Source organism: Euprymna scolopes, chromosome 1, assembly GCF_053919585.1.
Source record: "Euprymna scolopes isolate OS-2025 chromosome 1, ASM5391958v1, whole genome shotgun sequence".
Classification (NCBI taxonomy): domain Eukaryota; kingdom Metazoa; phylum Mollusca; class Cephalopoda; order Sepiida; family Sepiolidae; genus Euprymna; species Euprymna scolopes.
The window spans coordinates 113,845,859-113,917,947 of record NC_136482.1 but is presented as its reverse complement, the minus strand read 5'-3'; positions in this window follow the sequence as shown (position 1 = coordinate 113,917,947).

The window sequence follows — 72,089 nt, the reverse complement described above, 5'->3', positions numbered from 1 at the left end:
TGACTCATATCATTAAACCCAATCGAGCCGAGCTTACAGAATACAAGCAATGGCGCAGCAAGGAGAATCCGCAGATTTTCAGTAAACGGTCACTCATTTTGGTTATGAGTACTAACTAGAGAGTAGATTGTTCGTTGTTGTTTGTTTTTGTTTTACAGCATATCAACTATTTAGAGGTTATTTAATGCCGAATTCAATGATTTTTTAATAGAATATATTTTTTGTTTTATAAATCGGTTTCTATTTAACCCATAGTTGGGACCCTAACAGGTACTACCACTCCGGGTCAGAGTGGAACTGGGAACAATATCGATAAAAGGGTGGATCCACACTCCTCAAAGGCCGCAAACTGGAGCCTCACCGTCGGATATAGTTTATGGCCATATCTAGGACCCTAGATATAAGACGACCCATATAATAACAATTACAGGAAATACTAATAGATGTTAGGTTCGTTTCAATGAAACTAGTGGAAAACATAGTCTCGACATCTATTCGATGCAGAATATTGCACAGACTACAGTTTTCGTATGCTAATCTGTGCCTAAAGGTTATGAAAGGCCCGACGCTGAAAGAACAATAGAGGAACTGAAGAAAGTCGTAGGCTTTATCGCCCAAGACATTGTGAGAATAAAACTCAAAATGTGAACAGTAGTCCAATAATCAAAATAATACTTAGTTTACTTTTTATTGTAATACTAAACCGATTCAAACAATAGGGCTGTGTTGGTTATTTGTAAGTCATTTCTTATATATTAAGATATATTATATATATATCATTTCTTATATATTAAAATATTATATATATCATTGCTTATATAATAAAATATTATATATACCATTGCTCATATAATGAAATATTATATATATATATATATATATATATATATATCATTGCTCATATAAAATTATTATATATATCATTGCTTATATAATAAAATATTATATGTATAACATTGCTTATATAATAAAATATTATATATATGTATATATCATTGCTCATATAATAAAATATTATATATATCACTGCTTATATAATAAAATATATATATATATATATCATTGCTCGTATAATAAAATATTGTATATACCATTGCTTATATAATAAGATATTATATATATCATTGCTTTTATAATAATATATATATCATTGTTTATATAATAAAATATTATATATATATCATTGCTTATATAATAAAATATTATATATATCATTGCTTTAAAATAAAATATTGTATTACTTTCATAATCAAATATTATATATATACATATATTTGCTTTTATAAAATATTATATAGATATATATCATTGCTTATATAATAAAATATTATATATATCATTGCTTGTATAATAAAATATTATATACATATATCATTGCTTATATAAAAATATTATATATATCATTGCATATATAATAAAATATTATATATATATATCATTGTTTATATAATAAAATATTATATATATCATTGCTTATATAATAAAATATTATATATATATCATTGCTTATATAATAAATATTGTATATATAATTACGTATGTATTAAAATATTTTATATAGCATGGCTTATATATTAAAATAGTATATATACCATCACTTATGTATTGCTTATATATTAAAATATTATACATATATCATTGCTTATATAAAAAATATTATATATATATATATCATTGCTTACATAATAAAATATGATATATATCATTGCTTATATAATAAAATATTATATATATCATTGGTTATATATTAAAATATTATATGTATCATTGCTTATATATAAAATATTATATATATATCATTGCTTATATAATAAAATGTTATATATATATATCATTGATTATATATTAATATATATATATATCATTGCTTATATAATAAAATATTATATATATCATTGCTGATATATTAAAATATTATATATATATGTATCATTGCACATATAATAAAATATTATATATATAATTGCTTATATAATAAAATATTATATATATATATCATTGATTATATATTAAAATATTATGCATATCATTGCTTATATATTAAAATAGTATATATATATCATTGCTTATATATTAAAATATTATATATATCTTTGCTTATAATATAAAAAATTATATATATCATTGATTATATAATAAAATATTATATATAATTGCTTATATAATAACATATATATATCATTGCTTATATATTAAAATATTATATATCAATGCTTATATATTAGAATATTATATATATCATTGCTTATATATTAAAATATTATATATCAATGCTTATATATTAGAATATTATATATATATCATTGCTTATATATCAAAATATTCTATATATCCGTTCTTATATAATAAAATATTATATATATCATTGCTTATAGATTAAAATATTATGCATATATATCATTGCTTAGAAATAAAATATTATATTTATCATTGCTTATATAATAAAATATTATATATATATCATTGATTATATATTTAAATAGTATATATATCATTGCTTATATAATAAAATATTATATATATCATTGCTTATATATTAAAATATTATATATATCATTGCTTATATATTAAAATATTATATATATATCATTGCTTATATAATAAAATATTATATATATATCATTGATTATATATTTAAATAGTATATATATCATTGCTTATATAATAAAATATTATATATATCATTGCTTATATATTAAAATATTATATATATCATTGCTTATATATTAAAATATTATATATATATATCATTGCTTATATATTAAAATATTATATATATCATTGCTTATATATTAAAATATATATATATCATTGCTTATATAATAAAATATTATATATATATATATCATTGTTTATACATTAAAATATTATATAGCGTCTCTATGTGGATGCGGGAGATACGTGTCTTGCTACTGATAATGTTTAGCTGATGATGATCCCTGTGTGTATTTGTGTGTGTGTGTGTGTGAATAGGGTAAAACATTTGAAATCCTTACAAATAAAGACGAACACACTGTTTATACCAATTTATTTTTAAAGACAAGAAACGTACAATAGAGAGTTTAATAAAATCAGCCTTGCGCATGTGAAACAATATTTGCCACTTTTCTACCATTTCAACGAAAACTCATCGTTTGCCGAAAAAATACTTTCTATTTTAAAATTCTGATGATTTGTTAACCTTTTATCTTTCCATTGGGAGTGGAGATTAATATAAACCGGCAAAGTTCAATGATACTTAATAAAGGCAGGGGCGGTGACAAAATTGATTGATACTCACCAATGTTGTCACGATTGCGCAATACTTAATCAACAAGGAGGTGAAGTAGCACTTATGCAACCACACAGACGAAGTACTCTCTGTTTCGCTGTCTTTCTGTTATCTCTTTTTTAGCCTTTCTTTATTTCTTTTCTCTCCCCCCTCTTTCTCTACTCTATTCTCTCTCTATCTTTCCCTACTATATTATCTCTCTATCTCTTTTTCTATTACATAGTGTTTCTGTCTTTCCTTAAGCTAGTCTCTTTTTACCCCATATTCTTGCAGGGGTAACTCCTTATTCTTTCTGGCACAAAAGTTTCGCTTGCGCAGGGACCCTTTCGTTGGGCCAAAATAGTGTATGACTTTGTTCTGTCCGAGAATATTATCCCTTTCTTTTGCGTAAGTATCTAGTCCCCTGAAGGCGCCCTACCGATGAATGCAGGCATTTCCAGAAACAGTTTTAATATTTTACAGTTCCTACTATTTCGGAAGATAACCTTCACCACCCTCTAACATAAAATAGATTTCATGTCTGCCATTGTTTGTGTTGGAAACTTTTACTTTCTTGATAAATTAATTTGTTAGCAATAGTTCACTTATGTTTTACAATGTGTTAAACATCGGAAGCTTTGTTGTATCCAGTTTCCAATTCACTCCAAAAAGTTGCGATGTTACTCACCGTGTTTTAAGATTATAAATTCCTGCATCTATAATTTAGAAACAACGTTAATTTAAAAAAAAAAGTATAGATAAGCACATCTTGAATGTTGATATTTAAAAATAATATAATAAACTGGTGCAACTCACCGTATTTACAAATATATATTCCAAAAATCATAATGACCTGTTAATCAATTCAGTAACTTATTCTGTAGACATACATATATATTTATACATGTATCGATTTCATAAATATAGTAAGTTTAAATACAATATATCTACTTATATGTAAAAATCACTTTGACTGTGTGTGAGTACGTTCCTATGGACTCGTAAATTGCTGGGCCGATTTTTCTGAAATTTCATACAAATATTTTTATATACCTGGCAATGTTCTTAGATGAATTTTGAACGTAATGTTCTCAATAAAACTCCGATTACGGAAGGAACAGTCCGATTTGACCAAAGTTTACACCCTGATACAGCCTAACATCATAAGTACATTTAAGAAGTTTTATAAAACCACAATGGTGTCACCCAGGCACTCAGCACCCAACTCGACGAATAAAATCAAAAGGAAGTTATTTAAAATGACAGGGTCGCGTTCGAAATGAATGTTTTTAGCTGGAGCACAATTGAACCGAGATAATTAAGTTTTGCATTTGAAACTTTTATTCAAGGGATTATGTAATGTTTTCTTATATCAATTCTAGGTTCTCTACAGTACAATGTAGACAACGAGTATTTACGATTAAGTACTGCGGAGAGGTATGTGATTACAGAAGGCAATAAATTGATTTTTTTTTTAAGTTCCCAGAACTCGACTCCCTTTCTTTATTATTTTTTTACAACATCTTTCGCCGTCGAAACCTCATTGAGATGCAACTCAATGCATATCAAACAACAAAAAGTCCATGAGCAGAGCTTTTTTACCCAGAACTGCTATCCCGTGGAACATAATACCACGGAGATGATTTCCAGCTCACTATAACCTAATCAATGTTGGGTCTAATTTAAACAATCAATAAATAACTTCTATCCAATTTTTATGATTACCGATCATCACTGTCCCACCTGGTACTCATAAGTCTTGATAAGGAGTGACTGATGTAAAATAATACAAATAGACACAAAACATCTACAGTGCTTCAGCAAAAAAAGTATCCAATAATGATTCACATCCACCAGAAATCAACATGTAACACAAATCTGATTCACGCTAGCTGTTTAAATTATTTAAAAAATCTGAAAATGTCTAACGTGTATTTGAGCACTAAATTCGACTGCTTTTTATGCCAACACTAGTTTGAGCTAATTAGGCTATCTCGGAGAGATGACATTCGCATTTTGGCGGTTTCGCAGGCATGAAATGTAATTTACAGTCTACAAGCAAGTGTCGCCATTTTAGCCAGACTCTTCCTTCCGCTAACCTAAATATTTGAACTTGTAAAATAAGTTATTCTTAGCATTCAGACAGACCCGCGGCGAAAATACTTAATGCGAACGGGTAGCACTAAGTAAAATTTAGTGGGGCGCTTCGGAGGTTAAACGCAACATTCTAGAAGTCAGATTTGACACACGATACGAATTGAAATTTGGGAACAAAATGTTAGCATTGGACGATTAAAAAAGACGAATACATGTGCAGACTATAAACTAGAAGGCTAGAGTTAAACAAATTCAATCTGGTCAGTACTCAGATGGTAACCGTTTGTGATTAACACGTGCCGCAACTTGGGAAATAGCAATGCCCGTGTCGTCAGATTATTTCATAATCTTGCATATCCTCTTTCTGGAAATATAGATAAAATTGATAAAAAAAAAAGTAGATAATATTCCAAAGTTTTATTTTGGGAACTAATCTACGAGAAGGAAAACTCTACAATAACAGACCCTGCTTATTTTTTAATTTTTTTATTTATTCACATTGTCACCTAGAACAAAACACATTGCCACTTTGATATAGGGGCTACTATTAGGGGCATAAGTTACAGGGGTACTATGTAGGAAGTTGGGCAGCAAGATGTCGGTTCACGTTACACTTGAACTTCTGCATGTTAGTAGCTTTCTAGCACCGTAGAGAGAATAGTAACAGGCTCCAATCAATGAAGTTAATTTAAAATTGGTAAAATCCGCAATTCAATTACTAGTAGATTAATGGTTAATCTCGAATAGTTAGCTCTTTATACGGATAGGATTAATCTATAAACATTATATACATAGTCTTATATATTATTAGTGTGTATCCTATTGATTATTATGATTAATATTATATAACTTATAGCTTGCCTACAATATATATCTGTAAAGTTTTGTTTATGTGTCAATTTTTCCGAGCTTAGAAACCTTGTAACATAAGGTATAATTAACTTTATTTTTTTTTTTAATCTTAAATTTTAAATTTTAATAATTACTTCTTGGTTATTGGCTTACATTGCTAAGTTTTTTCTTCGAATATTCTCTTTCCTTCACTTTATCTCACAACTTTCCTTTATCTATTACGTAATAAACCTAACAGGGCTACCCGGCGTTGTTCGGGACCGTATAAACAATGAGAGAATTGAAGTTGATTTTGAATATATTTGTTATTCTTAGGATAGATGAATTTTCAATGTGTATGTATAAAATCCTATTTCGAGCAAAAGAATATTTTACCTACCCTAGGACGGGTATTACACCCGCACTGATGATCTGTGAAACAGCGAAACAGTACTGTATGAGGATGACTATATATATATATATATATATATATATATATATATATATATATATATATATATATAGTCATTATTCGCCCATGCATGGACTATTGTTGCCACATCTGGGTAGGTGCTCCAATCACAAGTCTCTTCTAACCTAATAGGTTCCATACTGTCTACCAATCTTAAACCCCTGTCACATCACTGCAATGTTTCATCACTGCGCTTGTTTTACAAGTAATTCAATGCAATGTGCTCTGGTGAGCTTGCAGAACTTGTATCCCCTCAACATAAATAACCCCAACTAACCTGATAATCAGCAAAATTGCACCCTTTTACTGTGGAGGTCCTCAGATGCTAGAAAGCTTTTTACGTCAATAGTTTATTTCCTTGAGACACTTGTCTTTGGATTCTCCGTTTCACCGACTGTGCCAACGTACAGAAATTTAAATGTAATGTGAGCAAATATCTTGCTGTGAAACTCCCCAATTAAAATTCTCAATGTATTATTATATTGTACCCAATATATAGTACTGATTTGAAACGTTTTAAAAAAATGTCTTGGATGCCATCAGCTAGAATTGAAACCAAAATATTTAGCACCCCAGCCTTAAGCGTTATCGTTTGAGCTATTGTCGAATCGTCATCCCTGCAGTCTTTTCAGCCCCCCCCCTAGATCGTCATCCCTGCAGTCTTTTCAGCCCCCCCCCCATATATATATATATATGGGGGGGACTGAAAAGACTGCAGGGATGACGATCTATATATATATATATATATATATATATATATATATATATATATATATATATATATATATATATATATATATATATATATATATGGCTCATTCCATGTCAAATCGACAGGGCTAAAACCATGTCCGATACGGATTTTTTTCAAATTTGCTACACTTTTAGATCCCCATGAAGGGAATTGAATGGCACTTGTTAAACATCTCAAGGTAAAGGGGTTTCTGAGATATTACCTTGACCTTTTCCAAAAATGTTAATTTTTATGAAGAAGTTACCAACTTGAAAAGGCGATATTTCTATTGTTTATGGGCCTACAAAGTTCATTCATATATTATTTAAAAGTACTTGGATAGATCTATAATTTTATATGGAATTATTTTTTTAAGGTCAAATTAAAAAAGTGTACCTGAATTATCTCAAAAACTGTTCTTTCAATTTCTTTTAAATTTTTACAGAGGATTTATCTATCTTATGACAGTATATCTTCCAAATTTCATTATGGGCCTTTCACTAGAATTATCGTTACAAGCGTTTTAAAGAAGTGGGCAAATTCAAAATGGCGGAACGTAGTACTTGCGACTTCATATAAAACATTTTGATATTTCCCAATATGGTCAAGTTTGATATCTTTGCAAAGCTATTTTGATGCCGATTAATATTTACATAAAGACCATGGTCAAAAAGTAAAAAAAAAATGTTGATGAAACTGAATTTTCCTCATTTGTTTTATCTTTTGTTTTTGTTTTTTAATTCAACACAAATTTAGTTATGGAAAATAGTGATATAATTAGTGCTGAAGCAGTTAATCAGAATCTAGAACATATAGAACATTTTTTTTAAGTATTTGAATCAGAAAACTTACATGTGAAAAACTAATGAAAAGTAGTATTTCAAACTTATGTGACAAAGCGATTCCGAAAATGTTAAACATTTCTTTTGTTTGTATTAGAAGATAATATGTAGATCATTTATTTTAAAGCTACTAGTGAAAATAAAAGCTAAGAACATAAAAATATGATGCAGATTTATTTTAGCTTTGTCCTTCAGCAATCTGACAAGAAAGTGCTAAAAGATATTAAAATACTTTGGTTTTTCAGTAAGTGAAACTTTTATCACCTCTATGTTAGGCATATGTTAATTTTTTAAGTCCCCCTCCCTTTACTTGAGACTACTGCCTGTTATAAAAATAAGTTCTCAATATATGTAGTAGGGGGATTGGTGAAGATAAAAAGCAATAAAAAATTATTAAAAAAAATAATATTATTGAAATCGTTTTGCCAGTTGAGTTTGACTTGGAACAGATAAGACAAGAAAATTCATGCTACAAGATTGACATTTTGCCAGTCACCATAAAATTGTAAGTTCTATTTTCATTCATTTTATGTAGAATTTTAGTAGATATTTTAGTAAAATGCTGAACCTGTAGGAGCGTTATTCCTACTAAAAATATGTTTCTGTCCAGTTTCTTGCTATTTTTTAGTGGATTATTATTAAAACTCCAATCTCTGGTCCCCCCTTGCCAATCTTTCACGAAAAACACTCGTCTAGCTGAATCCACTGTGAAAAATTTCCTCCACTCTATATCTGTGCCTAAATCAAAACGCGGATTCCATGAACAAAGCTTCTTTCTTAGAACTGCACGCTTGTGGAACTCTGTTCCGTCTGCCTGCTTCCCTCCGGACTACAACTTGGATGTGTTCAAGTCCAACGTTAACAAATTCCTAATGAACCGCCCCCTTAAGTAAACACTTCATCAAATCTCCACGCTAACGTAATGTACTTGCAATAACCCTTATCCCTGAGTGGCTTCCGGGCCTTGATAAGTGGTGATCACTGTGTAAAAAAAAAGATTATTATAGAAAAAGAACTAAAGGTTGATATTTCGACATTTGTAAGGGGTGCTCACTTTTTAGTTACGACGTTATAGTAAATCGATACCCTATTTTGTAAACACGGAAATGAATTTGTTTCTTTTGTTTATTTTTTGTACTTATGTATTTTAGGTAGTGTGCTGAAATAACGTTATTATTTCGAAAGCCATTCTTAACATGGAGAGGGGAGGGTGTTTTATAGGTACCTCCAAACGTTTGTGAAGAATTTTGTACATAATCCCGTGACGTCAGACTTGTGTTTACTTTACGAAATATGGAACGGCAAAAGCAACTTAATGCTTTTTTTTAAAAAAAAAACCTTTGTTTATCTTCTTCAAATGGCAACTAATAATTAATCCTTGTTATAATTTTGTTAGGTTTAAAGTTATACACAGTTTAATGATTAGTAATATTATAAACATTTATATATTAACTATAAAATACGGTTTTACTAAATATTTACGACTGTTCCTTTGGTTAATTATGGATCTCCATACTTTATTTGGTAAAAATGGGCAAACTAGAACCCGCAGTGACCTTTGAAATAGTTAATTTTTAGCACAATAATATTTTTCAATCGTCTTTAATCTGGCGATGAAATAGATGGCAAGAGCCGTCTTTATATTATAACTCATATCAAAATAAAATTTAAACACAGTTTTTTAAAATCTATGTTGTAACGGAACATTTGGAAATAATGGAGTTTAAATCTTTTAAAAATTAATTAACTTTTAGAAAATATTTTTTCTTCGCAATTAAACGTGAGAAAAAAAAACGTTGTTTTAATAAAAAGGATGAATTTTTAATTCCAAATTCAAGGTAAGTTTTTGTCTAATTTGTGCATTTAAAATGTAAAAAAATAAATATTTTGTATTTATTGGAACTCTTATCTTTCATAATACAAACTACACAGAGTTATGTATTTATCCCATCGCTTGATGCAGCTCTGGAGACCGTTTTTGTAGAACACCCCAGGTTGGTTATCCAACCACGACGTGACTTCAGAAATCAAGGCTACATCATCTGAGAAACGCTTTCCTTTCAAAAACAACTTCATGGCTGGGAAGAGGTGAAAGTCAGAGGGTGCAAGGCCAGGAGAGTAGGTAGGATAGGGAAGTATTTCATAACCACACGCCTGTGCTTCTGACCTGGCGACATGCGAGTTGTAGACCGGAGCGTTGTCCTGCAGGAGGGGTGTACCTTTGCTGATCTTGCCCCGCCTCCTGATTTTGATAGCTTTCCTTAATTTCCTCAAAAGTGAAGCATAATAGGCTCCTGTAATTGTGGTACCCTTTGCCAGGAAATCTGTCATCACTACTTCGTCCTGGTCCCAGAAGACTGTGAGCATGACCTTGCCAGCGGAGGGCTGCACCCTTGCCTTCTTTGGAGGTGGTGGGTCCAAGTGCTTCCACTGCATTGACTGGGATTTGGTCTTTGCATCATAGTGATGGATCCAGGTTCCATCCTGTGTAATCAGTCTTTTGAAAAACTTTGACTCATCTTCTTGGCACATCTCCAAATTCATTCTCGAGCACTCGACGCGTTATCGCTTCTGGAATGGTGTGAGCAACCTGGGAATTTATCTGGCAGACATCTTATGCATAGGCAAATTGTAATGAATGATAGTTTCCACAGACCCTGTACTAATCTTGACATCTTGGCCTATTTAGCGAATAGTAATGCGCCGATCTTCCAAAATAGCAGCCTCAACTTGACGGACAGATGCCTTATCAATGCCAGAAGGGGGGGACCAGGTCGGGGAGCTGTTTCCACAGACTTCCTGCCATGTTTGAATTCACGATCCCAGCGTTTTACAAGGTCATATGATGGGGCATTATCATCATAAGTTTCTTTCATTTCATCAAAAGTCTCATGTGGTGTGCATCCTTTTAAATACAAAAACCGGATCACTGGCTCCATATCACACCTGACTCAGTTCAAACACCTGTAAAACAGAAACCACAATTAGTTCAGAGCTGTAATTTGCCACATCACCCGTAGCGATATAATCATTGCACATGCAAAATTTCAGCTAGATCAGACAACTGGAAGTGGGCCAGGGAAAAATGATTACAAGACTGTTTTAAAGGATGGGGAACGGGTTCAGGAACAGAAATATCTTGTTCTCTGTAACCTGAAATAGGCATTTAAATTATTCACATCAAAGCACCAAGAGAAAATAGGCTTCTCTAAGTTCGCCGTGCTTAGGCCAAAAGAATGCGTGCTAGCAGGTGGTGCCGGGACTCATACTGTTTGCATTTGCACAATCCATCAGAATATAAAGTTGATGATTACAGGATCTCATCTGGCTAAACTTACTGAAGGAGAAAGTCATCATTTGACAGATTACAACCAATGCATACTTGCTGTTACATGCAAGGAAGCATCGACAAATTGTTACTTGGGTGACTGCTCATCTTGCAACAAAATGATGGATGATTTTGTTATTCAAGAAATTTTTCACAAAAACCCAATCGATGATTTTGTATACAAACATTGGTTATCAACTGATAGAACCATTCTATAAACTCTATCACAATCTACAGAGGAATTTATTGAAACTTTCCATGCAGGTATTCAAAAATTAAAGAAGCATAATATCATTGCCAAAGCACAATCAAAATTTTGTTCTGATAGAAAAGGTTCTTTAAGGTTTGGTGAAGCCTTAGGAATAGCAGATTTTTCTGAGAATTATTCATTTATTTTGCAAGATTCAGCTTAAGGATTCCACTGGAATAATGATCAAGCTACATTGCACTCATTCAACTGCTACTATATAAATAGAATTGACTTTGAGCATATTAATTTTGTTATAATATCTGATTGTCTTAAGCATGATACAGTAGCTGTCCATTTGTTTCAAAGAAAGGTTATAGAAAAATTAAAATAAATTACAAATTTTAATGTACAAAAAATTATATATTTCTCTGATGGTGCTGTTACACATTATAAAAATTTTTAAAACTTTATAAATCTGTGCACCCATAAATCTGATTTTGGTATTGATGTAGAGTGGCGCATTTTTGCTACTTCTCATGGGAAAGGACCAGGTGATGGGTTAGGTGGCACTGTAAAAAGGTTAGCAGCAAAACATAGCCTGCAACAACCCTATAATGAACACATAATGACGCCAAGGCAGCTGTATTTTTATGCAATAAAAATATTTCTGGAATACGTTTCTTATATTCCTCAACTGCAGAATGGACAAAGGAAGCAAACATTTAGAAGACATCATGCTTAAGACAACAAAATTATTTTTATTTAACTTTTTGACCATGATCTTTATGTAAATATTAATCAGCATCAAAATAGCTTTATAAAGATATCAAACTTTACCATATTGGGAAATATCAAAATGTTTTATATGAAGTCGCAGGTACTACGTTCCGCCATTTTGAATTTGTCCACTTCTTTAAAACGTTTGTAACAATAGTTCTAGTGAAAGGCACATCATGAAATTTAGAAGGTATACTGTCATAAAATAAACAAATCTTCTGTCAAAGTTTACAAGAAATTGAAAGAACGGTTTTTGAGATAATTCAGGTTAAAAGTTAAGGTCATGGTCAACTTTTTTAATTTGACCTTGAAAAAGATATTCCCAGATAAACTACTAGATCTATCCAAGTACTTTTAAAATAATATATGAATGAACTTTGTAGGCCCATAAACAATGGAGATATCGTCTTTTAAAGTTGGTAACTTCTTCATAAAAATTAACATTTTTGTAAAAAGCCCAAGGTCATATATCAGAAACACCTTGACCTTGAGATGTTTTACAAGTGCCATTCAATTCCTTTCGTGGAGATACATAAGTGTAGCAAATTTGAAAAAAATCTGTGTCGGACATGGTTCGTGCCTCCCCCCAATTCCTCGATTTGACATGGAATGAGCCATATATATTTAATTGGAGTTTACTTATTAATGGCGAAAAATTATAGAAACCTCCACGTTGTTTAATTGTGCTTAAATTACCGATAATCGCTAATTCAAAAGTCTCCGTCGCGGTTAATATATATATATATATATATATATATATATATATATATATATATATATATATATATATGTGTGTGTGTGTGTGTGTGTGTATGTATGTGTGTGTGTGTATGTATGTGTGTGTATGTATGTATGTGTGTGTGTATGTGTGTGTGTTTAGACAGAGGGAGAACGATAGATGTAAAGTAAATAGATATATATAGATAGAGATAGAAGTAGGGAGAAGTGAAAGAAAAACAGAGAAGACAGAGCGAACGAGAAGGAGATAGATAGATATATAGATAGATAGAGTGGGGATTAGCTTAGTAGTAGAGGTTCAGGTACACTCTCTTGTATCTCTTTTCGAATCTCAATACGTTCAGCCACGCTTACTAGTCGTATTATGACTAAACACTAGTCCGTCGATAATTATATATGTGTATAGATGCAATGTATAGCCTTTTGATTTTGTTTTCTTTTCAAGTAATTCTTATTTACATATCAATTTGCCCTTTGCTGATTCGAAGTTAGGACGGATAGTTTAAAAGCATTTCGTTTCAAAAGAAACTCCGTTCGTTATCGATCAATGACACTTGATCGCTATCTGTGAGGTCGTCGTCTCACCAGACCACCGCTACGACGATCTGAACAATTCGGTAGCCGCTTTCCATCCATCGATTGACCGACATTTAATCGCTGCAAGTGATCGCAGCTACAAGGCGGAAAACTCGTACATCCGACAGTCAAACCTTGTGTCTCTACTCTTTTTTTTTTAGCTTTATTAATAGTATTTGTTTTAGTTTTTCATTCTTTGTCGCTTATTTGAGTTATCGGTGTCTCTTGTTTAGTGAATGCGATAACACTCAAGTAGGCTCTTCATTACGTTTGAGTCGATCCTACAAAGTAGCGACCTCATATGGAGTGAGAACGCACTGTTTAATGACTAGTGACGTCTGCCTCGGCGTCTGGGATGAGCCTTCGTTCCCACGTCTATATTCCTCTCCTTTCTTTTATAAACAAGGATAGGTATATCCCCTGCAGCGTTGAATATTGATAGATTTGTAGATTTCGATAGACGATTAGAAGATACAAGGAGGGCAGGTATATTTTTAATATCGAATTATTTTCTTATGTAAATAATCATATAAAATCAAGAACGAACATAAAAACAAAACTAACATTTTATTTAAAACAAACAACGAATGCATCTAAATAAAGTACTAGAGAAAATTTAGTTCCAAGTGAAAAATCATTTTGAATGGTCATTCCTCAATATACATGAGAGAACTGTAAAATTGTCGTCCTAGAAAAGACGGTATGATTCCATTTCCGTCTGATGAAAACCGGCTTTATTTTTTTTATTGCAGACCATCTACTAGATAGCCAGTTGTGTTCAAATCCCCATAGCGATAGGAGCCTTTTAATCATGTAAGAAAGTGGCACAATGTTAAACGAGCGAGATCGGAGATGTGCCGCCGTATAACTCATGCTCTCTACTGATCCACGTTATTAGTACAAAATAATTGCCAGCACCCTCAAATGCAAATCCGAACCATTCAACGTTTGAAGGCACAGCTTAACGAAGTTTTCGGCCACGGTAGTGGTTTTTTGTGTGATTTCAAGCGGGGTCTACACTATACAACTTCACATCTTCGAAGTCGGCTTGAAAGTCAACACCAAAGTGTACCTGGATGTGCTGAAGAGTGTGTCGATCCGCTGCAATCAATTGGCCTCTGGCAGACCCTGGGTGTGGCAGCAGACATCGACGCCGACCCACGGATCCAAAAAAGACCCAGAGTTGGCTTCAGAAGGAGTGCCACGAGTTTAAACCCTTCTTTCACTAACCCCCGTCCTCCCCGATCTGAACTCGCTGGACTACTTCGTTTCGTCATACATCGAGGAAATGGTGATTTTCTCAAGGAATGACCTCTCCCAACACCAAATTCAGCCTGATCGCTGCTATCCGCCGAGTATTCGCCGAGCTCTACCGGCGCTTGTGGAAATGGCATGCTCCCAGTTCCGTACCCGTATCCAGGTAGCGGATTGAGGTTGAAGGCGACTAGAGTGAAGAGATGTTAATTCTACTACATACTCCAGCTACCTGAATTGTTTATTTTTACATAAAAGCTTCAAAATAAAGCTGTAGTGATGTTTTCTTTAGGGCGACAAATTTATCGTCACGATGCGCAGAATTTAATTACTGATTATGAAGACGTCCACCTACTCAAAGTTAACGGAACGAGCACATGCTTCACCCGTGGATTAAATAAAGGGTTTTGTTCGAAACCTATTCAGATTCCGGAGATCGATAGAAACATTTCTGCGTTCAACAAGATCTCAATGGAGATTGCAATGGTCGAAATATTTTGAAGATAAGACTTAAGATGAGAAAAGTAAACCGATTAAGCAAATAAAGCATGAAGTGTTTAATCTAATTAGATATAGATACGTAACATCGTTTAAATTATATTATAGTTCTTTTATCAATGCCGAAATGATATATCCATAGTCGAAGTTCGGCGATCAGCATTTACAAGAGACTTGTTAAAACGCTCATTGCATGAAGTTATCGATAGTTTAGTATTATTTTTTTCATTGAGAACTGAGTTTATTTACTTTTTTGTGTTTTCAAAGTGTAATCGATTTAGAGTCACTGAGTTTCGGCTATGGATATTATAAAACGTATTTACTAATAAAAAAAAAGAGGCTATGTAAAGTAATTAAATTAAGCTTATACGTTTTGAATTATTTTTTAGACCAATAATTTGTATTATTTGGGTTCTGCTCTAATCTTGAATGTTATCCTCATCAACATTTGTCCAAACATTTTGCACGATGATCCTTTGATAATACCTCAAAAATCGAAAATTAGACAGAACACTCGTGGAACATTACAATTTCGCGCAATTAGAAGTGTTTCAACGACTATTTTAAGGACCCTCGTATAATCTTTATGGCAGCTGTGTTTTTATTCGTTCTAACTAATGAGATCGGGCACAGTTTTGGGAGCAGGATAGAAAATACTCACAGATATCCAGCTAGGTAGAAGAGTAATTTATTTTGCCTTTGGTAACATTTATTTAATTCATATTAGTTTTCATTTTTACCTCTTTTTGGTGTGTCATCTACCAGCTTCTTTTTATGAATGAATTTACGAGTTAATTTAAAAAAAAAAAAAACTGAACGAATTAATGAGATTTAAAAAGCGAACAAAGATTTCTAAAAAAGTAGAAAAAGTTCTAGGTGTGATAAAGCTAAGCATAAATTTTCAAATGACACCAGAATGTAAGCCGATGGAATTACGTGACTCCCTAATAGAGATTTGGTCCGGGCTCCTATTCTGATGCAACTTGAAAATGAAAAGACTTGTACACAGACGCGCAGTACTGACAGTAATAAAGATTTTTCAGCTTTAGTACAAATAGACCACTTTCCTTTTATATTATTTTGTCCGTTTTAAATGAATAAGAAACGGGTTTAAATTCACGAAACCATTTTTTTTTCTGCAGATAGCACACTATTTTTCTATTTGGAATTAAGCCTCGTTTTTCCTTTTTAAAGATTAATTAAAGTATTAAAACTATAAAATTGTCGTCCTAGAAAAGACGACATGATTCCATTTCCGTCTGATGAAAACCGGTTTTATTTTTTTTTTTATTGCAGACCATCTACTAGATAGCCAGTTGTGTTCAAATCCCCACAGCGATAGGAGCCTTCTATCATGTCAGAAAGTGACACAATGTTCAACGAGCGAGATCGGAGATGCGCCGCCGTATAACTCATGCTCTCTACTGATCCACGTTATTAGTACAGAATCATTGCCAGCGCCATCAAATCCGAACCATTCAACGCTTGAGGACACAGCTTAACGAAGTTTTCGGCCACGGTTATGGTCTTTGGTGTGATTTCAAGCGGGGTCTACATATGTGTCTCTTTTCAATGCAAGTTTTTAAGTTTTCTATTAGTTTTGTAAATCTCCCATTATTTACAATCATACTGTTCTGTAATCTTACTTGTTTGGACCTTAGCCGTGACGTCATTTTTCAGTGAATAAGTGTTTTATTTATGAAGGTCATGACAGAGTCCCGTCCCCATTATGGGTGCACACGCATCATAAAACTTGGTGTAGCGAGATCTAATATTCGCCTATCTGAGCGTATTTATTACTCTTTTTGCACGCGTACGCGAGTAATCAATTTCTCTGTTTTTATTATTTCTGAGATTCCTCTTTTCTTTTTAACAAACCTTTTATTGTTTCTTCAGATTGAATTCAATATCTAAGAAACTTGCACACAAAAATATTATGTATTATCTGTTAAGTTAACTAAAAAAATCGCACGGCAAAATATACGCTAATTTATCCAGCATTTTGTTTGCTTTTATATTTTAAATCAATCCATGTGTAAATTTAGAAAGAAAAAATATTCATAGCAGAGAAGATCGTGGGGGGTAACTCTTTCGTTGCTTGAATTAACATTTGAGTTATCTCTCTTAGCTATTGATCTTAATAAAGCTGAAAATGGCCGCCGACAGTTTCGCTGACATTTTTTTAAACACTAGTTTTAAACACTAGTGCTGTATGAATTTTGGGTAATTCGTCGTTTTACTACCCTTTCTTAATCTATTTAGTACATAAAGTGTGTCTGCCATTTTGTTTTTTTAAGATATTGATGCTCATCTGAATAGCTACCAACCCTTTGTTGGTCTAACATCGGCGTCCGGGTGATTTTATCAGAGTAATGTACACAGCCTGGGTTGTCGACGTGGTTATAATAGTTTATACACGTCTCGGTAAGTGAAACATATCGGACAACTCTAATTGTGTATCGGTCCTGGATATGACCTTAAACTATATCCGATGATGAGGCCCCAGCTTGCGCGTTTTGGGGTGTGTGGAGCTACCCCTTAATTGCCATAACTCCCAGGTGCACTCTGACCCGGAGTGGTAGTACATGTTAGGGTCCCAACTATGGGTTTACTAGAAACCGACCTGAAAAAAAAACCAAAAACAAATATAATCTATAAAATAAAATCTTCAAAATCACTGGATTCGACATTAAATAACCTGAAAAGGGTTGATATGCCGTAAAACCAAAACACCAACCAACAACTAACTCTATAAAGCAAAAGAAAAATATCTTTTGAAATTCAAGTACTTGTCTTTTTATAAAGGCTTCAAAAGCAAAAAATCAGGTTATAAGGACTCAAGTAAACAATGCTGATGACAGCGCTATCAACTATTCTACCTGCAGGCGAAATACGATTGGATTGACGTGATCATGTGATCTCAACGAACATTGCCGGAAAAAGGGGGTGTTGGTAAGCTATATGAGGTGAGTCCTTTTTTGCTAGTTACAAGGGTAGAAGGAAACCGGGGTAATTAGAAATGTATAATATCATATCAGCTTGACTTGCCGCGGGTGGATTTGAGCCATCTTATCCTACCTTTATGATAGGAAGAAGTTTTTTTTTTTCGTTTTATATAGACGCCACAATTGATTGATTACCGGACTACAAAAAGAATATATTAATTGAGCAGAAAATATTAAAACCGGAAAAGTGAATAAAGGCAAAAACACGTGAATGAATTTATGAATGAATATGCAAATTGGCTAGAAGCTAGTATTTAAGATGAGGAAAACTGATGAATTGATGTATTTCTGTTATGTTTCTTGATTGGTAAAAAATTAACAGGTCCGTACTTTAATAATGACTAGCAGAGATAGAGTCTTGTTAGCATAAGAATTTTTTTTTAAACTGATTATGCAATAAAATTCATTTGTCATGAAACGAGAAAACACAAACATTTCTTAATTTTGGGGATGAACATTGGCAATCCATAATATTCGGATTATCTGAACTACAGTTCCCATCTTGACTGTTATTTTCACAACGTTCCGGCTGATATACATCTGACCTTCTTCAGGGATATTTATTTCTCAGTGCAAGCAGTACTAATGATACAACGGCGAATTATATAAGTCTCCTATACAGTTATGGCTGACAGAACGAGAGCATGCTACCCGCATGGGTTAAATAAAGTGTCCCTGTTCGAAATGTCGTGCAGATTTCCGGAATAGATAGAAAGATTCTACGAGTTCGACAAGATACACCTGAAGAAGGTCTCATCGGTCGAGAAGTTGTAAACATAACACTGTATATATATATATATATATATATATATATATATATATATATATATATATATATATATACAGTCGAAATATCCAAATAATAGAAGCAGATATTGAGGATACGGTAATCCAAGGTCACTAACATAAGTAAATAATGCTTTCAGCATCTTTATCTGTTACCTAGCAATTATCGTACAGCATAGCTGTATTGATTTTCTATCGGGAACAGCATCATGCCGTCTTAACTTGTAATGCACTCGGAAAGCTTTCTGTGTTGCAGTTACAGATTCACCAAAAAAGCATTTATACATTAAAGCACGATGTGCACCAGTCCAAGCCATATTACTTAACGAGGGTCGCAGAAAGAATGGCAACTTATTAGCTAAGCGAATACATCATTGGCAGTTACATAGATTCATTAGCAACATACAATTGAAAATTTATAATGTGGGAAGTATATCTTCTGCACCCTGTATAACGGATGGTTCGAACAATTCCTGTAAGAATGATTGGTTCTATTCCCCGCAAGCCATTTATAAACCTGAAAGGAGTGTTTGCTTACAGCACATAATCTTCTCAAAGTGTGTCTTATATTGAAAGTTATCGGAGGGGCATTCAACGATACGTTAACGAACTCATAGCTCTGCAAAGTTGGGGATCATGGAAAATCGACGAATGTTGATAATAGAAAAATTACGAACATATGTGTTCGGAATGAGAAAGTAACAATTAATAAGATATAGATTTTACAGCGTTTAAATATATAATCACTAGTCGGGCACTCGAAATTACCTGGTCGTAAAATACGCTTAAACATGGTATTTAAGTTTATCTTAATTTATGCAGATTTCGTATTTATTACTATGGAGACAATTCTCTATCGATTATTATATACTATAATATACCCGATATATACTAGTGACTTTAAAAGTAACGACTACGTAGGATTAGAGTAAGATCAGCTAAAATCGAAAGTCAGACGTATATCGCTCGAGCCTTACTTGTTACCGTTTAAACTATCGTCAGACGGATGAGAAACAATTAAAAATAAACTGACTATAATGTATAAATGTGCATTTTCGCATGTGTAAAGGTGCATTTTAATTGACATACGCCTGCAAAATTGTTTTTTTTTTTCAATTTATACTCCTTTAGCGGTTATTTTTAGTAACAAAATCCCGATAAAAGAACAGTTTACAAAAATGCTATCATTTGACCCCCCTCGCGCTGCTATGCGATTTTGCGTCTCGTTGTAGATGCAGTTGGAAAAAAATAGAAGCAGACAGGCACACAGACACCATATTTATATGTAGACTATTACTTGTCTTCGCAAACTCTAATCGAGATTTTCGTAATCAGGGTACTTGAAAACTTATAAGAGTCGTCTATGTAAAGAAAATTGAAGAGGTGGACATAACATAAAAAAATACCTTAAAAACAAAAAAAAAACAGTAGAAAAAAAAAGAAAATAATCAAAAATAGTAAAACGTATAAATTTATTAGGGTAAGTAGTTGCTTTTGGTCGTTTCTGTAATGGGGTCCGTTCGTTCGATATAGGCCGGTCGTTTTCGTCGAACAACAACAAAAAATAGTAAAACATACAAATTGATTGGGGTAGGTTATTCTCATAGTCTTTTTGATCTATGACTTTCATACGCTCGTTATAATCCGATTTCGTCGTTCGCCAGATTCTGAAAAAGCTTGGCTGTCCTGACAAGTTTCTAACCATATTAAAGTTCTTACACGATGATATGAAGGCTGTGATCAACGTTGGGGGAAAGCTGCTGATCCTATCTCAGTAGAAAATTGTGTTAAGCAGGGATACATTCCAGCACTCACACTCTTTGCGTTATATTTCACCATGGTCTTTCGTATGGCATTTGGGTGTTGCTCTGATGGTGTCTATATTCGTTACTGAACTACTGGGGGGGGGTTCAACATTAGACGCATCAATGCAAGTACAAAGGTACTCACCAACACGATCCGTGACTTGCTCTATGCGAATGACTGGGATCTGGTGGTTCATACGGTGGCTGATATACAGCATCTTCTGGACGCTTTTGAGATTATCTGCAGCGCATTGGGCTTGACTATCAATCTGGAAAAAAAACTGTCTTAATTTATCAGCATGGTATGCCATACTATAAGCCATCAGTTTATATCCGTGGGTCAAGGATAGCGGTTGTCACTAAGTTTGTATACTTTGGTAGCACACTAAGTATGTCCGGTGCCCTGGATGATGAGGTATTGTTACGGATCAGCAGTGCAAGTGATGTCTTCGGAAAGTTGGACAGATGTTTGTGGAACTGTCATGGGATCTAGCTGCCAACAAAAATTAAGGTTTATGACGCATGCGAACTCTCTGCTCTTCTCTATGCCTGTGAAACTTGGACAATATACAGGAAGCATTTGAGACGTCTCGAGCGGTTTCACCAGATGTGTCTACGGCGAATCTTAGGTGTGGGTTGGCAAATGTATCTCAGTGATGTGAAAGTGCTTGAACGGACCCAATATCTATGAATTGAAACTCACATTATCAAACATAGACTGAGATGGAGTGGACATATGGTGAGGATTTTAGACAGTCGACTCCCCAAACAACTCCTTTATGGCAAGCTCGCTGAGGGAAGACGTCTGGCTCAACAGCCTAAAATGAGATTCAAAGATTGTTTGAGGTTCACCTTAAAAAATTTTAAATAGACGAAAGAATCTGCGAGAGTCTTGCTTTGGATCGTGGAGAGTGGGGAAAGACCTTGCGGGGAGGGGTGGACAAGTTTGAGACAGATCGAACCCAATATAAGCGACTGAAACATGATATCCGGAAAGGGAGGGTGAAAGGGGCAGTGGATTGGCGGGGGCGCCAAATTGGTCTGGAGTGTGAGGTGTGCGGAAGATTATGTCTGAGCAGAGCTGGGCTGATGAGCCACCAGACTACTCATCAGCGCAGTGGGCCACAAAGCAGTCTTGTGTTGCCAGATCTAACCGGTGTCAATTGCGGGCGGACGTACAAAACAGCAGGTGTTTTAAAGCGGCATTTGATTATACATAGAAGTGACCATCAAGAACGTGCTGTTAGGCAAAGAATACCAGAGTTTGGCAGGGCTTAAAAGCCACCTTCGTGCGGCTCATCACTTATTTGTTTTCGGGTTTCTGTATATCTTTTCCTTTGTGCTATATCAAGTAATGGCAATGTTCGAAAACGAATTTGCTGCCATCATATATGTATGTATATGTATATGTATATATATATTCTTCCGAGCCCTCTCTATCTCCCCCCCGCTCTCTTTCTCTTTAAATCACCTCTCCCTCTCTCTCTCTCTCTCTCATTCGCACTGAGGATATATTTTAATGAAAAAAAAACAGTTTGCTACACTAATTCCTTCTTATAAAACCTCCAATTTCATATTGGGGAGTTCCACATTAATGCGTGGAAGGGTTCGGCGACTTTGTAAATTTTTATCAAATATCCATTTTTAAGTGAACAAGCAAATTGATTTGACAAAAGAACAGTTGATTTGTTGCTGTACGAAATTGGAATATGCTGAAATAAAATATAAAATCATCGTTATCATCGAATTGTATGAATTCGAATATTCTGTTGTTAGCATTCGTTTCTCGGATATTTTCCTAGCTAGGTTTCTTTCTAGAACGATATTAAGCACTTGCGGAAGAGACCAGGAGAAGGTCATCAAAGTGGTTTCCTCGAACGAACTAGATTCGAACTTAAAACACAGATGGTCATCTCTCAAATGTACAGTAGACACACGTGGCAGAGATAAAGACTAATATATATATATATATATATATATATATATATATATATATATATATATATATATATATATATATATATATATAGAAAATCCTTTGCAGGACTAATTGTATTCACGGTTTTAGAATGAAAACTATTTTTTAATGTTATTTAACTTCCGGTCCGCTGCATGTTTAGATGTCATATTCAAACAAAGAAGTTCCTTATTTGTTGACTTGTTTTAATAAAATGTACAATTACTTTATTTTTTAAATTATTTTTTATTTTATTTATTTATTTATTTTTGCATCAAAATTGTGTCTGTTGATTAGTCAACGAGAATCCTCTTGGCCAATGAAATTGAGCTTCTTTCAGAAGGGGAGAACGAGGGGCAAACCTTCTTTATTATTTAAAAAAAAACAACTGCTTACTCTTCAAAATAAATAATACGTCAAATACGTACGATAATCCGACGTGAAAATGTAGAGGATAGGCTTATATAACTGCGCAGACAACTTTACTATACATAAAGAGATGATCGCTCATCAAAATAATGAATTAAGATGATATTTCCGCAACGTGATGATGCAAAAAGAAAAAAAGGATATTTACATCTTACTAACCGGAAAATACGACGTTACCCGGGATTACTGATGATCAACGAGGGTCTCACACTCATATTTTTATTGTCATTTTCATCGGTGAAATTGTCCATTTTTATATGAAATAGATTGATTGCTTGCTCTAGCTTGGGACACATCACAGTGCGTCTGGAGGAGGCTTCTTATGTTCCCCGGCAGTGACTTAGTCCACGATACATTTTACTCTAATTGCACTGTAGAGAACATTTTTTTGTAAACTTTCGCATTTCGTGAGGGAATTCACGCAATCTCGCACAGTGAATATTGGTAAAAATTATTTGCTCTCCTCTGAATTCCAATATAGCGCGTTCAATGCAGCTCCCCAAAATGGGGAAATTTGCTGTGAACAAAGTAGCATGAAACGAACTCCAGGGGGGTGGAAAATTAAGTAATTTATCATTTTGCAGATGGTAATGCCGGAGATGCTGCAGCTGCTGGACCCCAATCGAACGATAACAATGCAAACAAAGAAGAGTCTAACGACTAAAGACAGCTTTTAAGTTATCAGAAACACGTCAAAGAGAAGTATAGTTGGGTGACAACTACTAGGACTGTTACATAACTATCGCTTGTATATGTAAAATGCATTAGACAAATAGGTCAATACGTTGATTCACTTTAATCAATGCAGGAACAATGATAAAGAACATGTTTTCAACGATAAGGATAAGGAAATAGCAACTAATAACCACCCAAGGTGGCTTATTATAAAGAAGTGATACAGTATTGATAGTTAGTGGTTTCGAGAATTTTTATTCAACTTGAACAAATTTTATTCAATTATAAGCATCCTTTGAAAAGCTATATATATATATATTCATCAGTTTTGGTTTCGGTTTCGATCCAAGCTGATACACCCAAGTCATATAGACACATTTTAAATTTCTTTTTAAATCAATATATATATATATGTGTGTGTGTGTGTGTGTGTGTGTGTGTGTGTGTGTGTGTGTGTGTGTGTGTGTGTAAAAACCGGAAGAGGATTACTCAAAACATGATGAGACGGGTCACACTGCTGGATACCGTTAATAACAGGAGTAAAAAATGTTCAGATACGTATGAACCTTATCAGGATCCGTTAACCGGCGTTGCCCGGTTGTAACATGCATTTCTCTTTGTGTAAAAAATTAAAATACGGCTGTTGTTGCTTTTGTTGTTTGCCAACCTCCAACCTTCTTATGTTAAAAATGGCTTTCAGAATAGACACCCCATTTTATGCTTGGGGGTTGGTTGTCACAAAATTTACTGGAAGGTTCAGGGTATTTTTCTGGGTATGGTCAGGGTAAAGTTTAGGACAAAGTATTTTCGTTGGCAAGACTGGAGTTAGGGTGGCAAAATAGTATTGAACCCTGTGTATTTTAAAGGGAACTAAATTCCTGTAGTCACCTGTACGTTACTAAATATAAATGTAAACGCTATTTAAGAAAGTGACCGTTTTAATTAAGCTGTAAAAGTAAACATTATAAACAGAACGGTTTATTTCAAGAACAAACAATTGCGAAGCTTGTTTCAAAACATTAAATGGGTTAAATTTAATCACGTTATTATTGAAAATGTAATCATGCGAAAAGCTAAAATATGAATATTATTCTGAAAGCCATTCTTTAAATGGGGATGGTGTTTAGTAACTAATCTATGCTTCAGCCTTACAATGTAATAAAAAATATCGTAAACATGAATTTAACTTGAAAAAACTATTTAAAATTTGCGTGACGGTATCGTGCGCTGCAATCATATGCATTCTTGATGAATATTTACTTCAAAATTTGGTGCTTATGAATTTCAGTTCTGCGCTATTTGTAATTAGTGTTATCAGGTTAAATTCAACTTTCACGCTATTTTTGATTCAATCGTAACGTTGAAGAATATTTTCAAAAGACTCTCCCCTCCCAAATGTAAAATAATTACCCAAAATTGTACTTTGTATTATTCAACACTTTAAATTATAAAATGATACACATTTAATCGTTCTAAAACTTCATCTTGCATTCTTTCTTTTTTGGGGGGTGGGGGGGTAAATATGAAGATTCTTTCCACCCTCGAAAAATCATTTAAAATTACCACTTTAAAGGTTTTCGGCGTTTCTGAAAACGAAAATAACGTAAAAAAAAAATCCGATATACGAGTAGATTCCAAGATCTGAATAAATGTTAGTTTCTTAAGAGTGCGGGATTACTTTTCTATAATAAAATAACGCGAAATGAGCAGCCACTTTATAGCCACATTTTTTTTTCAGGAGGAGTTGTCAATCGTACACTAAACACAAACGTAAAATGAGAACGCACTTTTCTTGTTTTGGATTAATACACGTCAAATCTATTATAAATACCTGGTAGCCCCCCACCCAAAAAAGGTCGGTGTGTAATTTACATGAAATTGTATTCATTGTACGCTGACTCTTCCAACAAAAGGTGGCCATGAAGTGGGTGTTCATTGTACGTTCAATTATTGTATACAAGTGATCCCCTACTTTTTTAAAACTAACATTATTTAATATTTTTGATTTTTTTTTTCCGGAATTTTAAACTTTATTTTAAAAACCTCTCAAAGGCGTAATTTTAAAGGGTTGATCGAAGTTGAAACGAATCTTCATAGTTGGCTCTATTTTTTATTTGTTTATCACGCGTGAGTCCCTAGTAATAATCTAATAAAAAACGAAATACTATTGCGCTATCCTTATTATTAAAATAAAAAAAGTTAAAGTAATTGTTAACCACATCGAAACATGTGAAATAAGAGTGTGATTTAATTTTAGCCATTTAAAGTATTCATCGAATCGACAACGTGTAAACAAAATGAGACACTATATTTTTCTAAAGCGTTTAGTAAAATCTAATTACTGTCTTGTTATATTTATTACTAAAATAAAATATATAATTAATAATAATGTGGCACTGTAACTTTATTACGGAAATATAATATAAATAATGATTATCTGTCACTGTAAATGAAATAAATATAAACAGTAAGAAAAATACGAAACTCAAATTTCTGTTTGGTAAAATAACACGACAAATAATAAACCAAGTAATTTGTTTCCTGGTGATTTTAGTATGGTATAAACGACAATAGTACTGGGAATAGTTTAAATAAACTGCGAATCATTTTTTTTCGAGATTCCGAAGTTTGTACTCGGAATGTTTATAATATAATGATTCTCGGAAGCCATGTTTGTGGTAATCTCTGAAGTGTTTGTTTTTGAATTATGTTTTTTTTCTAGCCTGAATGTCAAAATATGTAGATTTCAACCACTAAGATTTTGAGGGATGGAAAGATGGGGTAATCATTATTTGTGTAGGCGTAAAGCGTAAACAGTAGGCGATATGTGTGAACTCATTAGTCTGTTGATGACGGAGTAGACCAAGGAAAGTAGAAAAAAGTATAAATGCACGCGGTGTAGAATGGGGTCGTAGGAGGTCTTATCGACTAGGGGGTAAAATTTGAGCTACTTCCTCTGTAGGTTATGACGATGACAAAGATGGCGCTCCTAGGAATAAATCTATCTGTAATGGAGTTCTATAGTTATATAACGTAATGGCTAAGAGCGTAAACATAAGAAAAAAATTTATGTGCCATCTGTTAATGCAAAAAGGAAAATTGCACCTCTTTTATTATATATATATATATATATATATATATATATATATATATATATATATATATATATATATATTGTATTTTGTGTACAGAACGTTGTTAGATGAGACAAGTCCTTGGTACCGTCGTTTAAAGCCCGTTTTAAGCCCGATGATTAGGACCGTTTAAGATATCCATATCAAGGTCTCTTCAGCCAATAATCATCTCGTCAGCATTGGCTGAAGAGTGCTTGATATGGATATCTTAAACGGTCCTAATCATCGGGCTTGAAACCGATGGTACCAATGACATGTCTCATCTAACAATATATTATATTTCGGAGTTTCCTTTTAATTGAGCACTCTGCTGGATTTCTTTTTTTAAAAAAAAACTAATCACAATTATATATATATATATATATATATATATATATATATATATATATATATATATATATATAAACTATGGTGACTTATGTACCGGCGTTGCCCGCTTTAAATATGAAACCAAACCAGAACAGCTACGGTGGCCCCCGTTGACTATCTCTTGCATTATCATATGTGAGTCACGTAAATTACGGGCTGGATAACAGTAAAAATAGTATTAACAGTATCAACAGTAAAAATAGTATTAACACAGATATCGGCGGTTGCTACTGGTAGCCATTCTCGGCTCCAGAGAATTGCAGGAATTTATGGCAGTGGCCAAAATGAAAGTACACGGTAAATAAATAGAGAAAAATATCTTAATCTCTCTCTCTCTCTCTCTCTCTATATATATATATATATATATATATATATATATATATATATATATGTGTGTGTGTGTGTGTGTATAAATATATATATATATATATATATATATATATATATATATATTGGCGGCAAACACAAAGTTTGCACTTGTATATTTTTTCAAAATCCGCAGATTAAAGCTAAATTGAATGTAATTGTGATGCGCCTTTTATGTCTCTATAATTTTTTCTTGTTTATATTTAACTATTAATTAAAGTATCCTAATGTCCTGGTTAACTCTAAATAATTGTATTCGAATCGAGAAGGCAAATATACAGTTTGCACCAAAAAATGAGCTTAAAACCAGCTTAAAATGTTCACTTTTTAGGCAACAAAACAGTTCTAATCATAATTATTGTTGTTCCGGATTATGCAACGTAACATTTAGTCCATGTCACTCGACTTTCTCTTAAGGATCGTTAGGAGCACATTTATCTCCACCTTTCTCGTTTATCCAATTGAGTAAACCAACCGCATATTGAAATGTGATCAGAAAACGGTACGGATGACTGTGCAAAACACCAAAACACCAGAAGTTTTCGTGATGCCCCTTAATCTAGTCGTCCTAGAGTTACTTCTTGAATGAAAAACAATGCCTCAGAAACAGACTTGAAAAGGCTCCCCAAATCCAATGACAGTGCAAGCTCTCTTTCTACAATTAAGAACAGATTGAAGGAGTTTAATTTGAGAGTTGTGTTACAAGACGCAAGCTAATGGCTTCTTTAAAGCACAGAATATGAAATGAAGAGCATAAGTTTTCATATTGGTCGAAAGTGTTTTTAGCGACGAACACAAGTTCCATAAGCTAGGCAGTGATGGTAGGTAGTAAGTTCGTCAAGGGAAGGACGAATAATTTAATCATAGATCCACAGTATCAATGCTAAAAGGTGGTGGAGGCTCAGTTTTAGTGTGGGGCGTTATTTGTCCCAATGATCCAATGGCTATAATTCGCTTCCAAGGTCGAATTAATTCGACCAAGTACATTAATATGTTTACTGAGCATTTTCTACCTTACTTTTGCCGGGATTTCGATGATAATGTGATCTTCATGCAGGATAATGCTCCCATTCACGCAGCTGGCAAAGTAAAATCTAAACATGGACATTATAGAGGGATAAAAGGCAAATCAAATGAGGTATAGGTTGTTTAAACAGTTACATTCAATTTAGCTTAAATTTACGGTCTTTGAATTATCAAGATACATTTTTCCATCACACTGATTCACACGGGTTTCCTTGCTTGACTCTTAGAACTCGAAAAAAATTAGAAAACATCACCCTTAACTAAATACCCCCATCCCCTGAGCCAAACCTCCTAATTGCGCACTGAATTATAACTATGGCCATGATACCTGTCATTTTTTTTTCACCATTAGAGCGTCCAAGATCCCAAAACAGAGATATCCCGAATAGATTCATCTCTCTCTCTCTCTCTCTCTCTCTCTCTCTCTCTCTCTCTCTCTCTCTATATATATATATATATATATATATATATATATATATATATATATATATATATGTTGTTTTGAAAAAAGAAAAACCGAATGAATTTATAAAATGGTCAGTGTTTCGTCCCTATTGCAGGCTATTAAAAGTAAAAATGCAGAAGAAGAAAACAATCATAGACTAAATGATAGAAGCCCTTTCTTTGCGTAATAGTATTAGTGTTTAATATCAGTGCTAGCTCTAAAAGTCTTCTTTTGGCTCTATCTATCACGTATTTTATAATTTTCACATGATCTAAATTAAATGAATGGCAAAAGAGTGCATTTAGGGCGTTACCATTCCTTATATCTCTTCTATGTTCGTAAAGTCTTAGTTTCAATTTACGCTGTGTCTCACCTATGTATGCTTGTTAGCAATCGGTACATGGGATTGAATATATCACCGCTGGTATTTTTATTTTATTTTTATTCATATATATATATATATATATATATATATATATATATATATATATATATATATAAGGTTATATCTTTTTCTTTCTACGTATTTACAGCATATTTTACTTTTTCTCCCTTATTATCTGAGTGGTTTGCCTTTGGTACTGGCCGTTTGGTACTCTTAAAAATTACCGTACTCTCTCCAACGCCTGCTTTTTGAATTTATTGTGCCGAGGCGTATCATCTGCTCGAAGCCATTACGCACGCCATGCTTTAAAAGCACACACTATCACAGGTTTCCATCTGTATTTTTCTAACAGGTGCACATCTAGTGCTGTTCTCCGGCAAGTTTCTCTTTTTGTGAAAAATGTTATGGATATAAAAAAAGAAAAAATCTCTCTTTTTGCTTATCACATCCGAAAACATCTCAAAATACCCGTTTACGAAATTTTCTCTTTTTCCCTCTATAAAATTATAACTTGCTTCTAGGCAAACGATTCGTCATAATCATCTTTTCATTTTTATATTGTTATTAGCGGTGGTAGATGGCGTTTCCCAGGTGTTTGGAGGTGTAAAAGAAAAAAGTTTCAGTAGGAAGGTAGGCTTGAACCCCGAAGCCTTGACGCGAAAGTGGAAACAACCCTATCACCTAACCATCTCGGCCACGAGGGGGGAAGTGTTAGGTGGCTTACGTTAACGTTTATAAAGTGACATTGACAGGTGCTAGAAAGTTAAATCGCGTGATGTTTGACCTTGAAACTTGGAAGCCAGTTTTCGCTTTTTTTATATTGAAAAGCGTAACGTAAACGTGGCGATCGAAAAAAAAAAATCTCGAAAATAGCGCGTAAAAGTCGAGCAAATTAAAAATAGACGTGAACCCCGGTCATAATTCGTAGATATTATGATTTAAATATTATATAAAAAGTTTAAGAAGGAGTGAGTCGACCGAGAAGCATTTGGCGAACATACACAAAAATACACACACACATACTTTTTCGCTTATATATATATAGATGACTTGCTTTTTCATTTTAATTTATCTACTAAATTATAGCTTAAATCCTTGACGACAAATACAATACATTATATGTACATTTAAAGACAACTTTTAACAATATTTATTCAAACATCATATAACTTCTTCTTAAAAAAAAATTACATCATTACATTACAGTTAACTGTAACAACAATAAGAACAAAGTCTGTTACAAAAAATAAAACAATGGAACACGCACACAATCGTCATTTCTAGACCTCTGTATAAACTCCGAATTGTTCCCTGTTTTACCCCCCCACACACACACACAAAAAAAAGAACACCGGGGAAGCTGAAAATTTCATCTATAAACACAAAAACATCATTTCAATAAAAGTGTACTACACAAGCTGTTTGAAAAGTATATCCGACACCAGCACTTGTCAAAAATCATTGATTGGCAGCTTTAAATCCAAACAATTCCAACATTAATACAATCTCCAAATAATGAAAACACCTATTTCTTTTTTTTACTCTGTGTGTATATAAAAATGAATTTTTTCACATTATCTCAAAAAAACAAATGCAATTTACAACTAAATGTCGGTCTATTTCAATGATTACCGGAAAATACTCTTGTGATCTTGCTTTTTTTCGTGTGTGATTGTTTTATTTATATATTTATTTTTTCATGTCTACTACTTTTCTCGTTTCCTTTTGTGGCATATCGTCTCTTTTAATATATATTTTCCGTGTTTTAGTGCATGATTCTCTTTTTTTTTTCTTGGCAATGGGTGTATGTATGCGATTAATTGTCTAGCATTTTCTCCGTGTGTTTTAAGGACCAGATTTCCTTACGTTTTTTTTTATGTTGTGAGTGTATGTTTTTCTTCTCTCTGTTTTCATAATTATTTGGTTTATGTGTGTATTTCGTTTAGCATTTTTTTTTTACATTGTGTTTGTTTTTTCTTCTTTTTCTTCAAAGGACCCTTTGTTGTGTTCCGTTGTATTAGCCAAGTTCGATTTCTATCGCACCATTATATGGGTGCCCTTGAAACGAGCACTAAATCAGCGTTATGTTGCACAGGGGTACATATTACGAAAATGAAGATGATGACAATTCTGAAGGGAAGATATTTATAACAGTTCTTTGTATAACATGACGGCTGTGATAAATACGAAGGGAGACACTTAATACAGAATGGGATGATTCTTGGTAACAGAGAGGAGGAGAGATAAATTACCGATGATGAAGAAGGCACATTACTTGTAAGAAAGGTTATACACGAGTTCGTTTATAGATGAATATACAAAATACATTTACATTTTCGGTTGTAAAACTGACACGAAGACAACATTTACAAAATATATTCCTTATTCTTCAATCGGCCGATTGGTGATGTCAGGAATTCAAGCCTCTTCTACTACATAGTCTACTATTCTCCCCTCGCTTCTAAAGTGCTCCCACTTTCCAACTGACTCTGTGAAATCTGCTCTGATTATCTAATCCTGATCAACATCCTAACTTTGAACCCTCGATTCATATATTTAGAAATCTCCTTTATTTATGACGTCATAAGTGTGGTTCCCATCGTGACTAATGTGCACGTGGATTTACATATCCAAACACACTTTTGGCAAACAACAAATTCTCAATTCTAATCGTTTAATATCTAAACATTTCTAAACAATATTTTTAACTTGCATTGTCCATTTTTAACTGACATATTTAATATCCAGTTATTCTAAAAGAATAGACAATCGCTTTATTTCCGACATAAATATAATTTAGCTATTTCTAAAAGAATTAGCAATGGACTTTATTCCTAGGAGTTCAGTTATCCACTTGCCTACAGGGTTCGATTCTAGTAATTTCCGAATATCATTTTCACTTATCTTGTCTGCCTTCTTAATTACATATGAAGATGACAGCCCTTTCGTGTAAGACTTGGCATATTCAACAGTTATTGTTTTCATGTTCTTGTAAAATCTTTCGTGACTTTGTATGTATTTACCGCACAACACACTGGAGCAAGATCTTTCCTTTTTCTTTAGACAGTATTTCACTCTGGTCAGTCTGTCTGTTTTATTTTTCTGTAATGGAACAAAGGTGACAGCTACCTTCAGTCCGAATTTTCAGATCAAGTCTTCAAGAGCTCCAAATCGATTCTTGATAAGTATCTCCGCTGCCCCTTTTGTCTTAATCCGCTTATCACCAGAATCTCCGATTTAATCAATGGTGCTACTGTTGTGGAGTCTGTTCTAACTTTCACTTACTGTAGCCTCTATTTTAAAGCCAGATTGATGCTCTTCATCACGGCATCGAATCCCGCAACATTGATTGGCGCTATCATCCTTTTTTCGTAGTCAAGCAGCATCTTTGACAGTCACTTTTCCTATTTCAAATAATACTCCTAATGGCAGGCTGCTATTGTCACTCAATATTACCTATTCATGACTCTTTTTTTATATGGCATTCTTTTTTACAGAATTCATTTTTTTCTACTTCTGCAATGACTTTTTGTATCACAAGCAGCATTTCTTGATCAATTGCATCCTCCCAACTATATGTACCAGTCTGCCTTTTAATAAAGATGTACCCAGCTCGCAACTATTCAATAATATGGTTATGGCCAACTAACTTTCAACTTACAGAAAAAAATTATCTTTTGGTTGGGCCATACTTGACTTCGCGGATCTCCTTTCTTCGTACAAACATCAACTTTCCCACGTTATTGTGCTTAATCACAAAGCCATTCTGTTTTTTTTAATTACTGATTACGTCATGAGCTCTCACCTTCTATGTAGTCATCTCGGTTTCGTTCACCAGTAAATCATCGATGTAAGTGCATATACCTTTCATCACTGCATCATCTTTAGACAACTCAGTCTTAAGGACTGCCGTCATAATTTTTGGTGCGGAATTCAGTCGAAATCCTAATCTCGTCAAACAATAAATTTAACATTTATACTCTACCAATTGATATTGCCATAGCTTTTTTGTCTACATGAATTTGGAGGTAGGCCGACTTGAAGTCCACGATTTTAGTTACCCATTCTATTCTCTTCCTGTCCCTCATGACTTCTGCATACAATTCCATTTTTTGTGTGAAAGCTACATACTTGGTCAACTCCCGGAAATCCAACACCGACCTAACTTTCTTCTTAATAGATTGGACCACGGTCATGAGTGGCAAAATTTCTTTTAACTTCCCTGACCACGGTATAAATATTCCTTCGTCTATCCACATCTCAACTTCCTTCTAAAACTGCGAACCTACATCTCCCTTTAGCATGCCTTTGTAGCAGTTATTCTAGTTTGTGAAAACAAATGGTTCTGTGGTCAATCGCCACTCTACTGTTCATTTATCACTATTAAAGTAGGCTAAAAATTCCTCATCCTCAATCAGATATAGCCTGGGTTTTGACGGTCGGATGTTATTGCTCATGGTTGCAGTTCTTGTCCTTCTTGATGCACTCTGATTGCCAAAGTTCACATGGTCTTTACCAATAATAACTCCTTCCAATCGGTCTATCACACCTAGGCCCAGTACCATGTCAATTTCTGCAATGAGCATATTCCGTACAATCACTCTTAGTTGCAAGAGCATATTCCTCACCACGATCTCAGCATCGGCCTCTCCACAACATTTCACTTCTCTGCTGCTCTAATGTTGCCGATTCTTGCGCCATTTGTAATAACAAGCATTGTTGTACAGCCGGTACCGATAGGGGCTCTAGCCATCTTTCCGTGAATAGCGACCACTATCTGTGGTAACAAACTGTCACGAGCCTTTCCAGTATAAAATGTGTGATTACTGGTGCAATAGCACTCCTTTACTCGTTTCTCGGAAGCGAAGAACACTTCCTGCTAATATGCCAAACCTGGCTACAGCAAAAACAGATAATGTCTAGCCACGGCTCCCTACAGTCTCTTATCAGGTGTGGTACTTGACATTTGAAACATTAACCAGTAAATCTATGAGTTTGTTTCGTTAATGTTCGCTCTTCTCTGGTTTGATTGTTTGCCGCAGAGGCTGCAACTGCCCCCCCAGTTTACCGGCATGCTTTGCCAGCACTCTAGCATCCCTCAAAATCTCCAGCTGCAAGGTTTCCATTTTAGTAAGTCATTGTAGTTCCGTAGAGATGCGATCAGGGAAACCACTCATGAAAGCAAGTTTAACAATCTTCTTAATGTTGCATCCCATATATTCAGCCACTTCCGCTAGTCGCTTTATCTCTGTCGATTATACATTCACGGATTCTCCGGTCTAGGTAACTCTTCTGAGCTTATTATAAGCCTCAAACGCGCCATCTGAGAATGCGGTCTTTAATCGGTTCTCAATACTATCAGCAATGGTTTAATCTTTTTCTCTCATTTCTAGATAGACCACTAGAGCATTTATTTCCAAATACATTGAAATCAATGTGGTTATGTCTTCAATCATCTGAAGCTTTGCCATCAACTTCAATTTGTAAAGCCACGTCACCACAGTGCCTTCTCCAGCAAATGGCCTCAGGAAGTCGCTGTTACCCTTACTCTTTCGCCCATTTTTGTGCCGAAATAGCTGGCAGTTAAATATGTTGGTATTATTAGGAATAAAGTCCAAATAAAGAATTCCAAACCGTTATGTTCTCTTATTCGCAATTTTCGTTATCAAAAATCCAGCTCATATCTGACAGAATCCCGTCTGCCAAAGAAATAATCCCCAACTCTTACGTTCTCCCTCTCGCAATTCTCGGTAACGAACCCCACCGCACATGTCAGAACTTACAAAGAGATGCCCTCTCTCTCTCTCTCTCTCTCTCTCTCTCTCTTTCTCTCTCTCTCTCTCTCTGGTATACAGGCTTATTTATACTGCGTCTAATTAGCATATTTCCTCCAAATCTCATTACCTCACGTGACCACCAGTCCATATATAGCAGGAACGGCCAATTTTTTCTTTCTTTTTCAACACATTGTACAAGGTCAAGTTTGTACTGCATTTTAATCACAGATTATAAAAGTGGCTATTTAAAAATAATGATAACGTGTATTTCTACAATTAAAATGTATAAGGTAATCATAGATAGCTCAACAAAATTGGATTTCACTGTTCCTACATTTATAACGTAATTTATCCAAAAGTTGCTCTCAATCACAACTTTCTTAAAAGGTTTTCGATCCAGCTTATATAATCCCTGTTGCGCCCACTTTTTTTTCTATTTTTGCTACGATATACATCGATAAGTGTTTATGTCTTTTTGCTACATAAGCCAAATCTATCGTCACAGGTAAAACCTTCATTTTATACAACTGCATGCACACAAAATGTGCTCAGTTGTAAGCGCAGTCGTGGATACACGAATTCTTACTTGTATTTTGTTCCTTCTTACTTGTATATTTGTTTCGTAGATACGTTTTTATTGGTATGCACGGTTATCGTCCCATTCCTTCAATTCAACTGCCAGCGCTTACTTTTGAGAACAAAAAATACCAACACTTCATTGCAAGTTATTGTAAATGCAACACAAACTTCTCAAACTGCTTAAATAGAGTTTTATATATTCTAGAAAAATACAAAGTAATTTTAATCTTTTCCTTTTCGCTTCTATAACGCTAGATAAAAGTAGCTTCTAATTTGAGGTTTCAGTTCATAATCGACGATGACTGTATTCCCGCGACAAATAAATTCGTGTAAGAATTGTTAATTTCCCGTCAATTTCTGATATTACAGACTTCTCTATTAGACTGGAATTGGTTGATAATGATATGAGTCTGGTATTTGGCAATTTATGCCAGTCGAGTACACGTCCCTGAAAATCAGTCCGACAGAGTGGACCACCAATATAAAGTGTTTTGTGCAGTCTTTGGAAGTTAATTTTCTTGCTTATAAAATGTTTTAGATATCGCTTATAGACTTAGACAAATAAAACTAGGAATGCCAACGAGAATGCTTAATAATTTATTGTAAATCAGAATCCAGTACCTTTTCTGAGTTGGCCATTCAATCCTCACCTTCCATCGTTGTTCCACATTTTCCCGCAGTGCATGGAAGCTACATATTCTGAAGAGTTTTCAAATAATACAGCCGCTTGTTCGTGCTCTAAAACCTATTTCTAGTGTCAAAGCAGTGTTGATAAAAAAAATATGTGGTAGTAGGCAGGCGAGCTTGAACGCATATCGCGAAGGAGGAAAAGAACGTGAGAAAAAAAAAACGTCTTTGCCGTTTCTCCCATCGCCAAACCAGAAGTGGCGAAGATTTAAATTAAGGCTAGACAATCGGACAGAAGGGGTTGACCGTCGAAAATATTGTCGAAAAAAGCGACCTCTCCCTGTGCCTACTTGAGGGTGAAGAAATTAATGTTTTTAGCCAATCTTTCGATATTTGTCGCTCGAATGATCGAGCTGAAAAACGATACTTATCATGTGAAAATCCTTCCCCTCTGTCGAAAGTTTTAGGCATACATACATACATACATTTAAACAGACAGGTGACATTTATATAATAGACTAGCCTGGGTTGCCGGTGTTGCGCGGGTGTTTGGAAGTATGTGTGTCGAGCAAAAAAAAAAAAAAAAAAAAAACAAACAAAGTGGGCAGGCAGGCTCGAACCCGTACCGCAAAGGAGGAAAAGAACGTAGAAAAACGTGACGTGTTTGCTGTTGCGTCCATCGCCAAACCGGAAGTGGCGAATGTTTAAATTAGACTAGTCAATCGAAAAGAGGCGATGCCATTTGAAAATATCGGCGAAAAAAAGCGACCCCTCCCTATAGAAAAGTGTCCAGTTAAGGGTGAAGGTATTAATGTTTTTGCCTAATTTTTCGATAATTGTCGTCCGAAGTGTCGGTCTTCAAAACGATACCTATCATGTGGAAATCCTTCCCCTCTGTTGAAAGTTTAAGGCAGACATGCCAACATACATACATACATGTTTAGGCAGACATATCAACATATATACATGCATGCAAACAGACGGGTGAGATTTATATTATAGATTATGTGACAATACAGCTTACATAGCTGAAGTTGTGGACTTATAAAACTGTTAACTATTTAGAATTAATACTCTGTTTAATGGTCTAGTGATGATCCAATAGGTATCTTTATGAATGTGAAGATAACGTCTTTTTCATTTATATAACTTTTGAACATCCTTAAAATCAAAGACAAACCAATTTCGGAGAGGGTTGACACTAATTTGCATAAACTGTGGATCATATAAAAGTCATAAGTTTAACAGCTGAAAAGTATTTAGCGATTACACCGAAATGCAAGTTTTATATACCAATAAGTCACTAATACAAAAAGCAACTCGAGGGTAAGGGTTAAAACATTTGAAAGAAAAACACTTATAAGTGTGATGAAAAGTAATGATTACTTTCTGACCAAATAAAAAGGGCAGAAAAGAAACACGTATGGCCTCCGGTACAAAGAGAGAGAAAACGCACGACTAATAAAATAAAAAAGGATAAAAGGAGGGGGGAATAAAAAAAATGGGATACGAAGAAAAAAGGACTTTTGGTCGTTGTTTTATTTTTTATTTGTTTATTAAATCCCATGCGACTGTCCCTGAGGCTTCAGGCTTCATGGCGCCACCGCTTCGTCCTTTCATCTTGCCTTCTTTTTTTTTCGTTCGTATATCTTTTAACTTTCTTTTGCAAGCCCCTAACCATGCTCCTTGTCTGCCCCATCTCACTCTTCCTTCTGTGTACATCTCCGTTTCTTCTTCTTCTTCTTCTTCTTCTTCTTCTTCTTCTTCTTCTTCGTCTTCTTCTTCTTCTTCTTCTTCTTCGTCTTCTTCTTCTTCTTCTTCTTCTTCTTCTTCTTCTTCTTCTTCTTCTTCTTCTTCTTCCTGCCCCCTCTCTTCTTTCGGACGTTACAACATCATTCCGTTATTCTTTCATTTTGATCCAAATTCTGCACAGTTTTTACCCTTTTCCTTCCGATCCTTTACAGATGGTTTTCTCCCTGTACTCTTTTAAGCTCTTCAGTTTCTATTCCCTCTCCGTTCTTCTCTTTATATCTATTAGTTCTCTTCTTCCTTCCTTTCTTTTTTATTTTCATTCTCTTTTATTTCATTTTATCGTTCTCATCTTCTTTTCCCCTGCTCATATCTCCATCTATGCCTCTTCCTGATCTTTCTCATTACTTTCCATGCATTCTTTGTACATTTTTCTTTTTCGTCGTTCTCTATGTCTGCTTATCTTTTTCTTTAAAATCATCATCTGTTTCTCTTTTTTGCTCTCTTTTGTCCTTCCTTTTTACTCTTGTATCTCTTTTTTTTCTATCTTCTTCCTATTTTTGTTGTTCGAAGCTGCTACTATTTAGGGTCATGCCTATGGACGATTAATAAAATGTCGGTTTACGTTATATTAAAATTATAAGCTATATTAAAACTGCATATCAGCCCAGTCAGGTAAGCAGGTAGCAGGAAGGGAGTTCCAAAGTCTAGCTGTTCGAGAGAAGAAACTATTAGAGACGAAAGCTTTCTGGCATTTAGATACCTCGACAGTGAAGGAATGATTTTTTTTGTTTGTTTTTTTTGCTAAGCGGGTTTATCAGGGATATGTACGTCGACGGGCACAAGTGTAACGAGTTCATCAGCACATACAATTAAAATAATTAAAATACTTATGAAACAAACAGAGATGCAACATTTTTCTTAAGCAAAATAGTTCACTTTTAAATAATTCCGAATAACCTTTATACTTTCTCTTTTTGCGGATTATGAAGCTGGTCATTTACTTTAGAAAAATATATTAATGTAATTTCTTTTATTTAAAAATATAATACAGGTATCCATTTAAAAAAAAAATGGGATTTTTTAATTGAATTTACATTCAAATCAGCAATTGTTATAACAGTATGCCGAAGAATTAACAGAAAGAGAAACGAGTGAAGTATGTATGGTCAACCGTAAGTGTACAGTGAACGAGGCATATAAAACTAATTTCAGCATTTGTCCCGAATCATTTAGCCCCAAACGTCCCCATGGGATGTCAAATCCTGGTGAAAATGAACAAACGGTGCAGTTTTATGTAACTTTGAGTTCTGCATCATGCAAAAAAAAAAAGAAATGACGAAGCCATCATTTGCCCCACCCTCATTTAACCCCAAAAGCCCCCAAGGCCTTAACATATTTACGTTCAGCACAATGCCAAACTGCTAAATAGACATACACAGAAAATTTTGGACAAATATGGTAAAAAATCCCCCAAAATGGAGTGTTTTTATTAGCCCTAAAATAGCCCTTGGGGTACATCCAAGAGTTATCGTGAAGTATAGACAAACACAATTATATAGAAATCAGTTAGTTACATTTCAGAAAGTTTTATAAAAATCCAAAGCATACATTTTTTAATAAGCACATAAGTGTCAATTTTAGCCATTTATACTCGAAAGGCACCCCTAGAGGACCACCGGAGTTTTGCCGGAAAATCCGTTCCGTTAGTTTTTACTCATATCATGTTTAATGTTTGTGAAAAATTTCAAAAAATTCCAATGCGTAGTTATTGAGAAAAGCGCGGACAGACGAATGGACAAGGGTGAATTTACAGGTCTGCACTCCTTTTGTCGGGGGACCAAAAATGCAACAGAGGTGGTAGCGATCTATTTTCGATAAGAAGTAAAAAATCAAATAGTAATTTTAAATATGCATGTGACCGTTTTGAAACACCATATCTTCGGCCTTTTCATCGTCTACTTATACCATCTTGTACATGTTCTAATATTATTTATACTGTTACCTCATAAATAATTTGCTATTTCCAGTCATAATGAAGTTAACAATTATAGAATTAAACACTATAAAAGTGTACTATCTCTTCTGGTACTACGACATGCGTTTGAAAATTAATACCGCTTATGTATTTCTTCCGCCCGAATGGCTCAGAGGGGTTTGCCTATTGCATTATTATGATGCAATCATGACTTGATAGTTTCAGCTCTTTGTTGTAGGTATTGAGGGTGTGAGACTCTAAGAAAACAACCTCTTTCATTGACACGCCTCAGAAGCAGACATGCGTCACGATGTTCTTTCATCCAGATAAAAATTGAGCCGTCTGTAATACGTTTATGAAGTCGATGTAGCGCATGTCAATAACGTCAGGAGATAAGTTCATCGATTTCAGATTGGCGACAGAAATGTGAATAACAAAACTCCCGCTGACGCACAGGCACAGCTTCGCCTCATTGCTGGAAAAAGTGTATCGTGGTTGCTGGTGCTATGTAGAAAAATATATACGAGACCACAAAAATTCGCTCGTTTTAATCGTACCACTCCTATCTTCGTAATTCTTCTACTTTTTTTGGTTAAAAAAATAGAGGTTGGGGGATTACTTTACTGCGTTTACACGGCTGGTCGTTTAGTACGCTCGTCCTCATAACAACACGCGAATTAGATCATATAACTCGAGCCCCTTTGGTAAAAAAAAAGAAAATTAATATGATGAAGACACTGCACTTTGTCCAAAAGCGCGAACTTGAACGCATAGCGAAGCACAATATTTACGATCTTCGCCACAGAAAAAGTAAATCGATTCAAATTGCGGCCGAAAACGCCAAAACATCGCCACAGCTCGTGCATAATGACAGGGTTCCTGGTTATCAGATTTCTCAGTACCAATTCAACAATACTATAATCACGTACGCATTCGGTCCCCGAAGTATCTTGGAAGTTAATTGACGTTGAAAATGACAAATACTAAATTAGCAAAAATGTACGAAGATCAAGTATTGTTTGTTCCTAAATGTATCTTTCGCAATTTTGGCGACACATTATGTAACTAATCGGTCAGAGTATATCATATTCATTAATAAACAAATTACATAATCACATACGTACGTTTTCAGCATAAAATAACATAATGACAGCGAGTACACCTTCAGATAAAGCAATGAATCAACGTTTGTTGCTATTAATAAGCCAAACGCCACTCAAGTATGCGCGTTAATGAAACAGAATAAATTGCAACTGAAAGATGACGAACGCTATAAGAGTGCCCACATAAACGAATGGCACGATTTCTGTTTGATTCTTTAATACATGGTTTAGGACAATTATTATTGGCATTTTATTTCATGACTACGTAGTTTTTTTTATTAGAATGGGATCATTTCCTGGTTTATATATTTCACTAGTTAGATGCCTTGTAAAAAAAAACTCTATCAGTGGAAATCCACGTCAAACACTCGTTACATAGAGGGAGTAAAAAATATATTTTCTGGTTGTGCTAACAATAGAATTTCTAATTCTTCATGTTTTATATTGAGAAACGAAAGATTAGAGCGCAGTAGAACACATTACATGGACGTATCGGTAGAATAAAATAACTAGAAACTTCTATTTGATAGAAAAATGTCGTACAGGGAATAAGAGATCATCACCCATTTGATTTTGAAGTTGATATCGTACGAAAGTGATTGATGCTACAGCTTTATTTCTAAGATGTGGCAGTAATATTATATCTAATACAGGTAGATGTATGTGTGACCAACGACAATACTATTTCAAATTATAGTAAAATAAACCAACGAAAATTATATTTTAAATTTTAACATGACAGATTAAAGACAATGCTATACAAAACTTTAGCATGATAGACAAACGGAGATGCTATTTCAAAATTCAGCATAGCCGACTAGCGATAATGCTATTTCAAAATCCTATATAATGCACGAAAGACAATCCTGCTTCAAAATTTATTTTGACAGATCAACAGCAATGCTATTAAAAACTTCAGCAATACAGACAAACTATGATGTTATTTTGAATTTTAATGCCACTTCAAGTTTCAGCATGACTGATTTTAGAAAAAGTTATTTCAAATTACAGCATGACAAACTAACAAATATGTTACTTTAAAATTCTGGCATGACAAATCAACGACAATGCATATTCAACTTTCGACATGACTGAGATACGACAATGTTACTTTATATTAAGCATGGCAGAACAACTACAATGTTACTTTATATTAAGCATGGCAGACTAACTACAATGCTACTTTATATTAAGCATGGCAGACTAACTACAATGCTACTTTATTTTAAGCATGGCAGACCACCTACAATGCTACTTTATATTAAGCATGGCAGACCAACTACAATGTTTCTTTATATTGAGCATGGCAGACCAACTACTATGCTACTTTATATTAAGCATGGCAGAACAACTACAATGTTACTTTATATTGAGCATGGCAGACCAACTACAATGCTACTTTTTTTTAAGCATCGCAGACCACCTACAATGCTACTTTATATTAAGCATGGCAGACAAACTAAAATGTTGCTTTATATTAAGCATGGCAGACCAACTACAATGCTACTTTATATTAAGCATGGCAGAACAACTACAATGTTACTTTATATTAAGCATGGCAGACCAACTACAATGTTACTTTATATTAAGCATGGCAGACCTACTACAATGTTTCTTTATATTAAGCATGGCAGACCAACTACAATGTTACTTTATATTAAGCATGGCAGACCAACTACAATGTTACTTTATATTAAGCATGGCAGACCTACTACAATGTTTCTTTATATTAAGCATGGCAGACCAACTACAATGTTACTTTATATTAAGCATGGCAGACCAACTACAATGTTACTTTATATTAAGCATGGCAGACCAACTACAATGTTACTTTATATTAAGCATGGCAGACCTACTACAATGTTTCTTTATATTAAGCATGGCAGACCAACTACAATGTTACTTTATATTAAGCATGGCAAACCAACTAAAATGCTACTTTATATTAAGCATGGCAGACCAACTACAATGTTACTTTATATTAAGCATGGCAGACCTACTACAATGTTTCTTTATATTAAGCATGGCAGACCAATTACAATGCTCCTTTATATTAAGCATGGCAAACCAACTAAAATGCTTCTTTATATTAAGCATGGCAGACCAACTACAATTTTACTTTATATTGAGCATGGCAGACCAACTACAATGTTAATTTATATTAAGCATGGCAGACGAACTACAATAATTCTTTATATTAAGAATAGCAGACCAACTACAATGTTTCTTTATATAAAGCATGGCAAACCAACTACAATATTACTTTATATTAAGCATGGCAGACCAACTACAATGTTACTTTATATTGAGCATGGCAGACCAACTACAATGTTACTTCATATTAAGCATGGCAGACGAACTACAATGTTTCTTTATATTAAGCATGGCAAACCAACTACAATATTACTTTATATTAAGAATGGCAGACCAACTACAATATTACTTTATATTAAAAATGGCAGACCAACTACAATGTTTCTTTATATAAAGCATGGCAAACCAACTACAATTTACTTTATATTAAGAATGGCAGACCAACTACAATGTTTCTTTATATAAAGCATGGCACACCAACTACAATACTACTTTATATTAAGCATGGCAGACCAACTACAATGTTACTTTATATTAAGTATGGCAGACCAACTACAATGTTACTTTATATTGAGCATGGCAGACCAACTACAATGTTACTTTATATTAAGCATGGCAGACCAACTACAATGTTACTCTATATTAAGCATGGCAGACCAACTACAATGTTACTTTATATTAAGCATGGCAGACCAACTACAATGCTACATTCTATTAAGCATGGCAGACCAACTACAATGCTTCTTTCTATTAAGCATGGCAGACCAACTACAATGTTACTTTATATTAAGCATGGCAGACCAACTACAATGCTACTTTATATTAAGCATCGCAGACCGACTATAATGTTTCTTTATATTAAGCATGGCAAACCAACTACAATGTTACTTGATATTAAGCATGGCAGACCAACTACAATGTTTCTTTATTTTAAGCATGGCAGACTAACTACAGTGTTACTTTATATTAAGCATGGCAGACTAACTACAATGCTACTTCATATTAAGCATGGCAGACGAACTACAATATTACTTTATATTAAGAATGGCAGACCAACTACAATGTTTCTTTATATAAAGCATGGCAAACCAACTACAATGTTACTTTATATTAAGCATGGCAGACCAACTACAATGTTACTTTATATTGAGCATGGCAGACCAACTACAATGTTACTTTATATTAAGCATGGCAGACCAACTACAATGTTAATTTATATTGAGCATGGCAGACCAACTACAATGCTACTTTATATTAAGCATGGCAGACCAACTACAAGCTACTTTAACTTTCTAACATGATAGATCAATGACAATGCTACTTACAATTTTTATCATGACAGACTGATAACAATGCTATTTCATATTTCAACATGACAGACCAAAGGGAAATCTATTTTAATTTTCAGTATGACCGACCAGCAACAATGGTAATTAATATTTCAACATACCAGACAACGATAAGGCTACTGGATATTTCAGCATGACATACCAATAGCATTTCTACTTTATAATTAAGTATGACAAACCAAAGACAATGCGGCTTCATTTTTCAGCATGACAGACCAATGAAAAGGTTACTTAAAATTTTAGCCTGATAGACCAACGACAATACAATTTCAAATGCCAGCGCAACAGATCAACAACAATGCTACTTTATATTGAAGCATGGCAGACCAACGAAAATGTCACTGAGATTTTCAGCATGACAGTCGTTAGACAATACTATTTCAAATGAAAGCATGGCAGACCAATGCTAATACTATTTCAAATTAAAGCATAGCAGACCATTACAATACTATCTCAAATTAAAGCATGACAGACCAATGGCAATACTATTTCAAATTAAGGCATGGCAGACCAATGACAATACTATTTCAAATTAAAGCAAGGCAGAACAACGACAATGCTACTTCATATAAAACATTACAGACCAGTGACAATGTTACTTGATATTTAAGCACAGCAGACCCACAACATTACTAGTTCATATTTCATCATGACAGACCAATGACAATGCTACTGCAAATTTAAGTATAGCAGGCCAACGTCAATACTAATTCATAATTTAGCATGACAGACTAACGGCACTTCTTTTTTCAATTTAAGCTTGACAGGCCAACGAAAATTTTATTTCAATTTTTGCATTACAGGCCAACGGCAATTCAATGTGTATTGTAAGCACTACAGAAAAATAACAATGCTACTTTAACTTTTTGTATGACAGACTTACGCTAATGCTGCTAAATATTTAAGCATTACAGACAGAGGAAATTGATATTCAGCTTTCAGCATGACAGAAAAATACAATGCTCTTTCATTAGAGGCCAACGACAATGTTATTCCTTATTTAAATATGATAGGCTAAGGAAAATGATACATCAAATTTCAATATGACAGACATATGCTATAACAAATTTCAGCATGAGAAAGCAACGATAATGCTACTACATATTTCAGCACGACAGACCAACGACAATATTAATTCATATTTCAGCATGACAGATCAACGACAATGTTTTATTTTTCTAATTTCTAATGACAGACCAACGACAATGCTTCATCAAATTTCAACATGACAGGTCAATTGCAATGGTATACAATATTTCAGCATGAGACTAGTGACAATGTTATTGTAAATTTAAGCATGACAGACCAGTGACAACGTTTTTCATATTTAAGCATGTCAAACTAAAGACAATGCTAATCCATTAACAATGCTATTTCATATTTCAGCATGATAGGCCAACGACATTTCTTTTTCACATGTCAGCATGACAGATCAACGACAATGCTATTTCAATTTTTCGCATGACAGACTAACGACAAAACTAATTCAAATTAAAACATGACAGACTAACGACAATGCTACTTCACATTAAAGCATTACAAAGAAATAACAATGCTACTTTATATGAGGACATGACAGACGAATGACAATGTACTTGATATTTAAGCTCGATAGACCCATGACATTAATACTTTATATTTCAGCATAACAGACCAGCGACAATGCTAATTCATATTTAAGCATGGCAGACTAACGACAATTCTATTTCAATTTTAGCATGACAGGTCAACGATTATTAAATTTCAATTGTTAGTATGACAGACCAATGGCAATGCTACTTCAATTATAAGTACGGCAATGCTTCTGAATATTTCAGCATTACAACCCAACGACAATGCTAGCTTTCAGCATGGCAGACAAATTTTAATGCTACTTCATATATCAGCATGAGAGACTAACGACAATATTTATTCATGGGTAAACATGACAGACCAAAGAAAATGCTACATCAAATTTCATTATGACAGATCAACGATACTGCTATAACATATTTCTGCATAAGAGACCAACGACAAAGTTTTTTTTTTCTAATTTCAGCATGAATGACCAACGGTTATGCTTCATCAAATTGCAGTATGACATGTTAACGAAATGGTATTTAATAATTTTGCATGACAGACGAGAGACAATACTATTTCAAATGAAAGCATGACAGTCCAATGACAATACGTCATATTCTTGGCAAAATATATTCGAATTCCTTTATGTGGTGCTCAGTGATAATTGCTGCCTTCATTGCCAATTTCGGGGGTCTTTCTCATCAGATCGGTTCTGAGAGCCAACCCAGACCTGATATCTTATCCTACAGGTTGCCACCTTGTAAAGAATTATAATTCCCGTGCTTCCCATTTGAGAGTCAGACAATGAAAAAGAAAGCGTGTTTTAAAAAATAAAAATAAATTATCAATTAAATTAAATAAATTACTACGTTCTTATCAAGTTGATTATCTATTGAGTCATTAAATCTAACCAAATTAATTAAAAATCAACACCCGCTCTTGTCATCTATTTGTTTTTTAAGCAAGTAAGTAACGACAACAAGTCTTCTATTCTTTGACTAATTGGGTTAGAATTCATTCATAATTCTGCTCAAACGGTTTGTTCGAAAGGATCGAAGTACTAGTTACAACTTTAATTTCGGCCGACACTGGGAGAATTTTTAATGAAAGTACCTTAAATATATGACGAATAGGTATGAAACATATTAACACTATTGTATAGGACTGGTGGATTTTGACTTAGATTAGAACTATAATAGCATTATAATAAATAACGGATTGAGTTTTAAATTACTAAAGTTAAAATACATAACCAAAACTTTCGGATGCCATACTTGTTATATGGTCATATATTTCATCTGAATTTGACCGCTTTAGCTTGTGTTTCCGGACACTGTGTTGTGACTCCTGGCTCTGCTCCTCTGTCGATTTATCAAGTCTTGCACCTGCACATTCCTTCTTCCTCTCTCATCCCAGGCATTTTATTCGGTGTTGGTGGATTCTTAAGCCTCGCTGGTTTTTGTACAATTTCCCACAAATGCATTCTGTCGTGTGTGGTTGAAGGTTACCAGTCGTTATTGAAGAAGCTATCCAAATAAGGAACTGTTTTGCCTTCATCTCGTGATCTCTAGGGATATATTAGATCTTGATTATCAGTAAAACTTTTGTAGAATTGCTCCCACTGAAACCTACATTTCGGGTAGTAAACTCTGCCTGACCGTTTATTTTTCTTGTCTTTTCGGGATGTCAACTGTTTCTCCAGTCGTCACCAGTTCTCTTGCCCGGTCGGCATCTGGTGTGTACCAAGTCGTAACACATCTTCCCCAGTCGACATCTGGTCTGTACTACGAGGGGTGCAATAAGTAATATCTCTGCCCCACTTTCTAATGCAGTAGAGCAACGAATCTTGGCACAGTTATTAATCTACATAGGAATCACCAAGAATTATGCATTTCTCCCATCGTTTGATGCAGCTGTGGAGACCGTTTTTGTAGAACACCCCAGGTTGGTCCTCCAACCAGGACGGGACTTAAAAAATCAAGGCTACATCATCTGGGAAACGCTTTCCTTTCAAAATCAACTTCATGGCTGGGAAGAGGGAAAAGTCAGAGGGTACAAGATCAGGGGAGTAGGGAGGATGGGTAAGGATTTCATAACCACACGCCCGTTCTTCTGATCTAGCGATATGCGAGCTGTGGGCCGGAGCGTTGTCCTACAGGAGGAGGGTACCTTTGCTGATCTTGCCCCGCCTCCTGATTTTGATACCTTCCCTTAATTTCCTCAAAAGTAAAGCATAATTGGCTCCTATAATTGTGGTACACTTTTCCAGGAAATTTATCATCACAACTCCGTCCTGGTCCCAGAAGACTGTGAGCATGACCTTGCCAGCGGAAGGCTGCACCATTGCCTTCTTTGGAGGTGGTGAGTTCAAGTGCTTCCACTGCATTGACTGGGCTTTGGTCTCTGGATGATAGTGATGGATCCAGGTTTCATCCTGTGTAATCAGTCTTTTGAAAAACTTTGACACATCTTCTTGGCACATCTCCAAATTCATCTTCGAGCAATCGACGCGTTCTCGCTTCTGGAATGGTGTGAACAACCTGAGAATCCATCTGGCAGACACCTTATGCATATGCAAATGGTCATGAATGATAGTTTCCACAGACCCTGTACTAATCTTGACATCTCGGGCTATTTGGCAAATTTTCCAAAATGGCAGTCTCAACATGACGGACAGATGCCTCATTAATGGCAGAAGGGGGGCGACCAGGTCTGGGAGCTGTTTCCACAGACTCCGGCCACGTTTGAATTCATGATGCCAGCATTTTACAAGGTCATATGATGGGGCATTATCACCATAAGTTTCTTTCATTTCACCAAAAGTCTCCTGTGGTGTGCGTCCTTTCAAATACAAAAACAGGATCACTGCTCGACATTCAACAGGCTCCATTTCACACCTGTTCTTTGGTCGGTCCTTTTAAAATTTGTACTAGAATTGCCGTATATCGGTCAACCTGCTTTGAAATAGCATTGCCATTAGTCTATCATTCAATATTTTGAAATAGCTTTGTCCTTTTGTAATTTTTATGAATGCCTTAAGACAATGTCTATTAAATATATATGACCGACCAAAACAGATGCTTGTTAAAAATTCATATGACTGACCAAGAACAATAGCAGTTACCAAATTTATATGAGTGACCAAAGAAAATGTTAGTTCAGAAATCATATGACTGACCAAAGACAATGTTCATCATTCATTCATCTGACTGTCCAAATAAATGATTGTTACATATTCATATGAATGACCAAAGACAATGCTTATTAAATATATGACCGACCAAAAAAATGCTTCATTAATATTTATATGACCTATCAAGAACAATGTCAGTTACCAAGTCCATATGACTGACCTAGAACAATGCTAGTTCGAAATTCATAAGACTGTCCAAAGATGATGTTAGTTCAAAATTCATATGAATGTCTAAGAACAATGCTAGTTCAAAAATTATATAACTGACCAAAAACAATGCTTGTTCAAAATTCATATGACTGACCAAAGATAATACTAGTTCAAAATACATATGAATGTCTAAAGGCAATTCTAGTTAAAAATTCATATGAATGTCCAAAAGCAATGCTAGTTAAAAATTCATGTGACTGACCAAACTCAATGCTATTAAAAAAAGCATATGACTGACCAAAGATAATGTTAGTTCAACGTACATAAGATTGCCAAAAGAAAATGCCAGTTCAAAATTCATATGAATGACCAAAGGCAATATTAGTTCAAATTTAAATAGCTAACGAAGAACAATAGCAATTCAAATTTCATATGACTGACCAAAAACAATGGTAGCTCCAAATTTATATGACTGACCAAAACCTATGCTAGTCTTAAATTCATATGACTGACCAAAGTCAATGCTAGTTTAAAATTCATGACTGGCCAACGGCAATGATTGTTCAAACTGCACATGAATGACCAAGGACAATGCTAATTCAAAATTCATATGACTGACCAAAGACTATGCTAGCTTAAAATGCATATGACTGACCAAAGGCAATGCTAGTTCAAAATGCTTATTAATGATCAAAGACACTTTTTAAAATTTATATGACTGTCAAAAACGATGCTGGTTCAAAATTTATATCAATGACCAAAGACAATGCTTGTTCAAAAATCATATGACTGACCAAAAACCATATCTGTTCAAAATTTATATTACTGTCCAAAGACGATGCTTTTCAAAATTGATATGACTTACCAAAGACTATGCTTGTTCAAAATTCATATCACTGATCAAACCCAATATTTGTTCAAAATTGATATGGCCAACTAAAACAATACTACTTTAAAATCATATGATTTAATAAAGAAAATGCTATTAGAAAAATACCAACGTAAATAATAGCATAGACTTCCTCATAACAGAAAAATTAATTATAATTGATTACAATATCAAAAGATTAAACGTTATAAGAAAATCTTGTACACATCTAAAAAAAACATATCTAATTAACATAAAACCAGATTTGTTTAACCATCTTCCGGCTGTCTTTAAGCAGTTAGCGTTGTGAGAAAACAAGTATTATTTACACACATATATATATATATATAAACAAATCTAATGTATAAATAAGATAAATAAGATAAACATGTATTATGCCTATCGATACACATGTATTGTGTATATGGATAAACATGTATTATGTTTATTGATAAACATGTATTATGTATATTGATAAACATGTATTATGTATATATATATATATATATATATATATATATATCAATAAACATATATTATGTATTTCGATAAACATGTACTATGCATATCGCTAAACCTGTATTATATATGTATATACCTGTATGATATGTATTGAACAACGTGTATAGAAAAACAAGAATTATATATGGATAGATAGATAGATAGATAGATATAGAGAGAGAGATAAACATATGTTGTATGTATAGATAAGCATGTTTATATTTAGATAAGTATATATTTGTACTGTATATATAGATAAACATTTATTGTATATATAGATAAACATGTCCTTTCTATATGCATAAAAATTAACATATTTTTAATTCCTATACCAATTAAGAAATGCTTTCCATGTGATTTTTATGAAAGAAAATAAAGAATGAATCAATTTGCTCAGTCATTTTACAATAGTTAAGAAATAGATTATAAGATAAAGAAAATCAACTCGTTACCTTAACGGAAAATGACATTGCGTATTTATTTTTAAAAGGTAAACTTGCAAAACAACTAGGCGTTATATTTTAATAACATTAAACCGATTAAGTAAAAAATAAAAATAACATGAATCATTAACTTATGAAATTTATACTTTTAAAAACCAGTACGTTATATCGCATCTCTTACTCTCTCTCTCTCTCACTCTCTCTCTCTATCCATCTATCTATCTTTCTTTCAATATATATGTATATATATATATTGTTGATAATGTTGATTAGTACATATATATGTATATATATATATATATGTATATATATATATATATACGTACTCATCAACAACCCTGTTTCTTTGTCCCAATTAAGAAAGATTTTAGTTGATAGCACATCAGTTGAGCAAGTAACTGCGCGGCTAAACAAAATGTTTCTTGCAAACTACTATTGAGTAATGAAGCCGTAGGTACTGCATGAAAAAAGAACATTTATTTGCATCGTATAATATTTCATGAATTCCTTTGGAATAGTTATGATAATAACTTCCATGTTTTTATGTTTCATTTCAGATATTATTTTAGATAATTTGATATAATATTGATTTAAAAAAAAACATCTTTTTTACAAAATTCTTAAGGGTTTTCCAACTGGCTGACTATTCATACTACCATGACATTACTTTTAATAACCGTCCGCTGGAGCTATTACTGTTACTACTACTCTTTATTTCTAATAGCATCAGACTGACTGCTTGCTAGAATTCTTGATGCTACTTCAAGCGGTTTATATTTTCTTATCGCTTGTACATTGAGATATATATATATATATATATATATATATATATATATATATATATATATATATATATATATGGCGAGAGAGCGAGGGGGTGAACGAGGTAAAATAATGAAGCCTAGGTATAGCATAAAAACAAATTTGATACAGAATTCAACGAATCTCAGGTAGACGGCGAGAGAACACCGTAATGAGTGGATATGATCGCGGTGATTGGTTAGAATTTGATTATTTAAGTAGGCGAATCAACAATAATTTATTTACATTGGACTTGGAAACAACAACGTTATAATCAACTGAGAAGCAGCTCATTTATATTGTGTTTCACGGACAGGTACTTTTAGGAAAATAACATTGGTCAAGGAAGTGATATTTAGTATTAGGCCGAGAGAAAGGGGCAATAAGTGGTGGTATCTAGACGAGTACTTGTTATGAATATTTTGCAGAGTGTGGGGGGCAAAGATTGAAATACCGCTAGCCTAACAAAATTTCTTTGGTGATAAAGATGGGGGAGGTAGGCGAAAATTGCGAAAATTAACTTGAAATACAGCGTTTTAACTTTCCCGTTAGTGCACGGAAAATAGGCATTGCTTTCGTATTTATTCCTTTAGAAGATATTTTCGCTTACCCTCCACTTAATCTAAGCGGTAGTCCTCATAGGAACGTCGAACCGTATTCTTCCGGAAGAGGAATGATCATGGGAATATCAAATTCGCAAGCGGTCCGAGGTCGCTTGTATATCTCCTTTAAGGAAGATTACGTCCTGGGATTTACATTTTTTTTTGCAAGATGTAGTTGACATCCTTCTGCATACAGCGCCTGATAATCTTAAATGTTTACCAATCTGGTACTGACCTGGCTCACTCATTGTTATAGTGAGAACCGGAGTGTTAAGGTAATTTTACTGCATATTTATGCATAGGGTTGAGACTAACTCAACCATTATTTAATCTTCTTGAAAACGAGATTATCTCCATACCTGAGAGATGATTTTCTAACATGAGCAAAAATGACAAATCACTCCCAACCCATTACACATGTTAGTTCGCTCATCGGCAAACAATTTAGGCGTTTTATTCTCACCGGAAAATTAGCGTGTAAACGACTGTATCATTGCGATATCACTCTGTGACGAACCCTCTTTGTCACACGAAAGACCGAGACGATTGGATAAAATTAAGCCCCCTTCCAACATACACAGACGACACCCTTTCCCTATTAGTTTTTTTTTTTTACTTATCTCTTCGTTATTTTTATTTACATACCTCTTCCTTTTCTTTTTTTTTTTTCGTTTTATTTATAAATTTATTCATTTTGTTGTTGTTTTCGTTGATGGGTGGGTTAGTTGTCGTTAATACCTTACGACGACGACACCATTACAAATGGTGATGATTCGCCATTGATAGCACCGCCTTACACCATCCCTCAGCAATTGAGCGACAAAAACTTCAAAGGACAAATCGCTTTTAAGACAAGACAGCAAAGCTTTCACATCAGACGGCGAAAGAGAATATTAGAGATTAATACAGACCACAACTGCCGAAGAAGATCAGGCCAACAGCTACAAAAAGAATGAGATAAACACAATAAATGAGGGCGGGACGGGGTCGAGCGTAAACTAAACTAACGTTAGAGGATAGAGGGAATTTCAATATGTAGATTGAAATAAGCTTATATCTACCTCGAGGGTGGAACAACAGCAAACTAACAAGACGTTCGCAACTATGCGTCTGCTTTAAGAAAGTGCACTATTTGTTTTATTTCTTGTTCGAGGCAGATGTTCTTTCCTATAACAATTCGGTGCCTGTATTTCTTTGCTTCCCACTGAGCAAATTAGGCACAAGGCCGTTTTTAAGTGTGGGGGGGAGAAAGGGAAGAGGAAAGGGGGACCAGATCCTCCGATAGGGTGGGGAAGCTGGATAGTGGCAAGTGGTATGAAGGGTTTCCCTTACATTGACCAAAACTGATTGCTAAAAGAGCAATGGTCTGATACGTGGGGTTGCATTCACATATAGTCTTCAGTACAGCATCTGCTGGAACAGATACTACAATTTTATCTTTGATCCCGAACCAAGAGCAATTCGGTTCCGCTTTGATTAGCTATCTACAACAAAATTATCTACGTTTCTCGATTTAATTTAAATTATAATTTTTTTTACAGTATTTAAATCGACATATTTGCATAACAAATTGTAGATATCATATTAAAAGAAAATTGATCGTACCTTAATAATTAGCCAAAGCGGAACCACATACTCCACCAATCATCTACTTAGTGTAAGGAGCGGGAACTTTTCTACATCCACTATCGAGTGACTCTTAATTTCCGCTTTTGTAGCGAAAGTAGACCTGGATAACTAAATAAGAGTTTCTTGTTAACTGATTTGATTTGCGTTTTAATTAAGCGGCGGTAAAGACAAGTATTTTGATTAATTTTTCACAGCCCAGAATTCCACTATTTAGGTAGCTTGATTTTCCTATATAAAAAACTCTTTTCTTTAACGCTTTCCTCGTTGGATGACCTGTAAATGTTGTTTCTTTCTGTATAAATATTGAAAGAAGCAATTGTTAGCTTAGATTATTTTGATGCAACTCTGTGCCGATACAAATAGTTGCATATGAAAATATCCACACTGATCATCTGTAAGAATATCGGGTAAAACCGCAGTCTAGTGGCCTAAACATAATGCGATGAAACATGGTGACCACGCGGGATTTATTGTTTTATATTTTATTTGTGTTAGTTATTCGTAAATGAAAACAATTCTCAGATGAAATCCACATGGTCTTAATTTCTGAAGCACCATCAAAATGTGTACATGGGCTTTTATAATACATAGGAAGGAAAGGGTGAAATCGTCACACAAAAGAAGTTCAAAAAGTAATTAGTCGATAGTTGTAGAAGTCGGAAAATTTAATAATATAACATGCTGGAGAGTACACGGAAAATATAAACCAAATTATGTTTTATCCGTCCCAAACTGATTGTTGACAAGAGGTACTATTTACATGTTCATGGGACTTTTGCTATGTGTGATTTTGTACATATTTTGTCGCTAATGAACGCCCGCGCTGGTATTAAAATAATTTTTAAAATATGAGAATTATATACAGAAATTTCAGTAACAGGCTCCCAAAGCTGTACAATGTATGTATATGATTATAAAACTTCATAGACTGTTCGGGCGTTATGTGAGTTTTTATACAAATTTTGCGCTAATGAACGCCCTCACTAGTATAAGAATAGCATATATATATATATTCATATATATATATATATACATATATATATGTGTGTTTATATATATATACATATATATATACATATATATATATATATATATATATATGTGTGTGTGTGTGTGTGTGTGTGTGTGTGTGTGTGTGTGTATGTATGTATAAAAGAGTAATAAACGATCGGGCAACTCCGCGTAGCCTGCCAGTAGTTAATAACCCGGAGGACTCGGTCCTGCACTAAAGGTGCAGTCCTCTACAGATTCAACTTTTATTTGTATTTGTATTCCTAATAAGAATGAGTCGTATTTGTAAAGGTTTCTTCCCCAGTATTTTTATCTCTATGTGACTATCAATTATGGCTAAAGGGTGCCTTATCTGCCGGTAGAATCTCGTTAGCCTCACTGGACCTCAAACCGGTATTTCCCTACCATGGATTTTGTTTTTATGATTGCAAAAAAAACTACACCCCAAAATTCAGAGCTCTTTCTATCCTCAATACAAGGCTATACCTTTGCTACAGTATTATTATTATTATTATTATTATTATTATTATTATTATTATTATTATTATTATCGCTACTACCCCCACTATCACTATCATCATTGCCCTTATTACAATAACTACTTCTACTACTACTATAAATACGATTGTTGTTGACAACCGTCCCTCTCAGGAGACTGTAGTGTAGAAGGTGAGCTGCATAGTCTGTGCACGGTTATATGGAATGATAGCTGTTTCCCCTGCAGCAGCCCCTCTCCCTTTCTATGAAGCCAGAGTATCCAGGAAAACATAGGACTGATACCGATTAGCTCTAACTGTGCGGCAGGAGTTTCCAGTTATGATAATATATTGTTACGCTGCCTTAAGTACTCTGGATTTTCTGTCGGGGTTTAAACCCTTAGCCTTTCCCTTGATGGTGTTCTCCTGCAAGACAAGGGAGGTTTTGAATCAGATTTGCCTTCTCCTAGGAGACTACTATCTAAAGTTGACGAGCCCTACTGGCGCGAAGTGACTAGTTTTGTTGTGGACGGTCTTTACTCCTTCTCTCAATTTGTATAAACATTTTTGCCCGGCTTAATAGTTAAACCACACAAGAAGGTCAAGAGCTGAACTTGGTTGCAAGAGTCCATTTGAGATGCATACAATGGAAGCATTTTTCAGCAGAGGAAGCTTATCTCACTGCCACCCTTGCTTTTGACACACTTTGAAAGAATCGAAGCAGAAAATTTTACTGAGTTGGCATGAATGAAACTTCATGATCAGTTTGTGCGAGATACTAAGTCACTAAAATATCAAAACACGCGGAATTTTCTGTCTAAAGATGACTTGAAAAGAGAAACAAAAATTCTTATATTTGCTTCTCTGGAGCAGACATTAAATACTAATGCAATCAATAGAAACATCTTTGCGAAGGATTGTTCTAATAAGTGCAGGCTGTGTAGTTTAACTCTTTAAACACATTGCTAGTGCGTGTTTGCTCAAAAACATCACAACCATCGTCATGACAATGTATGTGCAAATCTGCATTGGAGTTTATGTCAAAGTTTGGAATCCAAGTAACGGACAAGTGGTTCTAATATCATCCACAAGCCGTAGTAGAAAAAGAGGGCGTTAAGGTTTTCTGGGATATCATGGTTCAGTGTGACCGAGCGATGATTCACAGGAAACAGGGTACTGTACTTGTGAAAAATAAAAGACTAATGGATGCTAAATTATTGGTGTGGTTTGCTCAAGCGACATTAACTTAGCATGCAGGAAGAATAAGAAACTACGGAACTGTCAGAAACTGAGGGTGGAGAGTGCTAGTTTGTAGAATAAGACAACTTCTATCGTGCAAGTTATCATAGGTGTGCTTGGCTCAGTTCCAGATGATTTTGAGAAACAGTTAATTTCCTTGGGAATCAATCACAATATCACGGAACTCCAGAGGTCAGTTCTGCTTGGCACATCAGATATTCAACAATAAGTGATTTCTATGTAATTGACTCTTTGACTATGACCAGTATCTTTGGTATAAATGCCCGCTCTTGAGTAAAAAAAAAAAACTGCGTAAAACATCACAACACTGTGAAGTTAACGAACCTATTAATAATAAATTTTTTGGCACATGGAAGACAAATAAATCAGTTCTCATAATAATTAAGTAAAGGAAAAGTTGCTAAATTGTACATTTTCTGTCCTAGAAAACAACAGGATCAAAATCAAAGATGCATAAAAACGATACATATCGAAACCTGCCATAGAACTGTAGAGAATATAGAACATAAAAAAATCAATATAATACCAATAATTGGCAAAGCACTAGGACTCGTCACGAAGAATTTAAAAAAAAATCTATGAGAAATCAGAATGAGGGTCAAGACTAAGACTAGGTATTTGCAGTAATGCTGAAAACAGTTGTATTATAAGGGAAAGCCTCGAATGCGGAAAGTAATGTACATGAACGACAAACGCGAGGCAGTTATATTGAAATTACAAAATAGGTAAAACAAAAAAATGTAATCAAGAAAAGATAACAGAAAAATTGTGGAGTCAGCATCGACGGGACCACACCAAATAGTCGCGAAGGAACAGGGAGGATAGACAAACCGAGGAAAGAATAGTTTAAGTAGAGAAGCCTATAGCTAGTAACTGCTTCAATGAGGCAAATTCATTTTCGAAGATTATCAAAAGAGGTGGAAAGTATTAGAAATATGGGTGGTGCTGTTGTCATCCAGATTCCAGGGAACAATATAGGTGTTGTTAGTGAACGATTTTTGATGATGACCTATGCGAGGAGTCGGTATGAGTGAATAGTAATAATATATAGTGAGAGGGAAAGAGAATGCTCCTGTGTGTGTAGAGAGAGAACGAGGGAGATACATATGGTATTAATGAACTTAAATACTTCTTAGATAAGACAAAAATTCAGATTTTCCTCGAAGGTCGTACCAATATGATATAAATGCGGGTGTATCTCAGGGGTCAATCCTTGGACCTTTATTATTCCTGATTTTCATAAATGATCTCCCTGATAAAATTGTCTCTGCGGAAGACCTCAATTCTGTAGTTGAATGGGAAAAAACTAGGCTGATTTTTTTTCTTTAATAATTACAAGAAACCTTCTCAACTACTAATAGCTATGTCTTAAGCTGCATAACCTGAAGGCACTTCGTTCAAACTCCTCGACTTAACGTTCACAGGGAACATGAGTTGAAACAGATATATCGAGGGCATTGTTAAAGCTGCTGGAGGAAGGCGGGCTATTTCTACCGTGGTAAAAAGTTACTTACGCCTGAAAGTATTCGATACCTATACAAAGTGAAAATTCACCCATGTATGGACGATTGTTGTCATATTTAGGCTGGTGCATCTGCTACTTGTTCAAAAGAGCCAGCTTGATTGGTCTTGAACTGTCATTTAAGCTTCAACAACTAACCCATCGACGAAATGTTGCATCCCTCTGCTTGTTTTATAAGTAGTTTAATGATAGATGCTCCAACGAACTAAAAGCCCTTGTGCCCCATCAACATAAATACCCCCGACAAACTCGACAATCAGCAAAGTCCAGCCCCTACACAGTAGATATTCCAGATGTCAAAAAGCCTTTTAATTATTAGATTAGAAGGCTTTTTGACATCTGGAATATCTACTGTGTAGGGGTTGGACTTTGCTATTGTCATAGTTTCTGTCCCAGAACTTATAGACAAAGAATTCCCTTCCGGGTTCCTGCTTCACCAACTGTTCTGACATGCAGAAGTTAAAGTGTAATGCAAACAGACATCTTGTTGCTCAACTCCCTACACATGTCACTGCAACTTGTGTCCTTGATAGTAGCATCCACATAAAAGTGGCACAGTGTCTTGTTTGGTGTAATAAGAAAAATAAGTGTGTGATTAGGAGAAGGTGATTGCATTATCGTTAAGTCATTTTTGTGGTTAATTCCTAAGGTTTGCTATTCGGCAAAGTTGAAATCTGGTCGAATGTTAGACAAGTTAGGAATCATCTTTAACCACTAGGGTTGACCGGTCGGTTTGGTGAGCAAAACTAAATAAAAAGCAAACAAACAAAAAAAAAATCATCGTCAGTGTTTGTAGCTTTTGCAACAGATGCTGGAAGCGAGTTCTTTGATGGTTCCGGATGTTCCACTGACCCCGAGACAGGACCCGAAATTTTTATCTCATTATCTTGGCGCCAAAAAGTCGCTCAGGGAAACGCTCTCCCTTTTTTTTTCACAATCCCCACTCTCTCTCTTTCTCTCTTTCTCTCTCTCTCTCTCTCTCTCTCTTTCTAGCTAGCTAGCTAGCTTGCTATCGCTTTCTCTCCATTTATCGTTCCCTCTTCTATAATACATTAAATAATACAAACAAATTGTAATGCGAGAACATGCAAAAAGAATCAGACAGACTTACTCAGCAGACGTATGTGTATTGTACAGTATTCTTTTATATACATATATACAATTATCCCAAAATACGGTGTGTAATGTATTAACTTATACTATAAGATAATGCATTACACATCGCAGTATGGGGTAATTGCGCCAACTAGCTACTAGTGCTCTTTTGGCAACATATAAAGAGCACTTTATTATTCGGCGCAATTACCCGAAAGTATGGTAGATATTTTTGTTTTAGTATTTTACTCCACAGAGATGTATACATTAAGTGAAAGTAAGATGAAACATAACCGCTTGTTTCCATCCACAACACAAATAATGCATGCTTTTCTTAAAATATCTACTATTATAAGGGGTCATGCAATACCATACATATTAGTGTAAGACTTTTAGCCTAGTCTCTATCAGTCTAATTATATAAGGTTACTATTATATAAAACGAATTTTTTTGTGTATCGTTGTGTGTCTTTGGGTGTGTGAGACGGTTCTCTATGGACTCGAAAACGGCGGGGAGAATTATTTTAAAATTCACATGGAGTTACTTGATGTGGCTGGGCTTGTTCTCACGTAGGTTTTCTATCGGAATTCGTCGAATAAATATCAAAAATCGATAGTATAAAAAATCCGATTAAAGGGAAGAACAAAGTCAACACTTTATACAACCAAACATCACAAGTGCATTTGAGAAAGTTTATCATCGCACAAGCAGAAAGGCCCTATATATGAAATCAACCTTACATTTTTTATTAGACAGGAGAGTGTTCGAAACGAAGGTGTCTTTTTATTGCACAATCGAACAGTGATACCTGATTTTTGTACGTTTAACTTTTACCATAAGTGATAATATACAAATAATTTGATAAAACTACTAGTTGGTTCTTTGATAAGTGCATTTGAAATGAATGTTTCTGTTTAAAGCATAATGCAACCATAATAATTAACTGTTGCATTTAAATTGTAAGTGGAGCCATTATTTACAGATAATTTTACACAATTCTGTTCAATACAATATAGACTACAATGTATTGTGGACAAAATCATTGCGGAGAGGTATGTAAAGCTTCCAGCACATACACTGTGGGGCAAAAGTTTACAACTAGAGCCGGCAATCAATAGATGTGAGTGACATAACTCACTCCTGGCTTTTACTACCGAGATATCAAAAAGGATAAAACAAAAGTTCATTCACAATGGTGGTGACTATGTAGAAAATAAATTCTGGGACACAGATGGTCGCTCGTTTAACAATATCACTCTAATCTGCGTAGCTCTTCAACGTTTAAATTTTCGGGGTAAAAAAAATATGAAGTTTCGTTCTTTGGGGATCAATATATATATATATATACACACTAGCAAAAGTCCCCGTCGTTGGCTGAGTTACAAAAATAGCCTACAGAAAATGGGCTCTGATTTATGAAAGTACGATAGGTTATCAAAAGGAAGGGTTGTAAATTTGGGTTGAATTTGGGGGTATCAAAACCAAAACAAAATATAATGAAAGTCAAAATAAAATAGATGAACCCCATAATTTATTATACCATACTTGTTCACTCTGAAACACTTATCACAATATTCTGTGAATCTATATTAAAAAAAAACCTTGTTACACTTTGACATATTTCCATTCTATGGAGGTCAGGTGCGAACGAGCACCCCATAATTTTATTATGCCATATTTCTTCAAACTGAAACATAATTATCAAAGTATACTTACGCAGATAGGTATGAAAAGTCTTTATTAAAGTGTATGCCTATTTCCATTCTATGGAAGCCAGGCGCGAACGCAGAACTCACAATTTTATAATACCATCCCTAGTTAAGTTAAAACATATATATAAAAGTATTATTATGTATATTTATATCAAAAACACTTGTAAATTTTTTTTTGTAATTTTCAAATTTTTTTATTTCTATACTTGGGGGACCAGGCGCGAACGCAGGCCCCACACTTTTAATGAACCACCGTTCTTCCAGATCAAACATACCCATTCCTGTGTCTCGATACATTTTCTATCATTATATGTAATCATTTTTTAAAATAGTCAACCATATAGGAGCCTATTCGTGACAAGACGACACACACACACACACACACATTTAGCTTTATATTATAGGCTAGCAAAAGTATCCGTCGTTGACTGGGTTCAAAACAGCATACAGAAAATGGACTCTGATTTATGAAAGTATGATTGGTTATCAAAAGGAAGGGTTTTAATGAAATAGCTTCGAATTTGGGGGTATCAAAACCAAAGCAAAATATGATGAAAGTAAAAATAAAATAGATAAACCCATAATTTATTTTCCCATACTTGTTCACACTGAAACACTTATAACAATATTCTTATGTACATCTATATCAAAAACACTTGTAAACGTATTTTTTTTTAATTTTTAATTTTTTTATTTCCATACTTTGTGGACCAGACGCGAACGCAGACCCCACAATTTTTATGAACCACTGTTCTGCCAGATCAAACATACCCATTGCTGTGTCTTGGTGCATCCTCTATTATTATATATACTCATTTTTTTTTAAATAGTCACCCATATAGGAGCCTATTCGTGACCACACACACACACACACACGCGCACACACACACACAAAAAGCCATCTAGCTTTATATTATATATATATATATATATATATATATATAAATATATGCCTAGTGAGAGAGAGACAGAGAGACAGACAGAGAGAGAGAGAGAGAGTGAGAGAGAGAAAGAGAGAGAGAGAGGAGAGGTTAAAAATGGATGAATGGAGAGATAGTTATGGATATATTATAAAATGGAGCTCACTCTCTGTGAACTTTAATCTGTCTTAGCCCTTAACACACATTTACGGGCCTTTTTTTATTTTCTTACGTTTCTGCCAATTCCATTCGTCCCTTTTCTAAATTTCTTTTTCGGTATTTTATAATGAGTTCCGAATTCTTTTTTGTAAAAAACAGTCTTTATTATTAACCTTATTCCCAGCACTTTCTTTTTTGTTTTTTGTAACTCTCTCGATTTATTTACGTTTTTATTTTAGTTTTGATTACCAATTAACCATTTTACATGCTCTTTTTAAAATGTCTCCTTTATTACCAAGGCACACATAAACATACAGCACATATACGCAATAGCACATTTTCACAAAACACACACACAGTCTCTATCCCCTCTCTTAAAAAAAAGCACATAAATACTCACATGCATTCGTATGCTCAAAACCTGTTAAACATGACATCGTAAGATAGAACAATAGGAAGGATGTAGCAAATCCAGTAGAAGTTAGTTTCCCATATGAGACTCTCTTATAAAAATGCTAAGAATGAAAATATATCGAAATGCCAAGTCTTACGTACGAGATTAACAAAAATACGAATCTGAGGAAGAGCTCCATTATTTACATATTTTTGACTGCAACCGGGATCATGGAAAAGAATTTCAACAACCACTTTGTCAATATTCCCAGTGAACAAAAATACATTTAAAGAGACGGTTAAAATCTTAAACGTATTTAGAGGCTTTGGAATAAGCGGGCGAATGTCTAGCACACATCAGTTATAATGAACAGAAGCAAATAAAGGTAGACTGTAAAATAATATAGAAAACTTGACTCCCCATGCATATACCACCACATATACAGAGCCGCACCAGACACATGGATACACACACACACACACACACACACACACATATATAAATACACACACACACATACAACTTTAATAAAGACATTTCATATCTATCTGCGTAAGTATACTTTGATAATTGTTTCAGTTTGAAGAAATATGGTAAAATCAAATTATAGGGTGTTCGTTCGCACCTGAATCCCATAGAATGGAAATATGTCACAAAGATTAACAAGGTGTTTTAATATAGATCTACGAAATATTGTGATAAGTGTTTCAGTGTGAACAGGTACGGTATAATGAATTATGGGGTTTATCTATTTTATTTTTACTTTCATCATATTTTGCTTTGGTTTTGATACCCCCAAGTTCGACCTAAATTTACAACCCTTCCTTTTGATAACCTATCATACTTTCATAAATCAGAGTCCATTTTCTGTAGGCTGTTTTTGAACCCAGTCAACGGGTATTTTTGCTAGTATATATATATATATATGTGTGTGTGTGTGTGTGTGTGTGAGTGTATGTGTGTGTGTGTGTGTGTGTTAAATACCTACACACACTAGTGTTTAATCCTTTTGGGAAACATCAGTGTAGGGTGTCACGATAAACACCGATCGATAGATCCGAACCCGAAAACAATGTATCTACATAAAATGTTATGTATCTATTTTCGGTATTTACTTCGGCAGTGCTCAATACGTAAGTGGAGCAATACATTGACGAATATCCATAATAGTGAAACGCGGTAAATTCTGTATATCTAAATCGCCATATATTTTTTCAAAACTATATATATATATATGTGTGTGTGTGTGTGTGTGTGTGTGTGTGTGTGTATTTAAATTGAACTCTGTAAATTAGGGTTTAAAATAAATTAATTATTTGACAAGGGACACACAATACACATGTCGAAAGTCCTTATTGTGCGAAGATTCCAAGAATGGTTGCTCTTCAGAGGAAGAGATATTGGCAAAGTATTATATTGAGCTTTTTCATTTGGTTAGTTGAATCTTATAAATATTACTATTAATATGCATATCCGAATTAAGTTTACAGAATTATTCAATGAGTAAGCGTATACCTTTTTTGAATTTACACAGAGGCCTATAAGTACGCGTGCAACCCCCATATATATATATATATATATATATATATATATATATATATATATATATATATATATATATATATATATACACTTGTGCCCGATATTATTCATACCCCTCGAATCTTTGAGATTTCTATAAGAATATTGCTCAAACCAGAAGGGAAACAATATTAAAGGGATTTCAGACGATAAATCAAGCATAGGCATTTAATTTAAACTCAACAAATAAATAAATTATGCAAGTTTGAAACATTATACAAAGAAAAACAATAATGGCACTAGTTCAAAATTATTCATACCTCTCTTACTAATAGTCAATAGCATGCCCTTTATTCTTAATAACTGCCTGTAACCGTTTTGGATATTTATCAACAAGGTTTTTACAAGCATCACCACTGATTTTTGACCATTCTTCAATGCAGTAGTTCTCCAAATCCCTCAAATTTCTAGGTTTCCGCTTTTTAACCTCAGTTTTCAATATGTGCCAGAGGTTTTCGATAGGGTTCAGGTCGGGACTCTGGCAAGGCCATTCCAAAACATTAATTTGATTATCCTCAAACCATTTCTTGACTATTTTGGCAGTATGTTTTGGATCATTATCCTGTTGAAGGACCCAGTTTGGTCCTAAATGGAGATTCTCCGCATCCTGTCTAATGTTTTTCTGGAGTATCTCCAAATATTGCTCCTTCTTCATGGTTCCATCTATCTTGACCAAACTACCTGGACCACTAGCCGAAAAGGAGCCCAAAAAAATTAGGCTACCACCACCATGTTTCACCGTGGGTATGGTGTTCTTTGGGTTGTAAGCTTCTCCTTTCTTCCTCCAAACGTAAGAAGCATCCATATGGCCAAACAATTCAATTTTTATTTCGTCAGTCCACAAAATACTTGAGAAAACGGACTCTGGAGAATTCACATGGGTTCTAGCAAACTTTAGACGTGCTGCAAGGTGTTTTCCGGTGTGCAATGGAGTCCTTCTTGGTCTTCTTCCTTTCAGACCATTTTCATGCAGAGTCCTTTGCAATGTTTGCCTTGATATTTTTATGCCAGAAGACTCCAGATTTTCTAAAATGTCCTTAGTAGTGGTGGTTGGATTTGCATTAACACTTCTTACAATATTCCTGGTGGCTCTAGCAGACAGTTTCCTTTTCCTTCCTCTACCAATCAAGTTGTTTGTTGTGTGGTGGCTCTGGAATTTTTTGATGATGCTCTGTACTGTTGCTGTAGGGACCTCAAATTTCTTGGAAATTGACTTGTAACCTAAACCATCCTTATGTGAATTCGCAATTTTAGTCCTAAGATCATTACTAAGCTCTTTTTTCTTCCCCATTCTAATAATTTTTATTCTTTTATTGGTTTTCAGTTGATATCATTTTAATTTCTGAAAAATGCAAAAAACGAAATGAAATTAATCAAAGGTTGTATAAAAGCATTCAAAATAAGAATCAAACAGGAAACAAACAGTCAGAAATTCGATTAATACTGAAAAAATAAGGGGGTATGATTATTTTTGAACATTGCAGATTTTATAAATAGCTGTATATTTCTTTTATTACAAGTATCCTGAGATTTTAAAATGACGAAAATGATCAGAAGAGGTTTATTAAGAATATGTATCAATATGGACGTAAACAATAAATTCTTACAAAGTTACACATAATAAACTCAATTTTCAAGGTGGGGTATGAATAATATCGGGCACAAGTGTATATATATATTCATATGGGGATCCATTGTGTTGTACAGGATGGAAGCTTAGGATGTTTTCCTGCAGTTGCTTAGTCCACGATACATTGCAGTGTGCATTGCACTGTAGAGAACATACTATTTTATTAAATTATTTATATTTTTATATAATGGCTTGAGTTAAAGTTTATATAATTGGTTGAGTTAAAATGCAAAAATCAATTAGCATTGTTCAGTTGTGCTCTAAGCAGAAACATTTATTCAGAACGCGCCCCTGTTATATCAAAGAACATATTTGGTTTGTCTGATCTTTCTGCTTGTGTAGCAATAAAGGCTGTAATTTAAGTTTAAAATGGAAAATCAAATATCATAGTCCAATTTTGCTGTAAATAGAAACATTACTTTCGAATATACTGTTGCTTTTATATGGCGGGCCTTTCTGCTTGTGTGTTGATAAAACTTCTCAAATAATGTATCAATTTTAGTCAAAACCACCTTTTCATTCTTTCGTCGGATTTTTTCGATTATCGATTATCGATGCTTAGCGATTGTATTCCGGTACACAAGGTATTAAAAACCCCGGCAGATGCATAAAGCGCATTTGTATGAATTTTAATAAAAATTGTCTCAGTCGTTTCAGAGTCTATAGAGAACAAACTCACACGCGCACACGCACACAAAGTTCCTTTTATATATTAGTAGAGATACAGATATTAGCTCTCTTCTATAATTTATATATCGATCCTATGTCTCCGTTCACCGGAATGGATAATAGTATTCTGATACATGCAATCAAATTGAACAGTGTAATGCTATTCAGTGTACGGCTCTACTTGTCAGGATCTGGTGAAATAAAGTGACGATTACTTGGTGAATAGCAACAAATTTCTCGGGATTACAATTGCAATAGAAAAATAACAAGTATTAAGTATTGTTCGGTGAAACTACGTTATGTTAAATGTAACCACAGTGCATTCATCGTAATAATCTGTCTAGTGCCTATTAACGGCCTCATTCCACTGTGTTAAGAACGGCTGTTAATAGAACAATTGCGTCTATGTACTCGTCTTTTCACATTCAACCCTCTTACCGCGCCAAGTCTTTTAAGCCAGTTTATTAAGCGATTGTAAGTAAAATGTCTCTCCATTAAACAAAGCTCGCCTATTCATTTAGACAATTTCATTTTATCTTCCTCGGTAACGATTGTCTTCCGAGAATTGCAGACGGCCTGATCATTGTTACGGCGCTCGGCAGAGTTCCCAAATCTATGGGCCTAAGCCAAGCGGACGGGTAAACATTTGCTGGAGAATGCAATTGTACGCCTTACAATTCAACCATGTGCGAAAAATTGTAGAGCTTACAAGTCGACTATGTGCGAAAAATAAACGGTTGCCCGGAAAGTTCTTGTCGTTTAATACTAGTTCACGTTTTCAACACGTAAGAACATGGAGAGATAGATTATACAAAGGTCTTTCTAAATGTAACACATCTCTTTATTTTGCTAAGATACTAAAACGTTGAAGATCTACGGAGGCGGAAGTGGTACAATTAAAATGAGCGATGTTTTGTAATCTGGAATTTGTTTTGCTACATACTCATCAGCATTCTCAGTGAACTTTCGCCAGGAATTCAATGACGGATTTCGGATTCTGATGCCCGTTCGTTACAGGGGTTACTGTATCCGAGTCTCACACTGTCAGTATCTGCGATAGAGAAATGAAATTGCACGTCATTAATGTATGAGTTCAGTTATCATTGCAATGTAACTTGCGATCCCCTGTGGTCCATTCGGGCGAAATAAAAATAGGAGGCATTACTTTTGGAACGCCCCTCCTATTTATTAATATTTATATAGAAATCTGAAAAAAAGTCTATGACGTTTCTTTGGTATTATGCTTTATGTATGTATATAGTTTCCGAGTTGTCCACAGAAACAAATACTAGTCAACATTTTTTATTCAGAACATCTAAAACATATACTGTGTTTGATCGTACACTGTTGTATCTGAATACGAGATAGATAAAAATTATCACTGTGTCAGGTTGATGGTTATAATAACCCTGGAACTGGTGTTCTCATATACAACAACAACAACAACAACAACAACATTAACAACAACAGCAACAGCAGCAGCAACAGCGGTGGCAGGAGCAGTATTTATGCCAAGTAATTATTAATATCGCGTAAAAGATTTGATCCTTTTTATCTGGCGTTATTTGATAACTTTCTCAGAGCAACAACGCTTTTATGAAAACAGTCCTATATTTTATTTCTTATATTTGGTTTCTGTTTATGTATTTTCCTAAATTTTTATAATATATTGTTTAGGATACAATTTTAAGTCTTATAGCTGAGTTGATGAGCATACGAAATTATTTATTGATATATTATATTTCTCTTGGTCTGTCTATTAGTTTCACTGTTTCTCCGAAAATACTCGGCCAATCTGGCTGAGATCTTGTAAAGAACCTTTGTTATAATAAGGTGCAGCAAACTAGATATTATAATATCTGTTCGATGCAAAGGAGGGATTATTAGGAATAAATATTTAATGCAAATATATGCATCTATAAAAGTGAAAGTGTCCGTCTGTCTGTGTGTCTGTGTATCTGTCTGTGTACATTTCCGTACGCAATAACTCTGTCAATTTTCAGAATACAGACTCGAAATTTGATATAAAGAGTAGTCAGATTTGGGAAAATCGATGTAACACATTTTTAGCCAGTAATTTGGCTGGTGAGGGGTCAAAGTTCAACGATTTGACCTTTGAAAACTCTACCAAACTCCTCCGCCAATTAGTAGTATAAACACTCGAAATTTTAGATATAGGTTCTATGGACATGGGTCTAACTAAATAACTTGATTTGAGCCTAAAACTATAAATTCTAAGGGGGTCATAATAGGGGTCAAAGTTTTTAAAAAATTGACCTCTGCCGTCTCTACCAAATTACTCAGACAATTTCTGGTCTAAACATTTGAAATTTTACATAAAGGGTACACATAGATAGGGCAAGCTTTTTAATCAGTTTGAGTCGAGAACTGGAGCTACCAATATATAAATGTATGTATGTATGTTTGCATGTTTGCCTAAAACATTCGACAGAGGCGACGGATTTTTACAATATCAGTATTGATTTGAAGTTCGACTTTCAGACAACAAATACCGAAAAATTGGCTACAAAATATTAATATCTTCACCCTAAAAAAGGCATTATTCTACAGGAAGGTGTCGCTTTTTTCGCCGATATTTTCGGAAGTCATCCCCTCTTTTCGATTGTCTAGCCTTAATTTAAACCTACGTCACTTCCGGTTTGCCGGTGGTCGTAACAGCAAAGACGTCACATTTTTCCCCATTCTTTTCCTCATTCGCGGAACGGGTGCAGGCCTGCCTTCCTACTACCACTTTTGTTTTTTTTTGCTCAACATACACCTCCAAACACCCGGGCAACACCGGGCAGAAATGCTAGGATGAGTATAAAGTTAACCATATTCAAGCATAAAACACTCAGTTTCAGTCCATAGTAAATATATACGTTTTACGCTTTATATATATATATATATATATATATATATATATATATATATATATATATACGTGTGTGTGTATATATATATATATATATATATATATATATATATATATATATATATAGTAGCAGAAGTACCCGTCGTTGACTAGGTTAAAAAATAACCTCCGGAAAATGGACTGTGATTGGTGAAAGTATGACAGGTTATGAAAAGGAGGAGTTGTAAAGAGATAAATTTTGATACACCAAAATTTTACCCTAAGCAAAATATGATGAAAGTAAAGATAATTTTCGCTAAAATATCTTTTTTTATATCAACTTTGTTTCCATTTGTAGCTAAGAGTGCCCAACAAAATGATGTTTCCTTACAAAGAGAAAATGTTATATATATATAATAATATAAATATACAAGAAATAAATGTTATCATAGTCAATAAAAGTTACATTTATGTTAGAAAAGTTCATTGGTTTGTATTTTTAAGTAGTTTGTAAAAAAAAAATTTTTTTTTTTAATTCGCGAACCGGTTTAAAAAAATCAAAATGGCAGCGACTTTAAAATGGAAAGCCCGTTTTCAATTTCAAGGAGGGGCATTTTAGTATTCTGTGTTAACAATTTAAGAGAGTTCCGTTAACGTAAGGTATATTTATAAACATATTTAATGTTTACTGTTTTTTAGTGCTTGAGGAATATTCGAGTATGGCAGGTGTAGTTTATATAAAAATTCATTTAAGTAGTTACCGCTTCAAATTTCGTTTTAATTTCGGTTCGCTGAAATTATTTCAAGTAAATAGCATTAAAAACTATTTCAAAACAAAAAAAACATGAACTGAACTTTTATTTACTATGGTAACATTTATTTCTTGTATATTTATTTTTTCGGGTATTCGTTTGTTGGCTTTTCTGCTAAACACTCTTACTAAATAATATCGACGAAATATCGAAAAATAAAGAAACAAAAACAGTTTGGAAAAATAATGAAGCTGTACTTACTTTAGTAAAATAATCCGAAACAGCAAAATGGGATATTAAAAAAGTAAACACGTAATTACTTTAGTTTTTAAAGCAAAGAATCGATATAAATATGAATAAGAAGAAAATGGCGCCCTTTTCAAGCAGAACAGCTTCGTTTCAGTTTTACAGTATTGAACGGTGTAGTATTGCGCCGTCGGATTCAGGGTTATAGTATTGTAGTGTAAAGAACACAAAGAAAGGGTTGTAATCAATTGAATTCCTTCTAGTAAACTGACAAAAGCTAAAACAGATATATAAATAAAAATAAAAAGGTTATGTAAATGTTTTTAAAAAGACACGTAATCACGTGAGCAGGATTTTCCCCTTCTTTTGACAGGATAACAAGTTACGTTCTTATTTTTTATTATTTATTTATTTGCCTATTTTCGAAAGATGTAAACGTACAAGTGGAGAAGAAAAAAACAGTTATGCAAAATTTGTGTCGAGAATTATCTAAAGTTCTAACTTGTTTTTTTTTACTTTCACTTTAATAAGATCGTGAATTTATGAGGTGAATTTATTCGACACAATATGATTCAACTCAAAAAAACTAAAAAAAAGCTAACGTGAATTAAGATTAATGTTAAGGTGTTATTGTGGAACCTCACGCCTTTTAAAAACCTTGTAAAACTTTGTGACATATGTACATTCTATGGAAGGCAGGCGCGAACGAACACTCAATAATTTTATTATACCATATTTCTTCAAACTGAAACATAATTATCAAAGTATACTTACGCAAATAGATAGGAAAAGTCTTGGTTAAAGTCTGTGCCATATTTCCATGGAGTACAGGCGCA